The 60948-nt window shown below is 31.0% G+C and overlaps 6 protein-coding genes across 13 annotated transcripts; all 6 read right to left on the minus strand.

The window, feature by feature from the left end:
- Positions 1–1436: 1436 nt before the first annotated feature.
- On the minus strand, positions 1437–5536 carry LOC7487470 (putative serine/threonine-protein kinase). Its single transcript, XM_002323535.4, has 7 exons — positions 5296–5536; positions 5041–5161; positions 4702–4814; positions 4198–4408; positions 3502–3739; positions 2992–3142; positions 1437–2022 (listed from the first exon to the last, which is right to left on the minus strand). The coding sequence occupies exons 2-7, from the start codon at positions 5120–5122 to the stop codon at positions 1660–1662; spliced, it is 1158 nt and encodes a 385-aa protein (XP_002323571.1). The 5' UTR covers positions 5123–5161; positions 5296–5536; the 3' UTR covers positions 1437–1659.
- A 10842-nt stretch (positions 5537–16378) lies between these two features.
- LOC7466064 (uncharacterized) lies at positions 16379–19760 on the minus strand. Of its 4 annotated transcripts, none has more exons than XM_052448158.1 (7): positions 19544–19760; positions 19111–19318; positions 18896–19022; positions 18431–18545; positions 17607–18204; positions 17098–17516; positions 16379–16999 (listed from the first exon to the last, which is right to left on the minus strand). In XM_052448158.1, exons 2-7 carry the CDS (start codon positions 19232–19234, stop codon positions 16736–16738), a joined length of 1647 nt encoding a protein of 548 aa, XP_052304118.1. In that variant the 5' UTR covers positions 19235–19318; positions 19544–19760; the 3' UTR covers positions 16379–16735. The 4 variants fall into 4 exon arrangements, with proteins under 4 accessions (XP_052304118.1, XP_052304117.1, XP_052304116.1 ...); XM_052448157.1 differs by having other exon boundaries at positions 17098–17561; XM_052448156.1 differs by having other exon boundaries at positions 17562–18204.
- A 23263-nt stretch (positions 19761–43023) lies between these two features.
- Positions 43024–45685, minus strand: LOC7466065 (protein yippee-like At3g11230). Its single transcript, XM_002323537.4, has 6 exons — positions 45249–45685; positions 44938–45073; positions 44248–44291; positions 43653–43761; positions 43481–43536; positions 43024–43405 (listed from the first exon to the last, which is right to left on the minus strand). Exons 2-6 carry the CDS (start codon positions 45031–45033, stop codon positions 43264–43266), a joined length of 447 nt encoding a protein of 148 aa, XP_002323573.1. The 5' UTR covers positions 45034–45073; positions 45249–45685; the 3' UTR covers positions 43024–43263.
- Positions 45686–46061: 376 nt separating this feature from the next.
- Positions 46062–48037, minus strand: LOC7466066 (uncharacterized). The gene is made up of 5 exons (XM_002323538.4): positions 47872–48037; positions 47564–47758; positions 47398–47470; positions 46620–46782; positions 46062–46451 (listed from the first exon to the last, which is right to left on the minus strand). Exons 2-5 carry the CDS (start codon positions 47724–47726, stop codon positions 46341–46343), a joined length of 510 nt encoding a protein of 169 aa, XP_002323574.3. The 5' UTR covers positions 47727–47758; positions 47872–48037; the 3' UTR covers positions 46062–46340.
- Positions 48038–51627: 3590 nt separating this feature from the next.
- LOC7466067 (chlorophyll a-b binding protein CP29.2, chloroplastic) lies at positions 51628–52730 on the minus strand. The gene is made up of 2 exons (XM_002323539.4): positions 52187–52730; positions 51628–52106 (listed from the first exon to the last, which is right to left on the minus strand). The coding sequence occupies exons 1-2, from the start codon at positions 52676–52678 to the stop codon at positions 51747–51749; spliced, it is 852 nt and encodes a 283-aa protein (XP_002323575.1). The 5' UTR covers positions 52679–52730; the 3' UTR covers positions 51628–51746.
- Positions 52731–57192: 4462 nt separating this feature from the next.
- On the minus strand, positions 57193–60338 carry LOC7466068 (E3 ubiquitin-protein ligase AIRP2). Of its 5 annotated transcripts, XM_024587235.2 has the most exons (6): positions 59966–60338; positions 59221–59306; positions 58826–58976; positions 58607–58673; positions 58232–58463; positions 57193–57539 (listed from the first exon to the last, which is right to left on the minus strand). In XM_024587235.2, the coding sequence occupies exons 3-6, from the start codon at positions 58931–58933 to the stop codon at positions 57329–57331; spliced, it is 618 nt and encodes a 205-aa protein (XP_024443003.1). In that variant the 5' UTR covers positions 58934–58976; positions 59221–59306; positions 59966–60338; the 3' UTR covers positions 57193–57328. The 5 variants fall into 5 exon arrangements, with proteins under 5 accessions (XP_024443003.1, XP_002323576.2, XP_052303996.1 ...); XM_002323540.4 differs by lacking the exon at positions 59221–59306 and having other exon boundaries at positions 59966–60337; XM_052448036.1 differs by lacking the exons at positions 59221–59306; positions 59966–60338 and adding an exon at positions 59765–59916.
- Between the last annotated feature and the right edge of the window lie 610 nt (positions 60339–60948).

Here is a 60948-nt window from a genome sequence, read left to right on the forward strand (position 1 = left end):
ATAAACTCAATAATAGAGGATGAAATTGAAAAAAAAATTTAAATAAAAAAAAACCTTAAAAATTTTAATGATCAAAATGAAAAAGGCCTTGTCATTTCACTATTCATTGTTATAGTGAAATGTCAACCCCTTTTAGTATATGTTAATTTTTTCTTGGTGCTCTAATAATTGTTTAGCTTTTTATGAGGATATTAGCAATTTTGTTTCAATTATTATATATCTAATATGAAAAAATAAGTTTATAAATATTCAATTTAAGCTTTTCTTTTTAATTTTTAATAGATTTGATATAATTTTATCATGTTTTTTTTTTCTTCAGTCACACATAGAATACTTAGACGTTGTTTGAATGTTTTTTTGTTTTGGTTTTCTTTTAGTATCATGATGCATTTTTCTTTTAAAAAAACATTTCTTGCAATTAAAAAATATATTTTCGCTAAATCAATCGAGAAATGTGTTAGTAAATGAATAGGGTTTAGATTGGAGGGATGCATTTTGTCTACTTATTTTTTATGGGTTGATTTTTTTTTTCAAATACGTTATTTTTATTCTCACAAACTGCAAAGCAAATTAAGCAAGTTAATGATATAAGTTTTTAAATAAAGAAAAATATTTTTTATCCTTTTCTCAAATAATCTTGATTTTTTTTGCTAATTCTAATTGCTTTTGATCCTTAGTAGATTAATAATCAAGGAAAAAAATATGCTTTTTTTTTCATGAAAAACTATGTTGATAAAAAAGCTGGATTTATGCAAGAAAATTACTTTTTTTTATTCTTACAAGAAATAGTTTTATTATTGTATTATTAAATAAAATAAATCGAAGAGCTTCCACGCAATACCATTATATATTTTAATATGTACTTTTATATTAAATATGTATTTTTATATTAATTTATTAACTCGATATATGGTTAGCGTTAAATTTTTTTTTAACATATGTTAATATATATAATTCTTTATTTATTTTATTAAATAAATTTTTGGTACGCAATGAGATTTGTTTTTGATTGTTGAAATTGCATTGCTAACTTTTGCATTTTTCCGTCAGCATTGCGCGGGCATGTGACTATTGACTACTAATAAAAAAAGCCTGCCCATGTCTACCAGCAATGTATATGAAGGTTGCCGTTTCTGATGCATGTCATTCATACGAGGAGAACGAGGTGGTGAGCTGGTGATGGTGGCTTAAGGACTTTGTTGGATGAGCGGTTCACGGGTCCTTTCTGGTTGAGGGTTCAGCTTGGCCGAACCGCCTGGATTGAAAATTCAAGGCCTCCAAGGAGGGATCAGGGTGGCGTAGGCTCTGGTTCTGCTAGAGGACAGATATCAATTCTTAATGTTGCCAAGAACTTGTCCTGAAGAGAAACAAACGTGACATGACACGCCAATCCAGGCAGTAAATGTGGAAAAAAATTGAGAGAAAAGGAGAAGGAATTATACAATTGATGCAACATATTTATATCAGATGAATAGATATATCGATCAGTTACATCTACATGTGTTACAGAGGATAGACACAAACACCCCTTGTTTCCTCTTGAAGAAAATCCCACTCCACTGTAAGCTTCTACAGGGCTACGTACCTAGACGCTGATAAAAATAGTCAAGATGATCTAGTAAAAGGTATAACAGGGTGGATAAAACAGCTGGTCAGCCATCACCTGGGAAGCATCTGGGTCATACTGTCAGCACTACCTAAGATGGCCGAGTTTACAGAAGTGTTTAGTGATTGCTTGCCTTTGTTTTTATGAGAAGATGATGTCTCATATGAACTACCACCACCGAAGTGCTTAGAGGTTTGAGCTTTGTATATCCCTGGCTCTGTAAGTGCTTTCTCGTTAAGATTTACATCTTTGGAGAGCATCTTCACTACTTGCTTCATGTTGGGTCTTTGGTTTGCAACTGCCTGGGTACAGAAAAGTGCAACCTTCATGAAGCGCATCGCCTCATTTTCTGGATATCCAGTCATTTCTGGATCAACAATATCCAGAAGTCTCTCTTCTTTCCATAGTTTCCATGCCTGCAGAAGTGTTCAAATTTAAATTAGCACCGAGTCCACTGCAAAAATTTATAAGAACACAAAAATCATAAAGAGGCATTATAAAGCAACAGTTCAGTATCGCTAAACAGAAACACGCCTTTGTCGATGAACAATAATATTCTTATCAAGTAAGACTAGGTGTAGAACCAGGTTAACTAGACTTTATCTACTCTGTTTCCTGTCTTCATAGGCAAAAACTCTTCATCTCCATGGTATGACAAGACCACAATTGATAAAAATAAGAGAATGGCTAAACATTCAGAATGGATACATACTCCAACCTACATGATGCTAATGAAAAAACAATCAAGGAAAAGATTGTCATTTGGTGCTTAACAAGATTATTGCATACAATCATACGGCCATCATATCAATCATACTTAATTTTAACACGTCACGAATATTGTTTACTGCTAATCTATTTTATGATTTTGGTTCTGCGATTGTTTAAGAGATTCTATTTATTGGTTATTCAATAACTAGTTTTATTGGTTATTCAAGCCTATCAAAGTAGGGATGTCCCATGAAAGATTAAGCACCTAACCCAAGAACCAATAGGTAGATGATGGTAGTGTAATCTCCACATATGTAAGTGGCAGGTGGAACGTTTTAGCTGGTGCCCTAATATGGCACGAAAGAAAATACAACCCATCACTGTAAATAATTCAAGAACTATTGAGGTTGAATGAGCCTGTCTGATGTAAATTTCCTATGAATGGGTACGTCAGAATGCAGTAACCCTGTTTCTCTTGAGGAAAAAAGTGACTATAAACTTTTGCAATAAAAAAGATGAAGAGAAATGCTCAAATTGATTTCAGAGGAGTCAAAAAAGGTGGAGATAAGGTATCTTATGAAGTTGTTAAATTTGAATATTAGCCTTCGGTCATTTTTTGAATTGACTTGATTAAATAGAAAACAAAGATTGCGTTGGTTGTACTAAGAAGATACCCATTCAACTAAAACCAGAAGATCCTCCCCAAATGCTGCCTTGCTGCTACTTCTCCCACTAATTATTTCAAGTATGAGCACCCCGAAACTGTATACATCAGCCTTCTTTGTAAGTTGTCCTAAGAGGGCATACTCTGGGGCGAGATATCCCCTGCAGATGCATACAAGATGATTATTGATATGAAAAAGAGGAAGCAGAAAAGATGAACGGAGAGATAGTTATCAGACAGCATCAATAATCTAATTCTATAAACATGATGAAAAAATCATTTTTGCACAGGGAACAGAACACAGCATAAGGAATGGCATATGTGTGCTGTTCATCACATGTTCTTTCTCTTTTATGGTAATAGTTACTTTATGAACCTAACAACAAGGTGAAATCAGAAAGCTTACAAATCAAGAACCATTTGGGACCATATTGAAATGAGTTTCCTCACCAGCTTTGGACCAAGTAAAAATTAGAGACAGCTGATCAATAAAGTGAAATGCAACAAGAACCACACTTACATTGTTCCTGCCACTCGAGTACTAAGATGTGTGACATTGTCTGGAAATAATTTTGCCAGCCCAAAATCCCCTATTTTAGGCCGTAAGTTTCCATCCAGAAGAACATTACTGGCCTTAATGTCCCTATGGACGATATGTGGTTTGGCTTCCTCATGAAGAAATGCAAGACCACTCGCTGTACCTATGCAAATAGCAGCTCTTGTAGGCCAGTCCATAGCAACATGTTTTCCTTTTGAACCTGTAGACGGTTGTTGGATGTTAGCATGATTAAAATCTCCCTCCCTCTAACACACATGCACATATAGGTGTATGCATGCACTCTCTCATAAGAGAGAGTGCAGAGAGAGAGAGCTTGGAAGAAGAATTTAAACTCTAATCAAATCAAAATCAAGAGCAACATTACAGTGGTTTCGCTAAACAAGTTAAAGAAAACTCTACTGTAGCATGATATAACAATAACTCTGGTTTGATGAACAAAGTTAAAAAATATATTGCATGGGTGAAAAGATCTTGTTATAATAGATGAAATCTCATACAGATTATGAAGAACATCTCATTCTTGTAAATGATGGTTTGGCGCAATATACTAGTAATATCTCTTGAATCATATCAATGTCCCTCCTCCTCTCCCTCAAATGTCCACCAAGCAAGTTAATAGGCATAATAGATAAGATATTTCAATAACTTCATATTTACCAAGTAAAGCGGTAGAAATGCTGTTGTTTTCCATATATTCATATACCAATATTCGATTATTTTCCTCAACACAGCAGCCAACTAGTTCAACAAGGGTTGGATGCTTTATAGTTGATATCATTCTAATCTCCGTCACAAACTCATCTGTTCCTTGTTTAGATTCTGCAGAAAGACACTTGATGGCCACAGGAGTACCATCTCTTAAAACTCCCTGCAAGGAGAAAAAAAAAGAGCTGTATGAATATTAACTAAGAGCTGAGGCTATGGAATACGCAGATTCATGAAGGAATCTGCCAACATGCTCTCCGTCTCTTTTTGTTTCCTCAAAAGGGTTGTTCTAGTACCCGCAAAGGCGTAAAACGCAGCTAAAACAATATAATCATCACCAACATAACTAAAACAAAAGAAAAAAACAACGTCTTTATGACTAAACCACCATCGAATCGTGCTTTCCACTGAAGCTGCAGTAACCACAAATGCAACTCTAAACCTATGCAGGCTCACCTTATAAACGACTCCGAAACCACCTCCACCGATTCTATTTGATGGATGAAAATTCCTTGTTGCTGATCTCAGCGAATTATACGAGAAGAGATTTACATTGTCGGTGGCAATCACTAGCATTGGCAAATCACACAAGTAAGAACCTCAAAAACTAAATCACTAAAATAGGAAAATATATTAAATACCAAATTAAAAGGAAATCAGCATCCAAAATTCTAAACAAATATCATCATTCCAAGATATTTCATTATCATCATGTCTTCAAAGCGAATTAAACACATTAATCCACTCATAAATACAAAAAAAAAAAAAAAACTTAAACACGCTCAATTTTCTTACCTTGAGCGTTTGTTTGTCCCGGAGTATCATTATGATTATTTCCTTTAAACCAATTTGATCTACCAAAGCAGCTACAGCTCATTGCAACTCAGCTCAAGCCTCTCCCCAGCCCTCCCTGTCTCTACACACATCAAAAACGAACTAATCAATTTCTTCTTCTTTGTTTTTTAATAATTACTTTACATTCAACCATAGTATAAAACAAAAAAAACCTGAAAAATCCAATACTTAATTAACCCAAAAAAAAATCCTGACCTGAAAGGCTCCGGATTTAATTTTGTGAATAGGAAAGTGGAAGGACAGCAAGTGGCTAAAGTAGTTAGAGAGAAATAAAGAGGCAGAAAGGAGAAGATCAAAGGGAAAACAGTAGGAGAGGGCATTGTTTTGGAGGAAGTGTTCTTATCGTGAAAGAACACGACCCGAGTTGATAGACGACAGCTAGAACCCTTTTCACACGTTTGGGCGCGTAGGTTGTTGGTCGTTAGTTCCCTCCATGCCAATTGTCTTGGTGTCTACTGTTGTAAAAATTTGTAATGGTGGGCATGTTTTGTAAGGTCGTTTTCGAAATTTAAATTAATTTTTTTATATTTTTTAATTGTTTTTTATATAAAAAATAATTTTTAAAAATAAAAAATATTATATTAATATATTTTAAATAAAAAATATTTTTAATCACACCTTTTTAGTAGACATGGTCATATAATAGAACAAGAAGTCAATCCCATGCCTCATTGAGACTTTTTGTCCGTACTTAGATTTTTGTTCTCTGTGAATTCTTTACAGGGTCTGTCTGAAGAAAAATTCAACGGACAATTTGTTTTTTTTAAATGATTTATTAGATTTAAAGTAATTTCAAGTACAGGTTAATTTTTAAAGTATTTTTTATTTAAAAATATATTAAAATAATCTAAAATAAAATTAAAAATTAATTTATAGTAAAATTAAAAACAAAAAATTTTAAAAAAAATTTAAAACATAAAAATAAACTCTTTGGTACCCAGTTTTAATTTACAATATTAAGACAGAGACGTTCATTTAAATCTTTTTCCCAATAATCATTGCCTAGAATTTCCTGTAACTATGATGCGCGGCTGGACTCGCTTGGTCAACTCATACCAGGCATTCAAACCTTTGTTCGTCCCATGTTCATTCAGTCTGAACAAAGAGCTAGACTATTGTAAGGTAATGTGTTAGGTCAAATTAATTAGTCAATAATTTTTTTTTAAAAAAAGATATAGTTTTTAAGAAAATCTTGTAAGAAAAAAAGTCAATTGATATTTTGTTGATTCTTATGATGAGAAAGGCAAGGCCAGACCTTACAGTATACTATTTAAGTTGTGTTTGAGAATGTGATTGTGATTGTTTTTTAAAGTGTTTTTTAATTGGAAATACATTAAAATAATTTTTGATATCAGCGCATCAAAATAATCTGAAAACACCAAAAAAAAATTAATTTGAAGCAAAAAAATAAAATAAAATAAAAATTTTAATTTTTTTCAAAAACATTTTTGAAATATAAAAACAAACAAGGTTTTAATTTGACGAGTGGAAGTCTATATTACATAGCTGAATGGTTGATATGGGAGATTGTTGATATTTTCTCTTGATTTTATACTAGTTTAATCCTTTTATTTCTATTTTTATTTGCACAAATATCAACCTAATTAATATTTCCAAAATAAAAATAAAAATTATAAGGTCCTTTTGTTAATGTGAAAAGAAGCAGTAAAACAATTTTCTCTTGTAATTTCTTTCATAATATAATAAAAGACAAAAACTCAAACTAATACCAAATCAAAAAAAAAAATGAGAATACAAAAACTCCAGACGTTTTTATTTTTCAAGTATAGCATGATTCTACACATGGAATCTGTTTTTATTTTTTTATTTTCCCCAAACAAACTTGTTTGTTTAAAGAGATCAGAGACTCCACCTATGAATTCTTTCATTGCCCAGATTTTCACTGTTTACTGTTAATCTTCAACGAAAAAGATTCAAACCATTGAGCCATGGATTCTCGCCAATGGGCTAAGAACTGTTACCGTTGATTAACTTTGAGGGGTGTAGCTTAACTGGTCAGATTCTAAATTTATTTCCTATAGGTTACTAGTTCGAGTTCCACAAACCTTAGGGCCACTGAAGATTTATATGGTCGTTAACTTCAGGGCGTGTGAGATTAGTCGAAGTGCGCGCAAGTTGGTCTGGACACCCACGTTAATAATAATAAAAAAAAAACTCACAAAATCATTCATCTTTTTACCACCATTTTATACATGATATACGCCGGCTGGAGACGAGGATACAATATTATTAATCTAATCTTCATGCAGACAGTGTTGCTTGATCTGTTCATTGTACTTAGGATCCATAGGCAAAGTATTTTATATAATTCTGGTTCTCTAGGGTCGGTTTTTCTTCCATGATCTTACGACGTTCATCAAACTGGGATTAGAATAATAGTCAAAATCGATGCTTTTTTCTTCTTTTTTTTTTTCCTTGGTTGCATGAGCAGATCGGCATGGGAGGTACGAGGATAATATATTATGGTAAGATTCTGCAGCCAGGCGGCTGGAAAGTTATGTATTATAATACAACGAGGAAAAGGAATAGTTGTAAACCTTTCTAGAAATTTGGATAGTATTATTTGTGTAATATATTTTATTTTATAACAAAAGTTAACGCTTCATCCATAAATTATTTAATTTTATTTAAATAGCATCAATTTAATTTTATCTCAATAATTATAAATATTAAAATTAATTAATCTCATTGATATATTAAATTCCAAGTTCTAAATTTCAAATGTTATCTTTTAATGTTATAAATATTTATATAATAGTATTAGAAAATTAAATAGAAGAATCTCTCCACCATAACTTAATTTACAACACAATAAAAACCCATATTTTAGGGTTAGGAAGTTGTGAAGTCTATACTTTAAAACGTCCTCTTCGGAGGTGGAGACAGTGGAAGGTGGCTGGACAAAGAAAGCTATATAACTTGTAGGGCAGAGCATTGACGATATCCATATAATTTTACCTGCTCCAGCCTCTTCAGAAAAGACCCGATGGAGCCATGGATTCAAGAATCAAACAAGAAACCGGGTTTCTTTGTATCGCATTCTTAGTTGATGATCCTTTAAAGTCAAAATAAGTTGCATGCCTGCCCGTGGTTTTCTCCGAAGTTGATCGTACGTGTAGCATACGATGATCAATCATGCAACATCACACCTTTCAGATCAAATTTCTTCACTAATTTCTTAGCATCTTCCCACGGTGTCAGCTCTACACATACCCACAAGGAATGATTTGGGTGTTAGAATTTATTATGGTGGTTGAACTCGATTTTCCATGGATAATAACTGGTGTGGAAAAAAAATCTGAAAGTTGAACGATCTAGCGGACAAAAGATTTCCCATCTTTACCTTTCTACATTCTGTCTTTTCACAAGTGATTCAATTCTAAACTTGATAAGAATCAAGAAAGGGTTAAACAAGAAAAATTATATTATAGAGTAATTGTGTATATTATTCAGTTTTATGCTATCTAGTTTAACTTTTGATTCACTGTTAGATCAAGCTGATATTTAATCAAGAGTTTTCCAACATATTTTTATACGTCGAGTTAAAATTTTCAAGTCAATCAGAACTCTACAAAGAATCACGATACATGTCAGAAGATGAAATATGAATTTTGTTATTTGTTGACTTTTGACTTATAGACTTTTTATTTGAAGATGATTTTTTCCTAATAATAAAAGTATATTCAGCAGCTAATTCTGGGACTTTTTTAGTTCTACAATGATCTTTAATGAGCAACAGTATAGTTTCCAGGTGTGGCAATGATTCCTTCAATGTTCTAAAATTCTTTTTTTACAAGGATTCTTGGGCTGATTTTTTCTACTACACAGCTTTACTAACAAGCATAATTTTCTATTCAATTGTTGGATCGGGTTGAAATTTAATCAGACATTTAATTAGGTCCTGTTTTATATCGTGTTAAAATTTTAGATCAATCCAACATCGAGAAGGTCTTGTAATAAGGTCTGAAAGCTATTATTCGAGATTTTATTAGTTTCTCGTTGACTTGGGATTTTTTTCTCATATTTTATTTAGAACTCTTTTATTATGATTTTTTTTTTAGAATTGTTTAAGATGTTTTTCATCTATCATAAATAGGATTATTTAGGTCGTACATAGGTTTTGAGCTTTCAGTTATAATATTTTGAATAAACTTGTGTTTTGCAAGATGAAACACTTTTCTTTTCGGTTATACAAAAAACAATCAAACTTATCAAAGTATAATCGACTTTGTGGTATTCTTCCTTATACTTCTCATTCGCGAATTGATATTCGTTGGGTGGGGGTTCATATTCCAATAATGATAGTGCTTTGGTTCATGTAATATATATGTTACACTCCTATCAAACCTAATTCTTTGGCTTTCTGAAATTTATCTTTCTTACATGTGGGTTACATGACCACGTGATCATTGAGTTTGCATCAGTTGGTATCAGAGCTTGGCTCCATTAATCAGGTTATATCATTTTGTTAATTTCATTTTTCTCTTGTACCGTGTCAACCTAATTGTTTCAATCTTTTTCTCTTCAATTCAGTAGCAGCATCTTCTTAGTATATAAAAAAGTATTATTTCAATTTGTTATTGTCTCTCAACATATCAGTAGCATAAAAGTAAAAAAAATAGTTCAAAGGATCAATTTCAGATTTTTCCGCAGAAAACTAAGCAAAGGAAAATTGGATCAAATTAACTCGGAATTAGCTCGAATATTTTGGTAATAGAGTCCTAATCGCACTATATATTAAATTTAGGGTCATTCAGACATCATTTACTTTAGATTCCAAATTCGGGTATTAAATGAGCTGTTTCGCATCGGTTGGTATCAGAGCTTGACTCTATTTATTAGGTTATATCCTCTTTGTTTTGTTGTTTAAAATTATTTCCGTGTATATCTTTCATTTTTCTCTTGTACCGTGTCAACCTAATTGTTTCAATCTTTTTCTCTTCAATTCAGTAGCAGCTTCTTCTTAGTATAAAAAAAAGTATTATTTCAATTTATTATTGTCTCTCAACATATCAGTAGCATAAAAGTAAAAAAAATAGTTCAGAAGATCAATTTCAGATTTTTCCGCAGAAAACTAAGCAAAGGGAAATTGGATCAAATTAACTCGGAATTAGCTCGAATATTTTGGTAATAGAGTCATAATCGCACTATATATTAAATTTAGGGTCATTCAGACATCATTTGCTTTAGATTCCAAATTCGAGTATTAAATGAGTTGTTTCGCATCGGTTGGTATCAGAGCTTGACTCTATTTATTAGGTTATATCCTCTTTGTTTCGTTGTTTAAAATTAATTCCGTGTATATCTTTCATTTTTCTCTTGTACCGTGTCAACCTAATTGTTTCAATCTTTTTCTCTTCAATTCAGTAGCAGCTTCTTCTTAGTATATAAAAAAGTATTATTTCAATATGTTATTGTCTCTCAACATATCAGTAGCATAAAAGTGAAAAAAATAGTTCAGAAGATCAATTTCAGATTTTTCCGCAGAAAACTAAGCAAAGGGAAATTGGATCAAATTAACTCGGAATTAGCTCGAATATTTTGGTAATAGAGTCATAATCGCACTATATATTAAATTTAGGGTCATTCAGACATCATTTGCTTTAGATTCCAAATTCGAGTATTAAATGAGTTGTTTCGCATCGGTTGGTATCAGAGCTTGACTCTATTTATTAGGTTATATCCTATTTGTTTCGTTGTTTAAAATTAATTCCGTGTATATCTTTCATTTTTCTCTTGTACCGTGTCAACCTCATTGTTTCAATCTTTTTCTCTTCAATTCAGTAGCAGCTTCTTCTTAGTATATAAAAAAGTATTATTTCAATATGTTATTGTCTCTCAACATATCAGTAGCATAAAAGTGAAAAAAATAGTTCAGAAGATCAATTTCAGATTTTTCCGCAGAAAACTAAGCAAAGGAAAATTGGATCAAATTAACTCGGAATTAGCTCGAATATTTTGGTAATAGAGTCATAATCGCACTATATATTAAATTTAGGGTCATTCAAACATCATTTGCTTTAGATTCCAAATTCGAGTATTAAATGAGTTGTTTCGCATCGGTTGGTATCAGAGCTTGACTCTATTTATTAGGTTATATCCTCTTTGTTTCGTTGTTTAAAATTAATTCCGTGTATATCTTTCATTTTTCTCTTGTACCGTGTCAACCTAATTGTTTCAATCTTTTTCTCTTCAATTCAGTAGCAGCTTCTTCTTAGTATATAAAAAAGTATTATTTCAATCTGTTATTGTCTCTCAACATATCAGTAGCATAAAAGTAAAAAAAATAGTTCAGAAGATCAATTTCAGATTTTTCCGCAGAAAACTAAGCAAAGGAAAATTGGATCAAATTAACTCGGAATTAGCTCGAATATTTTGGTAATAGAGTCATAATCGCACTATATATTAAATTTAGGGTCATTCAGACATCATTTGCTTTAGATTCCAAATTCGAGTATTAAATGAGTTGTTTCGCATCGGTTGGTATCAGAGCTTGACTCTATTTATTAGGTTATATCCTATTTGTTTCGTTGTTTAAAATTAATTCCGTGTATATCTTTCATTTTTCTCTTGTACCGTGTCAACCTAATTGTTTCAATCTTTTTCTCTTCAATTCAGTAGCAGCTTCTTCTTAGTATATAAAAAAGTATTATTTCAATATGTTATTGTCTCTCAACATATCAGTAGCATAAAAGTGAAAAAAATAGTTCAGAAGATCAATTTCAGATTTTTCCGCAGAAAACTAAGCAAAGGAAAATTGGATCAAATTAACTCGGAATTAGCTCGAATATTTTGGTAATAGAGTCATAATCGCACTATATATTAAATTTATGGTCATTCAGACATCATTTGCTTTAGATTCCAAATTCGAGTATTAAATGAGTTGTTTCGCATCGGTTGGTATCAGAGCTTGACTCTATTTATTAGGTTATATCCTCTTTGTTTCGTTGTTTAAAATTAATTCCGTGTATATCTTTCATTTTTCTCTTGTACCGTGTCAACCTAATTGTTTCAATCTTTTTCTCTTCAATTCAGTAGCAGCTTCTTCTTAGTATATAAAAAAGTATTATTTCAATATGTTATTGTCTCTCAACATATCAGTAGCATAAAAGTGAAAAAAATAGTTCAGAAGATCAATTTCAGATTTTTCCGCAGAAAACTAAGCAAAGGAAAATTGGATCAAATTAACTCGGAATTAGCTCGAATATTTTGGTAATAGAGTCATAATCGCACTATATATTAAATTTATGGTCATTCAGACATCATTTGCTTTAGATTCCAAATTCGAGTATTAAATGAGTTGTTTCGCATCGGTTGGTATCAGAGCTTGACTCTATTTATTAGGTTATATCCTCTTTGTTTCGTTGTTTAAAATTAATTCCGTGTATATCTTTCATTTTTCTCTTGTACCGTGTCAACCTAATTGTTTCAATCTTTTTCTCTTCAATTCAGTAGCAGCTTCTTCTTAGTATATAAAAAAGTATTATTTCAATCTGTTATTGTCTCTCAACATATCAGTAGCATAAAAGTAAAAAAAATAGTTCAGAAGATCAATTTCAGATTTTTCCGCAGAAAACTAAGCAAAGGAAAATTGGATCAAATTAACTCGGAATTAGCTCGAATATTTTGGTAATAGAGTCATAATCGCACTATATATTAAATTTAGGGTCATTCAGACATCATTTGCTTTAGATTCCAAATTCGAGTATTAAATGAGTTGTTTCGCATCGGTTGGTATCAGAGCTTGACTCTATTTATTAGGTTATATCCTCTTTGTTTCGTTGTTTAAAATTAATTTCGTGTCTATCTTTCATTTTTCTCTTGTACCGTGTCAACCTAATTGTTTCAATCTTTTTCTCTTCAATTCAGTAGCAGCTTCTTCTTAGTATATAAAAAAGTATTATTTCAATATGTTATTGTCTCTCAACATATCAGTAGCATAAAAGTGAAAAAAATAGTTCAGAAGATCAATTTCAGATTTTTCCGCAGAAAACTAAGCAAAGGGAAATTGGATCAAATTAACTCGGAATTAGCTCGAATATTTTGGTAATAGAGTCATAATCGCACTATATATTAAATTTAGGGTCATTCAGACATCATTTGCTTTAGATTCCAAATTCGAGTATTAAATGAGTTGTTTCGCATCGGTTGGTATCAGAGCTTGACTCTATTTATTAGGTTATATCCTATTTGTTTCGTTGTTTAAAATTAATTCCGTGTATATCTTTCATTTTTCTCTTGTACCGTGTCAACCTAATTGTTTCAATCTTTTTCTCTTCAATTCAGTAGCAGCTTCTTCTTAGTATATAAAAAAGTATTATTTCAATATGTTATTGTCTCTCAACATATCAGTAGCATAAAAGTGAAAAAAATAGTTCAGAAGATCAATTTCAGATTTTTCCGCAGAAAACTAAGCAAAGGAAAATTGGATCAAATTAACTCGGAATTAGCTCGAATATTTTGGTAATAGAGTCATAATCGCACTATATATTAAATTTAGGGTCATTCAGACATCATTTGCTTTAGATTCCAAATTCGAGTATTAAATGAGTTGTTTCGCATCGGTTGGTATCAGAGCTTGACTCTATTTATTAGGTTATATCCTATTTGTTTCGTTGTTTAAAATTAATTCCGTGTCTATCTTTCATTTTTCTCTTGTACCGTGTCAACCAAATTGTTTCAATCTTTTTCTCTTCAATTCAGTAGCAGCTTCTTCTTAGTATATAAAAAAGTATTATTTCAATATGTTATTGTCTCTCAACATATCAGTAGCATAAAAGTGAAAAAAATAGTTCAGAAGATCAATTTCAGATTTTTCCGCAGAAAACTAAGTAAAGGGAAATTGGATCAAATTAACTCGGAATTAGCTCGAATATTTTGGTAATAGAGTCATAATCGCACTATATATTAAATTTAGGGTCATTCAGACATCATTTGCTTTAGAATCTAAATTCGAGTATTAAATGAGTTGTTTCGCATCGGTTGGTATCAGAGCTTGACTCTATTTATTAGGTTATATCCTATTTGTTTCGTTGTTTAAAATTAATTCCGTGTATATCTTTCATTTTTCTCTTGTACCGTGTCAACCTAATTGTTTCAATCTTTTTCTCTTCAATTCAGTAGCAGCTTCTTCTTAGTATATAAAAAAGTATTATTTCAATATGTTATTGTCTCTCAACATATCAGTAGCATAAAAGTGAAAAAAATAGTTCAGAAGATCAATTTCAGATTTTTCCGCAGAAAACTAAGCAAAGAAAAATTGGATCAAATTAACTCGGAATTAGCTCGAATATTTTGGTAATAGAGTCATAATCGCACTATATATTAAATTTAGGGTCATTCAGACATCATTTGCTTTAGATTCCAAATTCGAGTATTAAATGAGTTGTTTCGCATCGGTTGGTATCAGAGCTTGACTCTATTTATTAGGTTATATCCTCTTTGTTTCGTTGTTTAAAATTATTTCCGTGTATATCTTTTTCTTGTTTTTTTTTTTGTCTTGTTTTAGGTCTAATTTGGTTAAAGTTCTATTTGGTCTTTTTCTTTCTTTTTTTTATTTTGTTATTGTCTAGTTTTGCGTTAAGGATCATTTGATAAAAAAAAGTGTTCAACATTTAATTTTGTCCTGAATATCTATTTAGAGTTAGAAAAAAATCAACAAGATCACAAATTCGAGTTTATAGAGGCTGATTTATTTGGGTAATAAGATAAATTAAAGTTTTCGGGTTTGATCTCATTAAAATCAATTAGGTACCTATAATTTCATATTTAGAAATTTAGGTCAAAGTTCATATTCCATAGTATTTTCATATCGTATTTTGCTTGTCTTTCATCTTGTTTTCTTATTTTGCCATGTATTCATTAAGGGTTTTAGAATAAAGAAGGGTTCTTGCTCAAGAACACAAAAACCTATCCTGTATGTTTGAGTTTTTAAGGAAAAAATTTGGTAAGTCAAAAAATTATTCTATGCATGGCAAGCTTTACAAAGAGATGAACAAAAACACCAAAAGAATTTTATGAGAGGCTTATAAAACATCCATCGTACCTATTAGTGATTTGAGGATGAATCATCTTAAAGAGATGAGGAATTATACGACCCAAGAAATGGTTGGACAAGAAAATCTGGATTCTAATGCAATCCAGTTTTACGTTATCGAGCATAACTCTCAATCCAATCATTAGATCAAACTAAAATTTAACTAGGAATTTCCAGACATATGTTTCTACATCGGGCTAAAATTTCAAGTCAATTGAAATTCTACAAGCCATCATGATACAGGTCAGAAGATGCAATATAGATTTTGTTATTTGTTGTCTTTTGACTTGTGAACTTTCTATTTGGAAATTATTCATTTCCTAATAATGAAAGGATATTCAACAGTTAATTTTAGGACTTTTTCTAGTTCTACAAAGATCTTTATTGGACAATAATATAGTTTCAAGTGTGGTAAGGATTCTTTCAATGTTCCAAAATCCTTTTTGGGCTGAATTTTTCTATTATACAGTTTTATGTTTACAAGCATAATTTTCTATTCAAGTGTTGGATTGGGCTTCAATTTTACTAGACGTTTCTAAAGGTCTTGTTTTACATCGTGTTAAAATTTCATATCCATCCAACATCGGAAAGGCTTTGTAATAAAATCTAAAAGCTACTGTGCAAGATTTATATTAGTTTTCTAATTGATTTATGTTTTTTATATATATTTTATTTAGAACTATTTTATTATTATTATTTTCAAAATTATTTAGGATGTTTTTCATTTATTATAAATGGAATTATTTAAATTATATTTAGATATTGAGCTTTTAGCCATAACATTTTAAATAAATTTATATTTTACTTAATGCAATACTTTTCTTTTTGGTCAAACAAAAAACAACTTTGTGCAACTTTATAGCATTCTTTCTTATACTTCTTATTTGCAGATTAATATTTATGCATTGATTCAAGTTAATTTTTATGTAATATTCTTATGAAACCTGATTTTTGACTTAAAAATTTATCTTTCTTGAATGTTGATTACATGAACACATGATTACAAGATTCACATTAAAACTTGTTGGAATCAATATTCAAGGACAGGGCTTAGCGCACCGCAGAAGCACCTGGCTCGGAACAAAGGATGCTAGTTCCTCCTGTTATATTGATGGAAGTCAGAACCTACAATCATTTAATATTTGTATGTATTATGTACACGCGCTTGCTTAATTTCAACCCATACAAGTTTCAGATTCAGAAATGCATGAAGAAATAATCTGCAGAAAAATGTGGCAGCTGAAGGATTCTTCAGGTTTCTGGTTTAATTAAATTTGGAGTACAAAATATCCCGTCGCGTTGGAACAATTCAAAAGATGAAACATAAAGTACAACCACTCATCAAAGTCCGATGGATTGTTCCACAAGTATATTAAAGGGTTTCGGAAATATATACCCTTCATTCTCTCGAACAGATAGATCACAGAGATGTTGACTGCCCTCTTACTATAAAGCTCCTTAATGGAATATGTGCCTCTTAAAGATTGTGGCAGGCGAGCTTATAAACATAGGTACAGAAGCTTGTGCGATGATTTTTTAGCATAAAAAATTACCTCAATCTTGGGCCTGAAGGATACATCACCTGCCATGATGACTTGAAGGAGAGGAATTTCCTCTCTCGCTTCCAAATTCGTTGTCTTCTATTTCTATCCCATCAGCAAAATAGGAGTTATTGTTGACACTTGGTTCAGAGCTAGCATTGCTGCTTGTGGCCAGAGGGGAGTCCAAAACACTAACTGTCCTGCCTTTTGAAGATCCTCCTGATCTGACACTGTACATAGAGGAAGCAGGGATGTTGGTCATAAGGGGGCGTAAATTACCTGAAATGCTTCGCCTTATATCCTGCTCAAGAGAAAAACCAAATCCATTAATGGTTAGCTACATGTAAACAAGAACACAACACAATCAATGAACGTCCTCTTTAAGTCAAGGATGCATACCATATGCCTCAAAGCCATATCCAGAGATTTCTTTGAGAGAGTTCTTCCAAAGCCTGTGCTATCAAGGGAGGATGACTTCCCAGCAGAATTACTGAGGCTGGAGTGAGAGCCATCTTGCTTTGGTGGTACCAGTTTTCTCATGTTCACCACTCTTTCAACCATCTTTGTTCCCATTTGCACTGGGTTCACATCATCACCACCATTGGTCTGTGTTCTGCTCTTTGTGGGAATGGACATCCGACTGGCCTTTCCTCGAGAGGGGGAGCATGATTGTTGCCTCGGTCTTCCATTAAAACCAGCATCACTAGAAGATGATCGAGCACTTGGACCTCCAGGCCTACCCCTGGAAGCTGAAGCTGGGCGAGCACTTGGATCACCTGGCCTCTCCCTTGAGGCCGAAGCTGGGCGAGCACTTGGACCTCCAGGCCTCTCCCTAGAGGCCGAAGCTGGCCGAGCACTTGGACCTCCAGGCCTATCCCTTGAGGCCGAAGCTGGCCGAGCACTTGGACCTCCAGGCCTATCCCTAGTGGCTGAAGCTGGTCTTTCTGGCAATGATGTCCTTAAATTTGGTGGAGCATCAAGAGAGAAACCAGGAATCTCTTCAGGTTTCCAAGGCCTAGATTTTACTGTTGGAGAAATGCCACGTGATGCCACTGGATTTTTCAGAGTGGCAGGAACTGACTTGGTCACTGAAGAAGTCTGGCCAGGAGCAGCAGCCACACTAGGTGGACTTGAAGGGGTTGATGACTGGCGGATTGGTGTTGCTGATCTGGAAGCTGGCTTTGAACCTGAAAGAGATGGTCTAGCAGTTGGCGTCGAAGAGCGTGCAGCAATTCTAGTAGGAGTTGAGGATCTCGCTGGAGGAGCAACAGACTTAGTAGAAGACAATGTGGGCCGTGATGTGGGTGTAGACGGTCTTGAATGCTTAGCTGTTGCAGATAAAGAGGGCCGTCCTGTGGGTGTTGCAGGTCTCGACACAGATCTTTGTCCTCCAGCTGATGCGGACCTCCTATTACCAGCACTTGTGGAGTTCAGTCCTGACTGCAAAGTTGTTCCCTTAGATCCTACATGAGTCCTTGAAGCAGGTTCTTCCTGGATATTTATTAGCTGCAACACACGGCAACAAGAATTTCAAACTATAGCATAACAAGCATGCTGCAAATTTTTTCAATAACCACAGTTCAAGAGAACTACACAAAGTGAAAGCTGAGGTTAGCATATACCAGAAATAGAAGACTAAAACCATGTTTTCATAAGCTAATGAAGGCATGCTCGCAAATGCACGGGATCACAGAGGATTGAAAGCATTTTCATAACTCAAATTGCTTCTTACCCTTGACTTTAGAGCAGTGGGACGAGCATTAGACATCCCAATCTGACTCATTGCAGTTTTCTGCGATTCCAACTCCAAGGAAGTAAAAAGCGGGGTTCTAGGTGGTGTAAGAAGCCTGAACAAAAGAGATCCCCCATGAGTTGAACCATTCATTTTGCCATACCATCATACAACAATGAAATACAAATTTACTGAAAGTCAATCAGGGGAATATGTTCAATGATCTTCATTTCCACGATAACATGAACCATGTACAAAACCAACTTCGTCCACAAAATCTATGGCATTAACTCCACGGATTTACAGATGTTCCAGAAACTAAAGTTGATAGTCCTCTGACAGTCTACAAAAAATGTTTTCCGGCGGAAACACTATAAAAATAAAACTTCATTTCGTGGCATAATTTTACTCAAATGACAAATAACAAGTACAAAAAAAATAATTAATTTTCTTTAGCATAATTACCAATCATAGTCAGATTTATCATTCTCCGAATCCAAGAACTTCTCCGTAGCAGTCTTTCGCGGCGGCGGTACAATAGACGACACCGTAATCTTATTAGACACCAGTGAAAGATTATTACTACCTAATCCTGCACGCAAAATCTCAAATTAATAAATTGTTATTTAAAAAAGACGAGCAATTAATTCAAGATCAAACATAAAACGACGTCGGATCACCTAAAGGAGCTTGAGGTTCATCGGCCGAACTGTTAAGGAGAAGATTGTTTTTCTCCCTCTCTATCTCGCGTCTTCGCATCTCCAGAAACAGGGTAAGCTCTTCATCCTTCTCTTTCATCACCATCTTTAACTACTTTCCGTAATTTCTCGTGAACTTTACTGTACACTCACATGTACTCAATCTCCTCTTTCTCTCTCTTCTCTACAACTGATCACAGATTATCATACCTCAGTTTCAAAAAAAAAAAAAAAAAAACCTCACTGATTTTTCTCATTTCTTCATCAAAATAAAACTTGTTTTCTCATAAATAAATAAAAACAAACAGATCTTGAACGAAAACGCAACATTTCTTCGCGTATTCGAAAACAAAACTACGCACAATCTGTCTGTAAAAATAAAAAGTCATTGACTCGCGCTGGAAATATCACTTACCAGGTTCATTCTGGTGAGTCAAGAAGACGTTGACTCGTCGATGCAGTTATGGCTCGAAACAGAGCTGCTGCGTGCGAAGAAATTGCGAGGTGGAAGTGAGAAAGCAGAGAAGAAGGAGGATGCTGAAGAAGAGGCCGTTAATTTGTTTGTGGCGATGAGTTTGACGAGGAAGGAAGCTTATACTTTTTTCGCTGTTGGCTTTATGAAAGCTACCGGTGTGTTTTTATTTTTTTACCTTAAATGCAGACGCAAAGGAGGAATTTTCAAATTGTGGTGGGTTAATGTCCATGAATTTAAAGATAATCACGGGGATGCCATTATGGGGAAAGTAATGTGTCTATCTACCTCATTTATAACGAATCAACAACTCTAATCCCTTTTTCTTTTTCTTTTTTGAAAGTTTACTATAATCAATATCATAGTGGTGTTTAGAAATAGTAATTAATCATTTTTATTATGGCTTGGCCCCGCTTGTGACTGACTGTGGTATGAATGAAGGGGTCCAAATTTATTTATTTTTTATATATTTTTGAATTATTTTTATGTGTTAATAGTAAAAATAAATTTTAAAAAATAAAAAAAATATATTATTTTGATATATTTCTGAGCAAAAAACACTTCGAAAAAATATTGTTATTTCACTCCCAAACACTCCTTCACCTTCTTATCAAGAGAATAACAATCAAACTCTTAGTAGTGTCTAATTATTATTTCATGATTAAAAAAATACAAATAATAGATTAAAAAAATGAAAATAATGAAGATAAATCAAACATTTTTCTTTATATTTTTTGTTTTGAAAATATAGGATACTTTTATAATTGTTCTAAAAACATATTTATTTTATGTTTCATCTTTTTCTTTTCAACCAAATATATTTTTGTGTCTTCTATATTTCTTCCTTCTATTCTAGGACATTAACCACACGCATTTCTAAAATTCACTCAATTTTTTTTATTAATCTCTAATTTTAATGGAGAATTCATCTACAAAAATACACAAATTAAGATAGTCAAAAGGATAATAAATATTTTACATATATAGTATTTTATTTTCCTACAACATAATGTATCTTTTCAAAAGTTCAAAGTTTTATCTTATGGTCATATATTTCAAATTTTCGTATATACTAATAGTTATAATGTATAATACACTTTCTTTGTAACAAAATTTGACAATTAGATCATATAACGACATCTCAAATTTAATAAAGCATGAACCCTTTAAAAAATTGTTCAACACTTGGATAGAAACATAAAATTAATTTTTTCATCCACAGATGCATACAAAAAAACGAAAGTTTATTTTTTAAGACTTGAAATAAATCACTTAGAACTCAATATTTTTTCATTCTTTCCTCCTCGAATATAACAAATTTATAAAATAAGTTGTACAAACAAGAAAGAGTTTTTAGTTAAGTTTTACTGTGTATGAATGGAAAATCTTGCTTGAATTAGACAGTGTTTGTTTTGCAATCTAATCATGCTTTTGAAAAATTTTAATTTTTTTGCTTCAAATTAATTTTTTTTGGTGTTTTTGGATCGTTTTGATGCTAATGTCAAAAATAAATTTTAAAAAATAAAAATATATATTATTTTGATGCATTTCCAAGTAAAAAATACTTTGAAAAGTAACATCTATCATAATCGCAAACATGGCCTAAGAAGTTTACAGTGTCTATATTTAAAAGCAGATTTAAAATAAAAAATATAAGTTTTAAGTTAAAGTTGTTGCCGATAAATATATTCAAAACAATTCTTTAAAACTGATCTTCCTAGCATTTGTTTTTGTAATAAATATAGTTAGGAATTAATGTTCAAGTAGGAGTAATAATCACTAGAAAAATAAATTCAAATAGCAGCGGAATTAGTTATGAAAGATTTTTTTGTCTGACATTTCCAATGACAATAGCGACGGAAAATATCCATCACTAAAACTAATGCAATTACCGATGACAAATTTTGTGTCGATAATTAACAATTGAATTGCTGACATGATAAAAATAATTAATACATCAAAAAATATATGTTAGTGATTTTGTTGATAAAATAACACGTCATTATTTGTCGATATAATTACCGAGAGAATTATTATATCTCTAGTTTCCATAAAAAATTTCATTGATAAATATAAAAGTGTTATAACCGATAACAACCTCATCCCTTTTTCTTCTTCTTCCTCCTATTTTTCTTTCACTATAAAAAAATAGCAACTCTCCCTATTGTTCCACAAATCTAGGCCATATCCTTTTAAATTTGGTCACCCCAATACTCAGTAGTGTCAGCATTATTATCCTGATTGGTTTTTTTTTCTAAATATTCCCTACACCAAATAAACAAACCTACCAATTTATATTTTAGGTTAATTTATTGATATTTTTGTTTGGTATTTAAAGTTTGCTTGTATATTTATGTGATTTTCAACATTTTCATAGAGAATTTTGTGAGATTCAAGTATGATTTGTATATTAGAGTAGTTTGTTTGGGGTTTTTTTAAAAAAATGAATTTGTTTGTAATTTGATAAAATTGAGTTTGATTTTATAAATTAAGTGTGTTATACTGGAAGAAATGATGGGTTATTTAATGGATATCAATTATATTTTGTCAATTTTATTGTTGAATTGAAAATTTTATAAAAAATGATTTTTTGAGTGGAATTGATAACAATTAAATGATATGAATTTAGATTGAATAAGTTTAAATTGAACAAATGATAGATAATTAGTTGGATACTGATTATTTATTGTTAATTTGATTTATTTACTTCACATTTTTACGCAACATTGATTTTTTGTGCAAATGATAATTGGTTATTAGATTGTGAATTCATTTTTAATTACCGAAATTGAAATTTGAATTGATGGTTATATTATTAATAAATACTATCATCAGTATTCTATATAAGTTTCATAAGTAATACATGGTTGTTCTTGGATGTATCGAGACTCACCTCAAGAGTTGTTTATGAAAGATTATTATAAAGGGGTTGAGGGTTTTATTAATTTGCACTTTCAGATCTAAAGAATATTAGTGGAGGTGGAGTTAGATGTTCATGTGTGAAATGTAAATATAAAAAGTTCCACCAATCATATGCATATTTAAAAAAAAGGTTTGTAGAAAAATATTTGTGTTGGTTTGTACATTGAGAACCTTATATTCCTTACAAGATCATGATAAAAAGGATTGTTGGATCAACATCTATTTATAGCAATATACATGAAGTTGTAAATGATGATAATAATCGTTATATGAGTATGATGATGAATGTAATGGAAATAAATCATAGTTATCTAGGTGAAGGTTTACGTGTAGATAAAGAACTAAATGTGGATGCAATTAGGTTTTTTCAACTTTTAAAAGATTCCAATAAACCTTGATGGGATGGGTATATGAATAAAAATAAATTATCATTCATTGCAAAGAGTGTTTACCATCAATTCAGTATATGAGTTGAGTAAGGCCAGTTATGATAATATCATCGAATGAGCACAAAGCATTTTACTTGAAGGGAATAGGCTGAAAGAGGATTTCTATACTGTAAAATTCATGATGAAACCCCTTGGCCTAAGATAAAAAAAAAATGATATATGCCCAAACTTTTGCATGTTGTACACGGTGAATATGCAAATTTTTCAAAGTGCAAAACTTGTTATAAACCTAATATTGGTAGAGAAAGAAATTTGTCACATACAAAAAACTAAGATACTTCTCAATCACTTCTAAACTACAAAATGTTATTTATGTCTCCGAAGATAGTCAAGCACATGACATAACGTCATTCATATGATGCGGTGAATGAAGTCATAGTGCACCCTTCCAATGGTAAAGCTTAAAAAAGGTGTATCCTCAGTTTTTAATAGAACAAAAAAACATGCATCTTGGTTTGTGTATCGATAAGTCCAATCTATTTAGGTCATTTATTGCATCTTATTCTTGTTAGGTGGTTATATTAGCAGTTTATAACTTGCCTTTAGAGATGTATATGAGATCGAAATTCATGTTTTTATCTACAGTCAGACCCGATCCGTATAGTTCAAGTAGAAATATTGATGTTTGTCTTCAACCATTAATTGACGAGTTGAATCAATTATGGTCATTTAGGACCTTGACCTACGATGTCTCAAGAAAATAGAATTTTCAAATGAATACTGCTTTGATATGGACTATATATGATTTTTCTGCGTATGAGATGGTTTCTGATAGAGCGCACATGGAAAATTAGTTTGTCCATGCTGCATGGAAAATAATAAGGCCTTCACTTTAACGAATGGTGGTAAAACTACCTTTTTTTAATTGTCACTAGAGGTTCTTATTAAGTCATCATCGACACATAAATAAAAGAAAGGACTTCTTGAAAGGTAAAGTTGAAAGGGATGTTGCTTTATCGATACTGTCGGGTCAAAAATTATATGATGTTGTTTCGCAATACAATGACATTGTATTTGATTTTTGATTTGGTAAGCAAAAATATTTTGGTTTTGGTGTGACCTATAATTGAGTAAAACAGAGTATTTTTTGAGAATTTTCTTATTGGAATACTAATTCCATCCATCATAATTTATATGTCATACATATCAAAAAGAATATATTCAAAAATATTTTTAACATGATTTTAGACATTAAAGAAAAAACAAAAAACAGTATAAAAGCTTGAACAAATATAGTTTTGCTTTGTGACCGTCAGATTATAGAGTTGCTTAATGATGAGGAATGTGTTGCAAAGTCCAAAGTTGTTTTCGCCTTGGATAATAATACATAACTTATTATGTACAAATGACTTAAGAGTCTGCAATTTCCTGATGGATATGTTTTGAACATAGTTAGATTAATGAGTTTACAGGAATACAAATTATATGGAATTAAGAATCATTAGTTGAGAATTTGATATGTAAGGCTTATATTATTGAAGAGATTTCAACATTTATCTCATGTTATTTTAAGCCTCATATAAGAACAAGAATTAATTACAATCCAAGACATGATGATGGTGTTGAAGTGTCTTTCTAGTGAGAAATTGTCAATATTTTTCCATTCTAGATGACCATTGTCGAAGAACGTAGTTTTAAGAAGATATTGTTAGACATCAAATTTAGACAAGCACATAATTATATGTTATTTAACTGTGATGAATTGAGACCTTTTGTTCAATAAGTTAGTTTAATAATTTTATAGTTTTAAATTATTTTTCCTTGTATTCTCATTTAATCAAAATTCTCAGTAACTTTATTATAGGCAACATCATTAATTTTTGTTATTTTAAAATCCATATCTTACTGAAACTTAATTTTTTAATTATAATATGAATAATTTGTCACGTGGTTAAAAATACAAGTAAGTATTTAATAATTTATAACTCTAATAAAAATACATTTACTTAGCTTTTTTTTGTTAACCATTAATTGTTGTTATCTTTAACCAGGTGTACAACAAGAGAGCATTATTAATTTTATAATGGGTATTTCATCGATGGATATATTTCTCATACTGAAGAGTACGAAAATGGTAGAAATACCTATAATAATAGGGTTTGTGTTAATGGATCAACTTTCAATAAATTTGAAGTTCATTATTATAGCAAATTAAAATAGGTGTTTTAATTGCAATATCATAGAATATAAAATACAACATTTTTATTCAAAATTTATTGGTGTGATACTGATAGAGGAGTTAGAGTAGATTCTTATCATAGTTTGGTCAAAATTAATAAAAAAACACATACTTAGGAACATTAACAATGTTTTTTATTTTTTATTTTCTAAACAATACCAACAAGTGTATTACACATACAATCATTCCTTTAAAAGGAATCGTAACAAAGTTGACCGGTTATTCATTGTGAAAACTAAATCTAGAGTCGTGTCCAACTTATTAAAGATGGTAACGATGAAGTAACTAGGAGAGAAAATATATTTCAACTTGATGAGTTAGTTGATCCATATCGAATTGTTCTATCTACCAAGTTAGAAGATAACTCAAATTTTTATGTCACTGAGAACACTTATGTTGATGTTGATGAGTTAAATGATATATTAAGTAATAGTGGACATAAAAAAGTGGAAGAAGATAAAGAAATTGATAGCTTCCATTCAACAAAGAAGATGATGATGAATATTAAGATAATGAAAATAAAAACGATAGGGATTTATATTAAAAAGGATTTGAATTAATTTTAAATGTTAAACATCATTATATAATTAATGTATTTATTGTTGATTTATAATACATTATATTTTTTACACTTATCAAACATTTATTGTTATGAGTTGTTATTGAATAAGTTATGAATGATATTACTGCTTCTGCTATTTAATTAGGTTTGATAGAGATTATAACTAATATATAAGAAAATAATTTGGAAATGTGATAGATATCGATTTTTAAAATGTTTTTTGTTTAGAAATTTATTAAAATAATATATTTTTTTATTTTTTATATTAGTATATTAAAATAAAAAAAAAACACTAAAAAAACATAAATATAAAACAAAAAAAATTAAAAAAATACAATTAAACTGCAATTCCAAACAATACTTATAAGCTCGTTGCGTTTCCATGGATAGTTAAAATATTACTTTTTATTGTAGGAGGGCATCACGAAATCTAGAAAGATCGGAGGAAAACAAAATGCGAAAAAAAACAACGGAACTCGAATTGAAATCTTGAGCGGAAGAGGGGCAATATTGTAGTTAAATCTTAAAACAGGTCCGAATAGTGAGATAAAAAAAAATAGAGGGAAAGAAATTCTAATATCACAGCACATGGAAGACGTTTGACCAATAGCTAAAAAACGTACAGAGTAACTAATAATTCCCTGTGGCTGAGCCTGAGAGGGCAATTCAAAAACCTGTAAGATCTTTCAAAAGATGCCTAGATTCAAACGTAGGCTGTTGGATTTCTCGAGATGTGTCAGCACAATCCAACGGCCACTAATGGAGCTCATGAATCAAAGTTTGAGTCATAGTTCGTGAGCCTCGTGAATCGTGTGGTTTAAATTTGGTGTCTGCCTCTTCTTGCGGACCCCGCTTTTCTGATTCCTGCTTTTGTACTCAGTCACGGTCTTCAATCAGTGTTTGTTGATCGTAACCCTTCTAGTTTTGAAGATAATTTGTCATATATAATATAATATAATATATTATAATATGAAAGTAAAAAAAATCCAATCACATCTGAACAAAACTTTATAATAAAATTATCTAAATTTAAATCCTCCAGTTTAGTGAGTGTATATAAAATATACATAAAAGTTTACTTTTAATTTCATATAGATTTTAGTTGTGGGATGCACCATGTCCATGGATTGACAATGGGCAAGTGAAATTCAAATTTATCTATTATTTATTGAATAAAAAATATAGATATTTATAAACTTTTTATTAGATTTCAGATATCATATTTATTATCTATTATTATTTATATTAATGTTAAGGTATGTATATATTATATAATATTAAAAAAATTAAATATTTTACAAATATATTTATATAATATAAATATATATTTCAGGTTAAGTTCGAGTGATTTTTAGGTCAGGTTTGATAATATATATATCCATTGAACATTTTTTTTATTGGATTTAAAGAATATTATTCATATATATTCCTATACATTCAAAAGATTTATTTCTTTTACAATCTCTAGATTCGGATATTAAATGATGATATTAAATCATAATGCGTAGATCAAACCCATTTAACAGTCAAGTTCAATCTCGTGGTGGGAAGAAAACTTGTAAAATTATAACTAGAAATATCCTCAAATCAGCTTATGTGTTAATGAATATCAAGGTTATGTTTGAAATTATGACAGCGGTAATGATTTAAAGTGTTTTTTATTTAGAAATATATCAAAATAATTTTTTTTATTTTTTAAAAATTATTTTTGATATCAGTACATCAAAACGATATGAAAACATAAAAAAAAATTCATTTTAAACAAAAAAAATTCAAAATTTTTGAAAACGTGATGCAAACACACCCCAAGTCTTCTTCTCGAACATGTAGATTTTTTTTAAATATAATTAATTGATATATTTGAGATCAAATTAAAATTGAGATTCACTTATTTTTTTGTGTTAAATTTTTATTAGAATTTGGTCTCTAACATAAATTCTTTAATATGAAATATTAACATGATTTAAACAAATTAGTTTTGAATAAAAAATTGATCATTGGTTGACATGTTTTGATAAAAGTCAAAACTTTCTAAAAGTTTTATCTCATATTAAAAAACAATAAGTTTGTTATATAACATATTCAGTGGGAAGTTTAGAAATTAAAATTAAACCTAAAAAACACCTAAGTTTTTAGATGGAGGATGTTCCAAGCCAAATGAGCTTTGAATTTAAACCCACACATCATGCCAATCATCTTATTTAATTCAAAAAGTTTAGGTTTAACTATTGTTTAATGAAGGATAATAAAACTTGTTAATGAGAATTCTGTTAATTCTTTATTCTTAAAATTCTTTATAAAAAGAGGTTGAAGAAGAGTGTTTAAGGTCGGATAATTTTTTATTGTATTGACAGAATTTGACCTCTTCTTTACTAAATGTTTTAGCCTTCTTATTTACTAAAAGCTCCTTTTCTTTATAATGTTACTCTAAAAATCTAGAGTTTAAGTTCGGTTTTTTAGAGAGACTTATGAGTTTTATTTACTTGGTTTATTATATTGTTTAGAAGTGCACCTAGACAAGGTAATGTTGTTGGAATTCTGAGAGGTTTAATGAAAAAAGATCTTTTATACAAAGTAAGAAGCAACAAAATCTCAAGGATAAATTATTGTTCCTTGACAATAATAAAACTTGATTAATTTTTAAGTGCTTTAATAAGTAAATGCTTTTCTTTGGTTTTGTTTTAATTTGTTCAAATATATATTTTATAATTAATATGCATGTTAAAATCTTATTTTGATATCAATTATAAATTTGATAAATGCTTAATGTGATGCTACAAAATATATATATTAGGTGGTGATTCATATCTGTCTAGTGTATAAATTCTTCTGGATAATAATTTGGTTTAAACTTAATAAGCCAAGTAACGAAGTATATACGTACCTTATTAATCACTAAACCAACCACTTCAAGTTATTATAATTTTATTCTTAATAAAAGTTATTTTTTAGTTTCAACTAAATAAAAATAAATACGATGTGAAGTTTATATATATATAGTTAGTATCCCCTTCCCAATTTTTTTTTTCTAATTTAATCCTTAGATGAATGTTAGTTTATAAAATTTCATATTCCCCACCCTTGAACCAATCCATAGAAAAGAAATTAGTAACTTAATTTACTATGATCCTTCTTTGCAATGTTCAGTAAAGTTTACGTTTAAGTTTTTAATGTTATTTCCTCATTTAAAATCTTTTAGTAATTTATAAACCACAACTCTAACGTTATAGATTATTTCTCTATGTGTAATATTGTTTTTGAAGGAGTATTCGAGAAGAATGAAAACACGAATCTCAAGAAATCTTCACTTGATTGGGGAGAAAATAAAAGATACGAAAATGAAAAATAAGTATACTATGGAACCACATTTACTAATCTCTCTAATCTGAAATGGATGCAAAACATTAGCAATCACTTCTCAGTTGATAAATGGACCGTCAACATATTATTCGTTATATTATGTCATAATAAATCATGTCATTTACGGCAAGCAATTCTATGTAGATTTTTTTTTTTCAATTCATAAGCTTTTAATGTAAGATGTCCTCAATCAATTATAAGATAAATATGTGTAAATCCGGTGTTAAATAGTATAATTCTTAACCGGAAAATAATAAACTAAAAGGAAAATTGTTATGACTAGGGTTGAGAATCTTCTATTAGTTAGTAAAAATCTAAAAAACAAAATAAAAAATAAATGTGTTTGAAAATCTCCAATTTGAAAATCTAAGGTTTATTTGTATTTGTGATTGGAAATGTGAATTTATGTAATCATGAGGTAATTGTGGTTTAGATAATATGATTAAGGATTAGATTGAAGAAATTTAAAAACTTATTATGAAAAATTGAAGCATGTAGTGGTAGACTATGGTTAGGGATTTTGAGGGATTTAGAAATTTGATTAAATTAGGTTGATTTTTTAAGTTTTAATGTTGCTGGATGTGAATATTGTAATGTGAATTGCTAAGAATTTAATTATTGTTAATACATTTTGGAATGATGAAAAGTATGGAAATCGGTAAAAGTTATTTAAGTTTTGGTGGTTTAAATGATGTTGATATGTTTAGATTGTTTAAGTTTTGATGGTTTAAATGATATTGATATATTTAGATTTGATTTTTATGATGATGGTAGTGTGTTATGCTTGAATGTAATTCATGTGAAATAAGTTGTTTGAATATTAATTTATATTTGTTAAATGTGAAAAAATAGAAGTATGGAAATTGATGGAAACTGTGTAAGTTGTGGTGTTTTAAATAATGTTATCATGCTTAAATTGGATTGGTATAATGATAAAATTATTTTTAATCGTGATTGTGATTCATGTGAAATACAATGTTTAGATATATGGTAATGTTTGTAAATATAGAAAGATGAAAGTATGAGAATTGATATATTTGTGTTAATGTTGGGTATTTATAACGATGTTATTATGTTTAAAAATGGATTGAGAACTTGTAATCCAAATGGTCGTGTATCTTGAGTTTTGGCTAACAAGTTAGTAAATTAGGAAAATAAGAAAATTTATGTGGGATGCTTAATGGTAATAAGAATGTGAAATTCTATGCTAAATGCAAGTTGAAAATATGAGAAAATATAAAAATATATTCGAGATACAATTTAGCAATATGAAAAAGAATAATAATGTGTTTGAATAAGTATGAACAATGGGTTAAAATATTATGGGTACTAATTAGGGATATTTCCATGAAAATTATGAGGGATGTCCGAGGTTTAACTGACAATTGAGGGAGCATATACTATTAGAGTGCCAAATAGATGCTCCTCACCTCACCTTTTTATTTATAGAAATATTTTTGTTAAAATTTTTGTATATCTGTGAAATGAGTTGTTAAATAGATTACGAAATATTATGTGAAAAGAACTAAGTTGACCGCGTGAATGGTAACTATGTTTGGAAAGAATTAAGTTGACAACAATAACAAGGATTATAAGGTGAAAATAAGTCGACTATAATGACAGAGATTGTAATATGAAATTAAGTTGATTGCAATGACAGAGATCAGTTTATAAAGATGTAATGATCAGATTGATGTAAATTAAGAAACGTGTTACTCGAAAAGGGATAATTCGAATGAAATGGAACTATTGTAGTTATATTTTCACTTAAAGTTTAACATGATACGTAAGTGTAAGGTATATTTTCATGCTTTTATTCATTATTTACACTACTATGTATTTCAGGTTCTTATTTACTGCCATAACAATAATCATAATCTCAATATTGGGACTATATAGTTTTTGTGTTTGGTAGAATTTTATAAATTCCATCTTATGTCATGTAGCTAAGCTTGATATATACGTTAAGGTTTAAAATATTCTAAGGTTCGTAATAAAGTGAAAGGAAGGATTAATAATTATTATGGATTTTATTATATGAGAATATTTATATATATCTCGTAAAATAATATAAACTCTGCTTGTGTATAAAATATATTGAGTAATTGTAATTGATGAAATTGTTTGGATGATATGTCCGAGGCTATCTAAGTGTTGGTTGTGTGAGGTAAACGCAGTTTGAGTTGTTGTTGTGTTTATAGGTATATTAATGTGAGGCAAATGATACTTTATTGAAATTTTATTACAAGATTGTAGAAATTAGCTATAGTTTAGAGTTCAAGATTGTAGAAATTTATTACAAGTCCTTTCTTTTGAAATAGCTGCTCCATGGGTTTATCATAAGTTTCAGTTTTTTATCCGTAACTTGCAAAGTTTTAATCTACACTGCATTATCTATAAATTATAATAAACTAAATTACATAAGGTAATTACAATAAAAAAAAAAGGTACCCGCAAGCACAATACTCTTCTTGTTTGGAAAGAAATTGAGTAATTATAATTTTGTTTTAATAAAAGATATTTGTTTAATAAATGCATAATGCATATAATAGTAATTTTATTCTTCAAGATTGTTACCTCATTTTCGTTAGGCTAAACCCCTTGTTTGCATCATATCTTTTTACTAATTTGCCAAAAGATATTTGTATTTTTTATTTTAGCCAATTACTCAATGAGGAGGGTGAGGAAAATGGGGTTGATGATGATGATTGATATTAATTGATTTAACTCTTTTTTTATCGTTTCAAAAAAAAAAAATGAAGCGTACTTTCATGGCACCAACACAAAAATAGAAAAAATAAATTTACTTTCACTTCATTTTCTCTATCCTTATTATTTTTTAATTCATTTTATTCCCAAACATAGCACAAAATTCAATGTTTTTGGGTATCTGACATCAATTCCATACCACAAATTATCATCATGGGAGTTTTTTTTATTATTATTATTATCATTAATGTGAGTATTGTGGTCAGTTTGTACGTATTTTGACTAATTCCACGGGCCCTGAAGTTAACAATTATGTAAATCTCCAGTGGCCATCATATTAGCAACCACATGACTCGAACCTGAAACCACATAGAAACAAACCTCTTAATATTAAGTTCTTACTACTGGACCACCTATTAAATAATTACATCATGGGAGTATTTGGTATAGAAATTATTAGACCCATAAAAAAAATATGACAGATAGTTATAAAAATATTGACGGAATAGAAAAATTAATAAAAATTTCACAGTAATTCCATTATTAATGTGAGACGCTAGCAATATCGATGAAAATCCTGTTAACAAACTTAAACGAAGGCCTTGTTTGTTTCCAGGAATTCATTTTTCTGGAAACCATTTTCCCCACTTTTCCATGTTTGACAACTATAAGGAAAACTAGTCAAAGGAATCCAAATTCCGGTCAAAGGAAGATAATACACTTTAAGCCAGGAAAGTGTTTTCCTTTCCTTATTTTAAGGAAAACACTTTCCTTTCCTTTGTTCACAAAACATGTGAACATTTTATGACTTTTGATGATTTCTTTGTTTTTTTAGGGGGGTGGGTGGCCAGCATCCAAACATAAGGATTTTATAAATCATTTTATTGTAATTACAAGACATTTTTGTTTCTAAATTAAATTTAATTGGTTCCCAGTGACGAAAAATTAAAATTAAAATAGTTGTTAATCTAATGTAATATATAACTCTTACCATAAACTAATTTGGCTTTCTTCATATGAAAAAAAAAACTTATTTTAAGCTTTTAAAATTGAAAAAAAAATATATTTAACTTAAAAAATATTTCACAAGCTTATTTCTCTATAATATGATATGACATATATAGTTATATTTTATAAAATAAGCTATGTATGAATATAAGATATAATAAAAAAATTCATCATTATACTTTTTAGATTTCATTCTTTTATTGTAAGTGATTAAATATTTATATTAAATATTTAATATATATTAGATAAACTTGAAAAAAAAATTAATTCATTAATAAATTATTTTCCAGTTTATTTTCCATAACATAACCAAACACTGGAAAGTGTTTTCCAGTTCATTTTCCATAACACTACCAAATATCGGAAAATACTTTCCCGGAATTCACTTTCTAGGAATTCACTTTCCCCGGAATTCACTTTCCAAAAGAAAACAACTTTCCTGCAAACAAACGGAGCCGAACTAAAACTTGGTAGTTCTCTCTTCCCTCATTTCTTATTCAACCTTATGTCAAAAAAACAACAATCCCTCCTTATACTTTTTTTTACTAAATTCGGCTACCCTACCTACAAAGCTGGCCAAGCAACCCGTTGGTACTACCCTGTATCTATTAGTAGTGATAGCTTTATTGATTTCATTTTTTTTAATCTTTATTACACCCAGTAAATAAAGCTATTTATTTTTTTTACAACTCATTTATATTTTAGGTTAATTTATTAAAAAAAATTTGTAGTATTTGTAATTAACTTGTATATTTAAGTGTTTTACAGCTTTCCCTAGATAATTTTATTATATTAATGCATGATTTGTATGTTAGAGTTTGTATAAAATTTGAGAGAAATTGATTTTATTTATTATTTGATGAAATTGAATTTGATTTTATAACTTAATTGTGTTATAATTGAAGAAATGATGAATGATTTAATGGGTATCAATTATATTTATCGATTTTATTGTTAGGTTGAAAATTTAGGAGAAGTTGATTTTTGTGGAATTGATAATAATTAAAAGGTATTAATTTAAGTTGGATAAGTTTGAATTGAATAAAAAATGAATAATTATTGGAGTATTAATTTTTTTTAATCAATTTTACTGTTTAATTAGTTGAAATTTTGACTGGAATTTTATCAATGTTTTTTTTCCCTTTAATTTTGTAGTCACGATTCTTTTTTTTTTTGTAACTGTGGGTGGGTATCCGGACCAGCTTACGCGCACCTCGACTAATCTCCCAAGGCCATAAAGTTAAAGACCATGCAAGCCTCCAATAGCCCTGAAGTTTGTGGGACTCGGATTTGTGACCTCTGAGAAACAAACTCGGAATTTAATCAAATTAAACTACACAATCTCAAGATTATTTACGGTCAAGATTCTTAGCAAGATGGGTGAAGGTTATTTCTTTTTTGGGTTTTTGGTTTTGTCATATTATATCCCCTTTTATATGCCTTTGTGATCTATAATTGAAGTAGTTATTTCTATCGTTTTCTTATTCTTATCTCATGATTGGTTTCTTACTGGGACTTTTGGGCAAGTTTTGGAATGTTTTAAGATAATGAAAAGAAAGGAGTGAAATTTAAAACTGTCCGCTCCATACACAAATATTGCGGAACTACAATGACTGAAATTGATGTCATGCCGAGACTAGCTAGGTATGATATTAGCAAGAAGAATAGTTCATTTCAATATAACTTAATTTATTATTTTTGAAAATTTTCATGTCTTTAGAATGTCCAAATAAATAGAGAGCAAAATCTTAGGTTTGGTTATTGATTTGTGAATATATAGTGTTTTAATCTAATAATATCATAGTCCTTTAAAATCCAAAGTAGTTTGTATTAGAATCATAGTTTTCAGACCCGGCCCGAGTCTCGGGTTTTGACCGGGTCACCGGGTCGCCCGTGTCAATTTTTTTTTAAATTAAAACGACGTGGTTTTAGTAAAAAGAAAATAAAAGTCAACGGGTCGCAAACGGGTTTTGACCAGGTCTTGTCGGGTCAACTCGCCGGGTCACGCTGAATTTTTTCTTCCCCTATTTTTTCTTCAACCCGGCCTGGTTCTAGCCCTAGATTGACCGGGTTCCAGGTCGACCTGTCGGGCTGGGTTTCAAAACTATGATTAGAATCCATTAATTTGCAGGGTAATTGTTTAATGGTTAGCTCGGTGATCATAACAAACAAAACTAAAACATATATATAAAAAAATAATGAAAACACCACCGAAATAATGATAAAATATTCTGAAAGAATAAAAAACCTGAACAAGAAAATTTCCGACCATGTCCATCAGTGTTAGAAAATACAGACAAAATCTTCACTATATATGCTTTCCATCGACATTTTCCAGATTTTATGGCAGTGTAGGAACGTGATTGATGGCGATATAATATTGGGAATATAAAATTTGTATTTGATTAAAAATATGAATGACTATTGAGATTTAAACCCTAAAGAATTTAATGCAAATAAGTTTTTCTTGATTCAATAAAGTCACGAGAAAAAACATGGACGTTTTTTTATTGTTTATTTTAATTTACCTAAACCCGATACATGATTTTATTTTAATCTTTTCGAGATGATGTCTTATATTAGGAGTTTTTATTGTGTTTGGTTTATAACTAAGAAGTCATAAAAAATTAAAATAAATTTACTTTTTTATCTTTAAAATTTGATGTAGTAATTTGACAATTAATATTATGTCCTTTAAATCTATATATAATTATATCCATAAACGCATACATACTACATTAATTATAATTATCAAGTAAAAAAAAATAATTTACTCACTTACAGTTTCATAACATGTAATGATTTTGTACTAAGATTAATGCACTTTTGTTATTATTAAAAGGAGTATTTAACTTTGATAGGTGTAATTTAACTGGTGAGACCTTGAGTTTACTTTTTAGAGATCACCAGTTCGAGTCTCATAAATCTTAGGGCAACTGGAAACTTACATGATCGTTAACTTCAGGACCCGTAGGATTAGTCGAGGTGCGCACAAGCTGGCCTAGACACCCACGTTAATTAAAAAAAAGGTATTTTAATTAATAAATAATTTTTTTTCTTACATTTTCCATCCTAGGAAGGTGTCATCTTCATTTTATTGAATATTTTCCCAATCCATTTTCTTTGGTATGATTTTGTTACTTTCAGCACAACTCATGCTAATTAGGTTTTTCACAGTGTCTTGTTTGGCAAGCATCCTAAAAAAGAAAACAATTGTATTCTTGTTGTTCGAATAGAGTTTTTCTTCAAACTGCTGATCCTTGAAAATTATTCTTGACTTTGAATTCAATATCCATTTATTTATTCATTCAATTCTAGGGGATTGCCGTTTATTTATTTTTTGAATAATAAATAATATTAGTATTCATAGATAATATATATATTTCTTATTTTTTTACTTATTCATAATAAATAAGTAGACGCTGCCACCTCTTTTCGATTCATTTTTTTCTTCTCCTGAATCTTGATGAATATTTTTCAATATTGCATGGAAAAAACCAGAAGCTTTTCAGAAATCAATCATTCACAAACAAAATTAAACAATGGGACCAGCAAGAACATAATCTCACAAACATACTCGAATCCTGGGGAATGGTAGAGGACCCCCACTGAACTGGATTAGACATTAGGCTCACATTTGATGCCAAGATAGAGAGAATTATGACACTGCAAGGGATTCTTTGAATTGTAGGCCTGGCCATGTGCAAGGCAGAATGTTTGGAGACCCACAGATTCAAGCCCCCATTTCAGGAGATTATTTTTTGTATCTCAAGCTATAAGCCTTTCGTTTTTCTTGATTAGTCTATGTGGATGATGAATCCCACGTGCATGTCACTTTTATTCACAGTGGGAGTCCATGATTGAGCAGTCTGTGTCACTGTGTCAGAGGAATTGTGGGAGAAGAACGTCTTGCTGGAAGAGAGAGAGCACATGCTCTCATCTCGATGGCAGGCAGCAGCATTTCGGAGTCTCCAGTCGAGGAAATGAAATCTGTTTCTGATACCAATTGAAATCGAGGCCTGTGCTAGCCCATTTCAACACAGGATCCGAACTGGGCTCCAGGCCGAACACCAACAGTTGAACCATGAAAGAAACAAAATTATTGAGGGCAGCATGCATTCTCGTTCAAACTTGATTTGATACATAAATTGGAGGATAATTCTTTTCTTCTTCTTATTTTCTATAAGAACTTATCTTGATTCTGATCTTTTCATCATTATTAAGTATTTTCTTATTGTTTTTTATATCTAAAATCATTAGAGTTGATATAGCAACCTTTATTGATTTATCCGCAAGTCAAAGGACACCCAAAAAACAATAATGCAGAGAATGAGTAGCAGCAAAAGGAGAATCACTTGCAAATTGAACCAATAAATAGAGGTAGTTGTTAGTAAGAATGCAAAGAAAATAAGCGATAATCAAGAAGTTCACTAAATTGCAAGGTAATTTCACATCAAGCATGCTAGGGTTGTGTCGTGTAATTGAAAACATAGCAGCTTTATTTTCAAACTAGCATGACATCTATAATAAAGATTAGATGTGGTTGAAAAAAAGAGAGTTTGGTAAAAAAAAAATTAAAAAAATTAAAAAAATTTGATGATAAACTTCCCTTGTTCTTTGAGGACAAACTAAGAGATTTCAATTGTCACCCCAAAATTCCAAGAAGCACAAGAGAAGCTCAAAATGCAAGCCCTATCCAATTCCAAGTCTATGGTCATAAACTTATCAAATCTAAGTATGAAGGAAGCCCTCTTCTAATCTAGCTTAGTTCTCACCAATCCCCTAGTATTAATGGTTTGATCTAGAATTTTCTAGGCACCTTAAAAGATGAAAAAGATTGTTTGAGAGGGTTGTGGAGAAAACTTAGATTGATGAGAAAATCAATTGATTTCTTTGAATATTTTTTCTAGAGAGTGCTAGAAAAAGATTAGACGTCTAAAAAAATATAAAAAATCTCAACTTTAACATCTCTTCAGTAAATAAAGATGATTCTAGAGAGGATTCACAAACCCTAAAGTCCTATAAAATTACAACAATGTCATTTTCAAAACATAAAGGTAAAAAATACACAAAACTCAAACATCAATAAAATTTCAAGAGTGTCATTTCTATAATAAAGAAACTAATAAAGTAAAAAACTTTTTACTTTGAGTTTATTGGATAATGATGGTGATTATAATAATTTAAAATAATAATACTTTTTTTATAAAAAAAGTCATCCTCCTTCGTGTTAGTTTATTTTACAACAACAATAGCAATAAAGAGAGAGAAATAATATATTTGTTTTAAAAAGATGGTAGAGAAAGAGAAATTTATTTTAAAAATATCTCTACAAAGTTATTTCAACAATGAATGAATAAAGATAAGAACAAAAAAAATGGTGGTAAGAAGGCCAAGTAGAAAGAAAAAACATCAAAAATAAAAATCAAAACAATTTTAAAAAAAATGAATGAATGAAGATAATAACAAAAAAGTGGTGATAAATAGGACAAGAGTAAAGAGAAGAAATTTTTTAAAAAAATGTTTGAAAAAAAAAGAGTTGCAAATTTGTTTTAAAAAATTACAAAACAATAAATGAATGGAGATAAGAACAAAAAGAATAGTGATAAATAGACCAAATGTAAAGAAAAAAAAAGTTTTTTTCTTTACAATTTTTTTTTCCCAAAATCACAGATTTGCCATTGCTATAGTAACCAACATAGTGAAGAAATTAGAAAAAAATACAGATTTTCCAATTCTTAAAAAGAATTTTGTTTGTAAAATAAAAGATTTGCAAAACTTTTTTTTTCCAAACAACTACGAACAATGAATTAATGAGGATGAGAACAAAAAAAAAAAAGGATGATAAATAGACTAAATGTAAAGAAAAAAATATTTTATTTTGCAAAAACAAATTGGTTAAAATTATAGATTTGCTTTTGCTACAGTGACCACCGTAATAAATAAAATGAGAAAAATTATAGATTTTCTACTTCTTAAAAAAAAAAAATTTATTTTGAAAAAAAAGTTGCACAAAATTACAAATTTATTAGTTGCTACAATGACCACCACAATGAAAAAATAAATAAAAAATTTACAAATTTACTATTTCAATAGTTGATTACTACAATGAAAATGAGTTTCCTTTTAGTTTTTTTTTAATATAATTTCCCTTTTTTCTTCTTTTCAATTATTTTATTTTATTTAAAGGATGCTAAATATCTGGGCATTTAAGATATCAGTTTTTCAATTGTACAATTTCTTCCTCTTAGATTAATCTCTATATTTTTTTTTTTAGATAAAACATGTCTCGCAATTTGTTTTTGTCTATGAATAAATATGTTAAGTATTTGATTTTCTATTAATTAAAATAATTTATTTTTTACAACTATGTTTATCTTCATTAACATGAAAGGAAGCTACAATTAGGTTTCTTATTCACTTATTGGATCATGGTAAGTGATTCGGTACTTGTGCATATGTTAAGCATATAAGAAGTAGGTATGAGATTTTCTTACACAATCCAATCTTATTTGAAGCAATTATTTTACCAAAAATATGATGGATAAATGATTTACTTTTTTACATCATCAAATTTATTTTCTTCTTTTGTAAATGAATTTGTTTATTTTTAATTATTATTACTCTTAAAATAATTATTCTCAAACCAACTAGAGAAGTAATGGGAATTAATCGTTAACTTCAGCAACCCGTGGTCGCTTATATTAGTGGTCACCGAATGTTTACCTGGTCGTTAACTTCAGAACCTGTGGGGATTAGTCAAGGTGCTCGCAAGCTGGTCCAAACACCCCACGTGAATAAAAAAAAAAAAGTCGTTACCAAAGATTTAAGTTAAATTCTCATCTTTTTATTTAACAAATAAACCTATGTTCTACTACAAATAAGAAACTTTTTTCGATGTTTTTGAAGAAAAAAATTGAAGAAAACGATTGTTAATAACTACTCTTAAAATTTCTTAAAATTCATCATATCAAGATTTATACATGATTTTCATATTAATATATCTATTTATCTTGTTATTTCCACTCATTGAAATGTTAATTATTGTACGAGTATTTGTTAAATTAACAAGAACTCGTGATCAAAATTCTATCAAAAGAATTACTTAAAAAAAAAAAAAACCATGGAGCAAAAGTGTTTTTTGGAGCAAGAGCACAACTTGTCTAAAGCCAAAATACACATGAACATCATAGTCCACATATTGAATCATGGCAATGTTAAGCCAAGTTTTCATGTTTCCAATTTGACGAAGCAGCTCTATAGATCTCATCCATGCTATAATATCACAACCGACATCATTTTGATTTAAATAATAAGAAGATTCATTAAAATTCAGGGCACTTTTTTTTTAATTCCTTTTTTATTTTTATAATTACATTAATTGCATACCACTCGATGGGGGTTTCAAAATTGACACCATGTACCTCGAGGCTTCAGAAAATGTTTCTCTCTTTTATTTTATTGTTTATTTGATATTATAATATTAATTATTTTTAAAAATAATATTTTTTTATCTTTTAAATTATTTTTAGTATCAATATGTCAAAATAATCTGAAATTTTCAGAGCCCAAAACAACAAGAAGTCTAAAAATCTGATGAACTTGTAATTTCACATTTTACAAATTATCATGTTGTTAAAAGAGCTTAGGTTGTTGCTTTATTGGTCCAACTTGTGGTCTATTAAATCAAGTTCGGCTAACTATTATTTTTATTAAAATAATAATGTTTTTATTATGTTTTTTTAATTAAATATTGACCCAACATGTTTAAATCGAGTTTGAATTAGATTTGTCTAAGTTAACGAGTCGTTATAAACTCAGCCGACTCAACAAGTATGACAATATCAATATCTATATCATTTCTAGGCCAGATCATGCTTCAAGATTTAGATTTTTTAGATCAATCCGCCGGATGACATAAAGTCTAATAACTACATAAATCCTTCATTTGAGACCGGCACGGGTCTTGTATTTTCTGTCAACTTAATTTTCATGTACCCAATAAGGGACAACGGAAAATTTCAACGAAGAGCTATCCGACAGGCCATCAGCTACTCTCCCCATCGTCACTGTTGTTCACGGCCACTTCTTCTGATGCCATCATCACATCCTCCTCAATCGCTGCACACAAAACTTTGCTGATTAATATCTTGCGAATACAAAGAATGGAAGAACTGCACATTAAAATGTTAGAATTATGAGTCCATTGTTCTTTCTCGGCCCAACTTCCAGAGGACTTCCACTGTTTAAAAGTCGTAAAATTTATGTTAAAAGCACAGTTGCATACGTACTTGCAAATTATAAACAGAAAAAAGTTGAACAAATTGACAACGGACAGGCTAAATAGTCTTTCTTTCCCTTACCAGCAACTCCTTGATACGGTTCTTCTTTTGCTCTAGGAGCCTCGGATCCTTTTGATGTTTGTGGTGCAAGGCATGTTAGAAAGTCAAAATCATGATTAATACAAGTAATTAACATGATAAGTAACATCAATTATGGAATGAAAAATAGATGCAGCAGTAGCAATCACTGGACTTTGGTGTTTCTGTTGCCATGATTTGCTTTTCTCATCAAAGTTTGAACTGATCAAGGGTAAGTGACAATTTAGTGAGTGATATTGGTGAGTGATGAGAAAACTAAGTTTCATGGGGCACACACACCTAAAGAGTAGAAAAGGTGACGTAGATGGAAGTACAAACAAACAAAAACATCAGGCAAGAAAATTAAGGTTTAAACCTAATAGGTTTTGCACATAAAGAATCTTAGCCCGTAGTTTTATTATGAAACATAATTTTGATGTATTCTGTATTTCTAAGAGGTTTATAATTTTGGTGTGGACCTGGCTTATAGAGATTATGGACTTAAAATATGTGAAAATCAAGTTATTAAATGGTTTTATATGAAATTCGTAGCAACTGAGATGCTGAGACGTGTTGCTGAACTAAAAAAAATTTAATTTCTATGAGATACTTGATGAAAATGGTTATTTAACATATTTTTTTGAAAAAATATATTAAAAGTCTCTAAAGGAGAAATAGTTTTGGCTCCATGTAAGAAAATTAACACCTTGTATATGATCTTAGGATCAAAAGATAACCATTGTTGTTGCTAAAGCTGAAAATCAAGAAGAATTATGGAACTATAAACTCGATCTTATGAGTTAAAAAGGGATGAAGTTGCTTCTATTAAAGAAAAAGCTATTGAAGTTGAAATCAATTGATCTATACATGTGTAAGAGCTACATTCTAGAGAAGCAAAATAAACTCAACTTCATGAAGAGCGGCAAAGCCTTGAAGATCAATGAATAAGTTATAAGAACGAGGTATCATTTTGAATTATTTCAAGGAATTGAAGTTGATATCTAAAATTGTTATCATCTGAAGTAAAAAAATAAATTTAGTTAAAAAGTTTTAATTGGATATCTATAAGATTAAAGTAAGAACAATTTAAACAAGTTATCTTCAATCTAGAAAGACTGATTTAATTAATAGTAATTTAAGAGAAATTATTTATTTTCTTAGTTATTTATATTTATATTAAGTTTAGAAAAATATCTTTCTTTTTGGTGTTTTTATTTTTTTTTTCTATTTAGTTTAGGAAATCAAATATTGTGATTGGTAATTCTATTTTTTTTTTCTATTTAATTAATTAGGAGTTTCTTGAATAACTCTATAATTATTTATTAGGATTTTTAGAAATAGACTTTAAATTATTATAAATAGAGGTATTTAGTTTGTATTTCAACAAGCTACTTGAAATGAAAAATATTCTATAATAAAATTTTAAATTAAAGTTTTTACATGATAAGATAGCATTTTATATTGTTTGTACTTTCTGTTTTTCTTATTATATTTTTTCTGTTTGTGCAAGGAATGGCAGCAGAAGAATGTCTTGACAAGGGCACATGCTCTCATCTCATGACAGCATTTTGCAGTCTCCAAACAATTTGAAACCTTTACATATGAATCCACATGTGGCTGTTCTGGCCTCTTTCAACCTAGAAGCGGACATGGGCTCCACTAATATCCAGCCAGCAGTTATAATTCCTGAAGAGGGCAGTTTCAAATTCCAGGACAGGAAGAGCAGTGTTCCAGTGAGAATTGCAGTGCAAGCATGTTCTTGCGGGTAATAAGAGACTGTCAGTGTGCAAACTCTCCCATCTGAGCAGAGTGTTTGACTGTAACTTATAGGTCAAGGTGATGACAGTATTCAACTTCGATAGAAAGGCTGAAACTTGGCAAAAAACAGACCTTATCTCTCCATGAACTTTCATTACTAAACAATTGAAAATCGCAGACAAAATTCTAATGCTAATCGTGAAATGGGTCAGTCAACAACCCAGTTTGTGTCATCTAAAAAAGAAGCCAATCTGAGCTTCTTTACCAAAGGAGCCAGTTAGTAGGTTTGGTCATCATCAAAGGGAGCAGAGAATGTACACTTAAAAAGACTAACATTCTACAAACTAAGTAACTAATCAAGCATTATCAACATCAATTCCTCCACCAGCCTGAGCTTCTTGGGCCATCCAAGTTTCTTGACCATTCGGAGCTTGGTGACCAACCTGAGCTTCTTGAATGGCCTCATAGGGAGTTCCGGCAGGATTCAACACCTTACACCTGCTCCACAGTAATGGTCAGCATCAAAACACGGAAATCGATAATTCAACCACCAAAGACAGTAGTAATAGGCACCTTTCAATGACAAACCAACCTTCCTTGTACTTATGAGCCTTCACATATGCATGTATCTACAAGCATCAAACATTAACGCATCAAACAAAGGCTGAAAATAAATAACTAATGCAACAATCAGTTGATACGAAAGAATACACAATCCATAGCTTCTAAGAAAGCCAGATCTTACATATTTCCACCCCAGAATTGATCCACAAACAACACAGTATATGTCAGCCACAGTGTGCTTTCCAGTTATCATCATTCGATCTTCTCTCGGTCCAAAGGTGACATTCTCACTGTCATCATTGTGAAAGCAAAATGAGACATAGAAGTGGCAATTACAGCGCACATAATTTATAAAATGATATAAGCATGAGACCATACATATGTGCACTGTATTTTTGTTTTCTTTAAACATAGCAACTACGTTATACATTTTTTTTCCCCTTGTACTCTATATTTTCTCATAAATCAAGCTTTAATCACTAACAAAACAGGATAATCTTTTATCTGTCTCCTTCATGCTACAATAACTAACATTAAAGATCTCTCATATCTAACAACAAACAAGAACGGAAAAGGCCTTCCATTGAAGTCAACAAGGAAGTTCCACAAAAGATGAAAGAACTTTGCAGAAGATTTAACACTAATATTAAGCACTTTGTCTTGTCAAGATGCGTGCACGAGTTCGATCAATACCAAACCAAAAAGCAAACAGTCAGAGCCAATTATCATAATATGAAGTCAAAGTTCTATTGGATTCCATAATCAGGAACACTTACACGTTATAGAAAAGATATGCCCTTCTATTCCTGGAGCAGAAATACTGGAAATAAAACAAAGAATTAGAATCTATATATATGGTGCTGCCAGTTAATCCAATAATACATTTGGATGTGGCTACTCAATCTTCATATCAGATGCCAAAATGAGAAAAAAGAACAATTAAAAGATGGGTTTTCATTTTGGGAACTGCAAGAAGGAAGCCAAGATTACAATCATAATCACCTTACATGTCGAGGCCCTAGATAATTATTAACAAAAAAATTATCTACACATGATCTTAGGGGACAAATACTGATACATCAGATTCTGTTTATCAGTCATATACGATAAAGGAAGAATTCCCTACTAATTCAAACATTATTCAACAGCAAGAACCCAATAAATATATCCCAAAATACGTAACAGGCAAATGGAAAATCCAAGAAGGCTGAATCATAGTTGTTGCTCTCTCCTACTTCAACCAGAAAACGAATACATAAAGCACACACTGTTCCAGTTCTTGTAATTCAGCCAATTTACTTTTCCAAGATTCACCAATACATAGCAATCGGTCTTCTTTGACATTTCTTTATGTCAACTTCACAGCGTAACGCAAGAAGAAGACACTTGACATAAGCTCATAAACCATAAAACTTGCATATTACATAGCAGAACCATGCCAAGTAACAGTGAAAAGAGAAAAGAACCTTAGAGATGATGTCGTCTTTGAGAGCAAGAGGAGTGCGGCAGTGCTTGCAGCTATAAGAGCGTCCTTCAAGATCCACCAGAAATAGCCTCCCCATTTTCTTTCTTGAGTCAATATAGTCTTACTTTCTTGATTTTCTTTTTCAACGAAACCACACAAAAATGTAAATAAAAAAAGGCCAGAATCAAGAACATGCATGAATTAACAAAAAGAAGGTTAAAACTGCATGAATCGAAGAACAAACTACGTAGATATATAGAGGGTGAAATAAAAGAGGAAGAGAAAAGAAGAGTGGGCTTTTGTTGAGCTTACCAGCAGTTTTTTAGGGAAAGAGGAAAACGAAGAAGGCTATGACGAGTATGAGAAATTATGACTTCGTGTATGTGACTTCTGCTCTTTAAATACTACAAAAGCAAGCAAAATCTGTGATATAGGAGGGAGGTACTTTTGGGCCTACAAAATTATGATATTTGTTAAGTTGCTTTATGGGAATTTTTGCCAATGGTGGCCCTCGGTTTTACTGTTATTAGTTACTTGCCTTTTTTAACCGACCTCTCTGCAAATTTATCCTTCCACTCTCTCCTTAATTACATTCTTTTGACTATCATGTTAATATCATGTCATTCTTGCAAAACCCAGTTAAGTTCGACAGTAAAGTCAATCCAATAACAGCTCATCCAACCACTAATCTAAAACTTAAATAGAGTTAAGTTTCATCATAAATTCATGAGTTAACCCTCTAAACTAAACTTGTAACCTGAACCCGGGGCTAAATCAACCCTAGTTTAGGTCTTATAATCATGTTTATGATATGAGATTTCAATGGAAAAACGAGTTTAATAAGCTTGATATGATGAAAACTCAAAAGGTAATGTCAACATTAGGCTTGCTTCAATTGGGCTTTTAGTAAGCCCAAGATGTGACTACCCAACGGCATGAGACATCCAAGCCCATTATGGACAAAGCTGCAGAAACAGGAGAACACAGTGTGTTAAAAAACAAACATGTTGATGGCCCCTGGATGCCAATTTGCTTCACATCTAAACTTGAGACGAAAGAGCTTGCTAGGTAACATCTCAGGATCCTCCTTCGGAAGACCTGGCATTGGAATATAAAACACCGAAATTGAACTTGCACAAGGATATAGAAATTGTATAAACTTTCCATCTCTTCAAAAATGCACCCATTTGGATTTTTGCTAAGTTGTCAATACACTGAATATTTCAAATAATTGTGATTCTCAGTAAGGAATGTAGAGCACCGGTTTTGGTTGCAGTGAAGCCACACAACAAAGGGGCGGAAAGCAAATAGGCAACATGATTCCATAAAGGAATGTTGAAACGGGACTCGGGAAAAACTTGAGAATTTGTGATCCCGCACAAGAAGAGAACTGTTACTGGAAGTTCATGCGGAGGGGGAAAATCTGTCTTGAAGGATTCTTCTCTCAACCTGGCATATTCTTTGAGGAGGCCATACAATGGTCGTAGCCCTTCCCTGAACTAAACCCAAAGGAATCTGCAAGGAATAGGCTCCTTCAAATCAGATAGCAAGCACAAAATACTAGCAGTATAACGCAGATTTTGCAAGGTACTCCAGCTAAACCAGTTAAGCGTGCTAAGATAATGCAAAAAAGTCAAACCCTTGTAGAAGCTATGTATGATTATAGTTGCACAAATAACTTACTGGGCCAAAACTTCTTGAATCCATGCTAGATGCTGGATTGTCTCCCTCAACCCAACAGTGTCCTTCTGGAATCTTGACCACATCATTTTGAGGAGTCCCCATCCAGTCACCAGGTAAGCCAATAATTCTCTTAATGAGTTTCTGCTTGTGATCACTTGGGGAGCTACAAAAGGATGCAAAAATAACTACATGTCAGATTTTCTATATAGAAATTCTGCATGAATATATCTATGCTATATGACCAGACCTTTCAAAGCATCACAATGTTGTAAAATATACACTATTTTAAGCTGAATAATGAAACAGCCAACATTACAATGTAAATAGACTGTGACACAGATGAAAACCAGTTTCAATCAGATCCAAAGATTCATATTAGGCAAAGAAGAGTTATGACACTAATTATTCATCAGTCCAAAGAGCCTGATTCATCAGTAAACAAGAGAAGAATTATACTGCTTAGTCATCAGTAAACTGCTCTTGAACCACTAATTGCCCGGCATGGCCAGCCTAATGCCTCCATATGCCGCTAATGGATTTTGCTGTCAACAAAACCCCAACCAAGAACCCTGAATTCACTCCTTCCTTCCTGACAGTTCAAATGGGGTATAACCAAAATGATTTAAAGATTCCAAAATGCAATAAGACCTTAAATTTCCTCCATTCTAAACTACAGCTTCAAGAATCATCCAAAGACATTCACATCACAACAAGAATAAAGCATGGGTTCTAACCATGACAGAAACACAATCCAAGCAAAATCCACGAAAAGACCTACCGAAAAACTACCACGTCGCCATGCGAAAATTTGTACTTTGCAAGGCAAAACTTCTCGATCAAAACACGGTCATCTGCACTCAAAACAAATAATCAAATTAATCCCAAATCAGCATTAAAAAAAACCACTTCTATCATTAAACTTCCAAAAAATAAAAAAGCATTACCTAATGACCCCAAAACTGTATTGGTCCTAGGATTAAACGTAGGAGACATAGAGCCACCTCGTACCGGAACAACACTAGCATATCGGTCTGTAATTGTTAGCCCTATGACCCCAACTGTTAAATATTTCTTTGTCAAATTCCACAATAAACTCCCACTTCCCATTCTTTCACTACGTGCATTATTGGTAAAACAAACTGCAAAAATCCGGAACAAGCAAAAAAAAAATCAAGAAATATTTTATCAGCACAGATATCCCATTATCAAGAAACAAATAAACAGTGAAAATTTTGAAAAGTAAATTTCTTACTTGTTGAATGGAGTGTCTCTTGCGGCGAGGAAATCGTGGGGAAAAGGCAGGAGGGAAAGCTGCTTCGACTACAGTTTCGGGGTTTCGAGCGAGGGGCAAGAGAACCCTGGGAGAAATGGAGGCTGGTTATGGGATTTTATTGAAGGGTATGTTGGGAAAATTGAAAGTTTCTTAGGGTTGTTTTGTAATTATAAGAGAGAATAGAGTAGAATTGTTTGGTACCTATAGTTTGTGCCATTTAATAATTCACAGTAATATTCTTCTTCTTCTTTTGTCCATGAAATTTGGTATTGCCAATTTGGAGATTATTAAAAATCCACGTGGTATAATACCTTTTCAAAAATTAATTAAAATTTGGAGTGGCACTTTAAGAGTTATATATCGCAAAAAAATATCTTAATATTTTAAAAAACTTGTTAAGAGGCACACTTTAACATCTTCTTAGTTAGCTGAATTTAATAAATCTTTATTTGAAATCCTAAAATCAATGAAAAAACTAAAAGGCATCAAACTTGTTATTATTTTTTTTTAATTTAGTCTTCAATTTTTTTTCAATCACATTTTTTCATGTCTAATTAATCTAAATTTGTTAAGAAAATAAAAACCCAATGAGGGATCAAAGCATAAAACACGATGAAAACTTATGTCAATCTAAAATCTAACTAAAATAGTTATTTTCATCCTTCTATTTTCATTTTTCAATCTTAACAATTTTTATATTTTTTGAAAATTCAATTTTGATTCAAAAATTTATTTTTATTTTTTTCAATCCTTAAATATAAGAGATGAGAGGGCAAATCATCGGTTAATATCGATTCCAGCTATAAAAAAATTAATTTTGATGTTAACGAGTTTCATTTGACAAGAAGGGCTCGAGGATGACTGATTTGAACTTTAATAATACCTCGAAAAACAGATCAAGTCTGAGAAAGAAAGATTTTAACTAATTTGATTATTTATATTTTCATGTTGTTTTTGGAGTTTTTTTAGGTTGATAAATTGAGGTTTTTTTTTTACTTTATGTTTGTAAGGGTGTTTATTGGGTGAAAACGGGTTAAAAAAAGAATTTTTAGAATAAAATAAAATATGTCCTGATTTTCCAACCATCACGGAGGTGGCTAGAATTTGATCAGACAAACGACATGTCGTTTGATTATTTTTTAAAAAAAAACTAGGTTTGCCCATTAAAAAAATAAATCAAGCTCAGGCGCGCGAACCTAGGCTAAAAAGCCCTGATTCAATATTATCAATTGTTTTTGAAAAAATATCATCTTAAATTTTTCTTTCTTTCAACTTCATTCTTTAGCTTTTTTGAAAAAAAAATCAATTTTTTTTATCACATATTTAGGTAAAAGATATATTTTTTAAAAAGAAAAACTTATTAAACTTCGTAGAATACATGACTGATATCACGGGTTTGACGGGTTAAATAGTGAAACCTGGATCGATATAATATGTTTTTGTCTCGATAGTTTTTTTTTTAAAATACCACATTGAAAATTTTCTTGTAAAGCAATTGGTTTGTTTTCGGTCATAATATGTTTCATTTTAGTTTATGAATGATTAATTGATTTCAATTTCATTTTTACAAAGTTTTTAGTCACCTTGAATTTATTTTTTTAAATTCAAACCATATTATTATTATTGGTTGTCTAAGTCCATGCACTTGGGTTTGTTTTTTGTCATCTAGATTTTTTTTTTAATTTAATTTTTCATGTTCAAAATGATATTTGGTCTCATCTTCACCATCTCAATATTTAAAAAAAAAAACACCATTTCAATATTAAAAAAAAAAGTCTTAGAAACCTTTTTACTCGGGTCATATTTTTTACTGTTTTTTTATGTTTTTTTTAGATTTGATAATTAGACTGAATTAGAAGTCAACCCTCTCACAATTTGATTTTAAAACTAGATATGAGTTTGAGTCAAAAGACTTTAAGGATAACTAGCTTAACTGGGTTAGATACACTCAGAATAAAATTATTATGGTTTTTTTTTAAGAAAATAAAACTTAAATTAAATTTTTGTATTAATATGCTTTAATATGTATATATTAATATGCTAGTTAATATGCTTTTTTGTATTAAAATTATTAATATGCTTTAATATGTATATATTATTATTATGTATTAATATGCTTAAAAACAAATGTTGCGGTTTGCGACATATTACGTGCAATCTATTCAATTCAAACTAAAGGAGAAGCATGAATTAGATAAAATGTGTTCGGTATTATATTTTGGAAATATTTAAAAAGAAATTAAATTTTTATTTTATTTTTTATTTTAAATTAATACTTTTTTATATTTCAGATTATTTTGATATACTAATATCAAAAATTATTTTAAAAAGATAAAAAAAATTATTTTAATATATTTAAAATAAAAAGCATTTCAAAAAGTATACTCCCAATCACATTTAATTTAAATTCAGACATAGCACGTGCCATATATTCAATTCAAAGCATGAATTAGATATAATATAATAACTAAATTCGTACATAGTAAAAAATAAAGGATAATAAGATTCGTTAGAATTCAAAACCTTTAAAAATTAACAACAATGTAACTAACTCTCAAAATATTTCTTCTTATTCATTTACATATTTATTGTAAAAAATTATTATAATTTTTTATATAGAAAAAACTAGAAAACCCTAGTAATACTTAATAAAAAAAATTATTCCTTTTAAATAGAAAAAACTAGAAATATTATTCTTTTCAAATAGAAAAAAACTAGAAAAACAAAATAAATTAGAAAATAAAAATAAAAAATAATTTTTTTAAAATTAAAAAAATAACTAAGAAAATTATTTATTTTCTAAAAAGCTCCTGTCTCGATAATAGATTCAGGCTGCCCATTTTCAGTTTCTTGTTCTTTCTTCCATTCTTGGAGAAACAGAAAGGAGAAAATGCGCTCCCTCTAGTCCTCTAATCTTGCGTATGTGTTGAGCCCCATTGTCAGCTGCGTAAAAGTCTAGGCTGCGCTTAACTTTTGAAATCCTCTTACTGTCGAATCCTCCTTATCGTTCTTCATATTTTACATGTTTGATTGCGAAGTAGATGTTATCTCGACACAAGTTCACACCCCTTACTGTTTCTCTTGGTAGATGATTTAAATTCAACAAATGTCTCTCCCTAAATCTAATTATCTGTCTACTTGCATTTTTGTAGCACTTTCAGGCTGGCGTAGAGCTTGCTCATGAGTTTGTTTCTATGGCTGCGACCGATGCTCAGCAGCTAGTATATATCTAGCAGCTTTGTTTCTATGGTTTGCTAGTGACTCCCCACCTTAGCCTTGTCCCAGAGACAAAGCCCTATGCTTTCAAATTTGATAAAGATTACGAAAATCTTCACTTCCTAGGATATGCTGATAATTGAATTCAAGTTTAATTAAGAACATGGAAAACTATTCGGCATATTTTCACTTCCTAAGATATGCTGATAACTGAATTCAAAGTTTAATTAAGAACTTGGAAAATATTCGGCATATTTCAAATTTAAGTGAACCAACAATCCGAATCCAAGAACTTTTTAAGTTGAGAATTCATAATTGGCTGTAGTGCACAAGCAGAGCAGATGGCAAGGTGGAAAACTGTTTGATGTTAACCAAGTTACTCTCTTTCACGAATCCTAGCTTAATTTCTGCCACAAAAACAAGTTTATGATCTGTACATGGTCCCTTAAGCTTCCCAGGGTGACATACATTCATGACTAGCTACTTCATTGATCACAAATTAACATTATCACGAAGCAATAGAGGGCCACAAGAATGTGCTTAAATTGCCGAAGGTTATAATTTTTACAAGAAGACAAGGTGGATATGGCAACAATTTAAGCCGATTAAAACATTCTCAGGGCAAAGGATCACATTTTTTATGAGGATAAGGTGTCAATAATGGTCGTGTGGAGAGGATCACTCAAGTGAGTAGCCCAGTTGTTGAGGGGGCCTTTTCCTGTAACCCAAGCTTGAACTGCAAAGCCAAGGAAGGCAACCATGGCAAGGCGAGCGTGCTTGATCTCTGCCAATTGAAGGGTAGCCTTCTTTTCTGGGTCAGCAGCTAAGCCAAGAGGATCAAAGAAATTGCCTCCTGGGTAGAGCCTTTTCTCTGGGTCAAGCTCTGCGTTCCTTTGGAATTCAATGTATCCAATCACCAAAACCTCAATCAAGATCAATGTTGTAATGGAAAATGGTAGTGGCTGACCAAGGTATGATGATCCTTCAACTAATTCCACCTGAAAAGGACACAAGATCATCAGCCACCTGAACTTAAATGTATCACTAAAACTTCAAGACAAATTCCTGATATATATACCTTTCCAGCATCTTGCCAGGTAACTCCAGTGAGCCACTCGACTGAGAGAGCACCGAGAGTAGCCAACATAGCCCACCTTCCATGAATGAGCTCACACTCCCTGAACCTTTGCAACCCGAAAACCTCACTGTAAGGCTGGAACGGAGTTGACTTCACATCAGAAACCTCAGTACGGGTCCCAATAATATCTCCAGCCAGATTCTTAGCCAAGTTTTGATCCAAAGAGTCAAGCTCGAACTGCAAGTACTCAGCTGGTCTGCCCAACCCAAATGGGTCAAACCCGTAATCACCAACCAAACTGCCATCTAGGTACTCAGGTGCCTTGGCTCCTGGATACCAAAGTGGGCGGTCTGGAATGGTCTTAATAGATTTCTTGGGTGCTTTCTTGCCAAATCCGAACCTGGCTTGGATCCTACCCGCGTTTGAATAGACGTCGGGCACACGTGTTCCAATAAAGGAGGATGTAGCGGCAGCAGCTGTGGTGGCAGCCATGGCTAGACTCAGGTTTGTTTTTAGGAGACTTGCAGAAGTGATTGTTAGTTCTGCCGTGCTACGCTGGCTTTTAATGAAGGTTTGATGCTTTATCTTTGGTGGTAAATACAGGCCATTGGATCAAGTTGCGTATCCATCCGAGGGCTGTGAAAGTATAGGCCTTATCTTGCCTTATCTGAATGTGGGGTCCGGTGACCTGTGCCTTGCTGGTAATTTTTGGTCTTGCATGATGCTGCAGTTCAATTATATTATATATTTTTTTAATTTTGAATTAATTTTTTTATTAGATTATTTTTATATACTAATATTAAAAATAATATATTTTTTAAAAATATTTTAATATATTTCAAATCAAAAATTATTTAAAAAAATAAAATCGAAAATCTAGTTAATCGTCTTTCAGGACTTCAAAGGATAGCCTCTAGTTTGACAGATATTTTTTTGTTTTGTTACTTAGTATAATCCTTAATGTCATTCCTCGTTCTCCATGAAGTTTGGAAGAGAGCATTGTATGTATTTGCCTGTGCTGATGCTTACTCCATGTTGATACCTCATGGCATAAATTTATTTTATGATTGAAGAATTTCATCCATAACTGATTTTGATTACAAAATTATTTATTATTACTTATTTGAAAAATTAACTAAAAAATGCGATAACACTCTTCCTCTCATATTTAAAAAGATTGTAAATGCAACTATTTATTTAAAATTATTTATACTAATATGTAGGGGTGATGAAAAAAATCGATTAAACCGAGAAAACTAAAAACAAATAACCGAGAAAAAAAAACCGATTAGAAAATTTAGAAAAAATTCCGGTTTGGTTCGGTTTCAGTTTTGTAATACAGAAACCGGTTAAAAAGAAAAGGTACTATAAATAGAAAAAATGATTTGCCCAGTAACCCTAGCTACCAGCACCCGTCCCCTCTCGCCTCTCCCTCACCTTAGACTTAGAAACACAGAGATCTAAAACAACCAAACACGCCAATCAATTGAAATTTGAAATCAATCAAACCTCTCAAAAATAGATCGATGTTTTTCAGAACCTATCTACTATCCAGTTGGCCTTTCCTCTTCATCTATGCAAGATCACATGGTTCTTCACTACTCCTCTATAGCGTTTTAGCATATGCATCTTGTCAATATTCTCTCATTGTTATTTTTTTCAGCTCCTTCTACAACAAGACCATAATGATTAATGACCTTGTTGAATTTTTTCTGGTTTTTTTTTTATATAGTTACAGACAAGATGTTGGGTCTAAAACGAACTATAGATTCGAGAAGAAAGTTATGTTGAATCAGTTATATAGGAGTGAGTTTTAATTCTATTTTCTTTCTTTTTAATTAATTAATTAATTAACTAATGGTTGCTCTTATTTTTCCTAGTTAATCTATTTAATTTATTGTATTTGCTTTTCAATGCAGAGGTAAGAGATACAAATGCTGTTTTGAATGCTCAAAAATCTATTTATAAGATAACCATTTGTATTTTTCACTTTAGCTGTCTTAGAATAGTATAATTTTTTCCTGGGATTTACATAGGTTTAGATTGTTCTTCTGATGCTTGTGTAAATGTTTGTGCTTGTTTTAATTGGGTTTTTATTCTTGAGCAATGTATATATTTTGATCTAGTGCTTACGGCTTTGATTGATTCCATGGTTAGTTCAGGTGGTGAGTCACCTGTTACTCTAAGCCTTAGTTTGAGTCACAAAGATTGTATTGTAGAATATTTTTTTCAATGAATTTTCAAGAGTTGCCCGAGTTTTTTTGAGGATCATATGAAAGAGTGGATGGCTGAATTTAAGAAATATTTAACAAATGGCTATCCTGTGCTAGAGAGTATAGTTTTTAAACCTGGTCCAAGGTTGGGTATTGACCGGGTTACAAGGTTTTGACCGGGTCGCCGGAGTCAATTCTTATTTTTTTTATAAAAGAAACGACGTTGTTTTAGTAAAAAAAACAGAAGTCAACGGGTTGCAACCGGGTTTTTGACCGGGTTTTGCCGGGTCAACCCGCCGGGTCACACCGGGTCATGATTTTTTCTGTTTTTTCTTCAACCTGGTCCGGTTCTAGCCCCGGGTCGGCTGGGTCCCGGGTCGACCCGCCGGGCCTGGCCGGGTTTCAAAACTGTGCTAGAGAGTAGTGCGGAAGGATTAGATCTTGTTGATGAGCTTAGGGCTGCCGTAAGTGAGAATATTAGTCTTTATATGGAGAAAAATGAGGAGGAGTTTAAGGATTATTTGAATGATTTTGCACAAGCTGTTTGGACTTTGTTAGGGAATGTGTCCCAGTCCTCAAGTCGTGATAGTTTAGCTGTTACTGCAATTAAGTTTTTGACTACTGCAATTAAGTCCTTTAATTTGCCAATTGCTGCCTGTAAGTATCCCAAGGTTGCTCATCTTTACCATTGATGATGCAAAATCAGCTGAGAAAAGATATGAAATTGTTTCTGCTTCTGTTTTTGTTTCCCTGTTTAGCTTTCTATTTTCATTATATTGCTTAGAATTTCTCTTGAAAATTACACAAATTGGTTTGTTTCATCTAGGAACCATCTTTTGGCCTTTTTTTCTTTTTTAATATCGAACTTAAGATTTTATTCCTATAAGCTAGAATTAGCCAAAATTGAAATCTCATGTTTGTGCAAATGTCAATTGAAGTTTTTTATAGGCTCTTGGTGTTCAACCGATATTAGAACCTTGATGAATGATTTTGAAACCTACAAAAATCTTGCACCGGGTAATTTTTCTTATAAATTTACACATTTTCATTCTAACATGTTTAATTTTTTATTTTGTAAAATTTGGTGGAAAGTTATATCTAGTAATAGATGATAATTAGTTCAAAAATTGATGTATTTATTGAAAACGTATGGTAAAAATATTCCATTTTATTTTTATATCTTCTAATTTAATTTATCATGTTATAATTCTAAATTTTTAATTTCAAGTTTTGATGTCAATAGTATTAACTATTAAGAAATCAAAGTATTTTATGACAATGTAATTTGTTGCTGTTTTGTTTTTAAATTTCTTTGAAGGCAATACTTTGTAATTTGTATTTTAATTTATTGGTGTGTATTATTTAAACTTCTCTACAGCAGGAGTCTTGCGCACTCAAACAAAATAGAAGAAAAATATTAGAAAGGCAAAAAAATATATTGAACACAAGATTGATACTAATAATTTAAATAAATGAATATTTAGTGGTAAAAAAATTAAATATACTTTAGAATTTTCTAAGAAAGTTAGACAATATTAACATCAATTAAAAGCCCATTAGAAATCCAATTAAAAGCCTATCAGAAAGCCCATTAAAAGCCCATCAAACAACCCATTAAAGCCCAAAATAAGCATATAGGCTTTCTCGGTTTTTTTAAATCAAGAACCGAACTAGAACCGGTTGGTTTGACTCGGTTTCGGTTTTTTTGTCAAAAAAAATCTGTTTGGTTTTTTTATAGGTAAAAACCGAACCGAACCGAACCGAAAATGAACACCCCTACTAATATGAATGTATGTAGAGTTTAAAAGTAAACTTTTCATTCAAATTATTTGAACAATTTGGTAGGAGATGTCATTTATAATTATTAGATTAATTAATTCTAAAAATTTAATTAATTAACTTTAATTAATTAATTTAAAAAATAATAATAAAAATAATTTATGTTACATAATATCAAAGCACACGCACGCGCTTTATAAGATATAACAAAACCTCTTATCTTTCTGATATGAAATAAAGTTCTCTTTAACAATCTAATATAGAAGCTATATTTTAACAACAATCCCCCACTTAGCTTATAATATTAGGTGGTATCATGTTTTATGCATAAAAGATAATATCTTTACATTTAATTTTTTTTTTAGTGTAAGCATCTCAAAACTCTAAAGAAATCATGATGACAAAAATATTTAAATCAAGATTTCGTTCAATAGAATTAAAAATACTACACACTTGATCCAATTAATTTAAAACAAAAGTTCACAATTATTTTTTTTTTACTTTTTTAGATTGATTTTTTTTATTTTATTTCAAGTTTGACAAATTAGATAGACCAAGTTAATTTTAAGTTTGACAAATTAGATAGACCAAGTTAATTTTTTTAGTTTTTTTTTTTTTTAATTTCATATTTCAATGCTGCTAAATGTTAAGATTAATTGGATATTAAGTTTCATAATATTGGTAGGAAGAGAAAAAAAAATTGAACTAATTCGTACCTGTTGAAGCATGAAAAGAATAATTTTTTTATTTCAACTTTTGAAGGAATCGTTCAAATTCCATGATGCCTTCGTGATGTAAAATGCTTCCACGAAGAAAGCTGTTATGTTTCTCGCTCCCTTCTTTTATTACAGATTCAGGGAGAAAAAGCAATGCAGGACAAGTTCACCTTTCCTTTACAAGAAAGGGCGATCAAAGCTCTGCATCACGCAACAAGGATCGCGTTGATCACGGGCAAAGAGAGCCCTATTTATGTTGTTCTTCAGCACAAGTTCTAACTTTTACTTGACAAATAAATTTCTAAAATCATAGCAACCAAACCGTGCTAAGAATGACAAGGTATATATACAATGTTAAAATGTGTGCTGCTGAATGAGGGGAAGCAAGAATCATATACAAGCAACCGGAACTTTATGCAAACTTTTCCAGACCCTCACCGGTAACGGGGGTCGTAAGAAACAAACATTGGTTCAGGAACAATGAGTGGCAACTTATCAATGTACATGAACAGTCTTTTCAAGTTCTGTCTAGTGATTGAAGACAAGTCAATGATCTCATTGTTGTTGGTGTAGATCCAAAGGTCACCTGAGTTGACTCTCTTGAGACTGTCTCGACAGAAAGGACATGATTGAGAGCGCGTACGCCTGAAGCAACCACAGCAAGATGTTAGAACATCGAGTCAAACTTCCTGTGTTACTAAAACATGAAGCAGCATGGACCAAAAGCACACACTGCTCTAATTAATTGATGTTTACAAGAACAGAAAACAGATGATTTGGACAGAATAATCCAATCCCTGACCATATTTGACAAGATGCTTTTGGCTGGCAAGAACGACTACAGAAGAAGATAGCACCTAATCATTTGCCAGGGAACGATCTTTTTAAGCAATATATGATCAAGAAACATGAATTCTATATGTTGAGAGAAGTAAACAAAAAATACCCATAAAAAGACGACTTAACAGATTGATGCCTTAAATGTTGATCCATAAAAAAGTAGTTTCTGTGGAATAATGAAATGAGATTCCCAACGTTTTGAATATCAAAATGTGCTAAACAGCTTTATCGAGTATTTATCAATTTTCATCCCCTGTGCATACAGTGCAGATATTGTACAAGCATCAATAGAAAAGGTGTTCAATGGGGAAAAATGCTAAAACTCAGGAGTCGCAGATTCATTAACTATAAACTGAAAAGAGATGGAAATGATCATGTAGAATTTAAGAGAGGACCTAGCTGCATGAAATTATTGGCTAAATACCTTGAATGGAGTCCCCTTATGTGATTATTTGTGCATACATCTAAACATGCTTGCGGTGTGGAAGTTAACTTACCAATCTCGATAGCACTTCATACACATTGCATGATTGCACTTGGGCAATACAACTCTGCTATTAATCTCCATGCAAATACCACATTCTTCCTCTCTCTCTAAATCAATTTCAGAGAGCTTTCCTTTGTCCATTTCGTCTTTCTTTTTGTACTTTGCACAAATTTCTTTTTGCTTTCTGTCTTCTACATCAGTGATTCCTCTTTCAAGTTGCAATAAAGAAGGAAATATCACCCCTGTAAGCACAAAAATAAAAGATCATACTAGGATAAGACTGCTGGTATCTTTGTTCAAGGAGAATAAATTATAAACCAAATACAGCAAGCTTCAAAAATTGTGTTGCATAAAGTTGAAAGTTACTGACTTCTTTAAACCTCACCATAAAACTCTCTTATGCTAGCCTTTCTTTCATAAATAGACATGGTTGTCTTTCCATCCTCATAAGCCTGTGACACAACATGACAATAATACATCAAGGATAAGGCAGCATTTGTTTTTTACTATAATAACATCCGCAGGCAGAAGGGGGTTAAGCAAACAGAAATGGACTCTTGGCCACTAAAAACATTAACAAACTTGCGAAGGAAATGCAAATTACCTTGTATATAAGAATTCTAAGCAATCCCAAGGCACCAGCTAGGTGACAATCAGTCCACTGGACAAGAAAAAGAAAGAAGTTGGCAGCAGGGCTGTAGGATAATCTCATTTGAAGGCAGGCACCATCATATTCCCTAGGATAATCAGAAGCCCTGCATCACAACAAAAACACATAAATATATCATATTTCAAGGCATAATGATAGCGAACACCACACACACAGGAACAGATTATCCAAAGCAGAAAATTCTATAACCACAAACATGTTAATAACCATGTCTTGAGCTTATTAAACTTTCTGCATTGGCAAGGGTAAGGACAGGCAGCCATTGATTGAGCAACCTATCTGGAACGGAAAATGGTACCAAAAGCAGAGTTTGGACAAAAATCTCATACTCAGTTTTCAAAAAGAAGGCAACTCAACTAGCAGGGCATCATTCATCTGGCCCATCTACACTGGCATCATGTGAGCTCTCACATGGCTACAAAATAGATAAAAAAAGGAACATTCACGGTTTTGATTCATTGTCCCATTAATGCCTTAAACAATTTGCTCTCAATAACCAATAACTATCAAGTGCCTGTGCCACAAATTAGCATCATGAACTCAACTTTCAATGAGAGAAATTCAACAAAAACCAAAACTTTTATTTTAGAATTATTTTTTCAACTCCACAGCGTAATTGACATAAATGCCTAAAAAAGGAACAACTAATTACAAGCAAATAAAAAAGGGCCGCATGTAAAATATCAACTTCCACTGCTAGTACTACCCTTTGAACCTTTATATACTTTGATTTTCTGGGATGCGCCAGAATTGTTTAAATTAGAGGTAAAAAGTGCATTATGTTCCACTCAATAAATACCTTATACACACTGAAACAGATATCTACCCGCCCAGCCCACTAAATATTCAGGAAAAAAAAAAAAAAAAAAGAACCTGACAGACACGAACAAACACGTCATGAGGAAAAAAAATTAAAACTTGAAAATCAGCTAAGAGGATCCAGAAATCAAAACAAATGCATCAACCCTAAAAGAAATATCAATTCAATTTATCAGAAATCCCAAATATCTCACCAAATTCGGTGAAGACAAAAAAAAGAAAAAACGAACAACAGAAAAGGAGAGAAGAAATTACAGAGTATTGGCAAAGTGAATATCAGCTTCAAGAGCTTTAAGAGAATCCTTAAACGATTTCCTCATCTCCCTTTTCTTTTTATCTTCCAAAAATCCACCACTCGTTCAAAAACCACCCATTACAAATTTCCCATTTCCTTATTTCACGTTAAAAAACGAGAAAAAGAAACAACCTTGAAATTATCTCCAAAAGAAAACCCAATAACAATAACAAAAACCCAGAAAAAATAAAAAATTTATGACTGTTGGCAGGTAGAGAAGGGCACAGAGAGGTTGAGAGAAGGGAGAAAAAGAGGAGCAAAAAGAAGAGCAAGTGTTACTGTCGCTTGGTGCGCACGTAATGGTCACTCTCATTGGTTCAGGTCATTAGTAACCTAACCTAGGCTTATAAAGTTATAAGCACAAGAAGCTTGAAGAATGTTGAGTGTACTTGTATAATCACGTTATTACCCTTACTTTTGCCTCGAAATTTATGTCCTACCTGCTTCCTCATATTTCTGCTTATTATAATTTATATGTAGGTTTTGAGAAATTATTCGGAATATTAGGATTTTGTTTTTACAAAAATATGAGTTATATTATGAAAATAATATGTGGATTATTGATTAATTATTAGTATATTATTTTATTAAATAGAAAAGTTATTAGGATGATTTTTAAATATCATTTTTCATAGAACAAAAAAAAATCAACTAATACTTTATTTTTTAAAGTATTTTTTTGTTTAAAATTTAATTAAAATAATATTTTATTTTATTTTTAAAAATTTAATTTTAACATTAATACATTAAAATATCTAAAAAATTAATTTAAAATCATTTGAAATTATGCAAAAAATCAATTTAATATTACAATTATTAGTTAAAAATAACTTTAAAAGTAGGTGGCGTTTTGCGTTTTAGTTGATGTTTAGTCTGACATCTTATGACGCGTGGCATATACATGCTTTATCCAACCGTTAAATATGAATCCCACTTTTTTATG

The sequence above is a fragment of the Populus trichocarpa genome, chromosome 16 (assembly GCF_000002775.5).
Source record: "Populus trichocarpa isolate Nisqually-1 chromosome 16, P.trichocarpa_v4.1, whole genome shotgun sequence".
NCBI lineage: Eukaryota > Viridiplantae > Streptophyta > Magnoliopsida > Malpighiales > Salicaceae > Populus > Populus trichocarpa.

Excerpts from the sequence above, each read along its gene's own strand:
- LOC7487470 (XM_002323535.4), bottom strand. The coding sequence starts at position 5,122 with ATGAGCTGTAGCTGCTTTGGTAGATCAAATTGGTTTAAAGGAAATAAT. Across the intron at positions 3,740-4,197 it reads CATTTCTACCGCTTTACTTG|GTTCAAAAGGAAAACATGTT; the intron begins GTAAATATGAAG and ends AACCGTCTACAG. Across the intron at positions 3,143-3,501 it reads ACTCGAGTGGCAGGAACAAT|GGGATATCTCGCCCCAGAGT; the intron begins GTAAGTGTGGTT and ends ATGCATCTGCAG.
- LOC7466064 (XM_024588115.2), bottom strand. The coding sequence starts at position 19,234 with ATGGTGATGAAAGAGAAGGATGAAGAGCTTACCCTGTTTCTGGAGATG. Across the intron at positions 19,023-19,110 it reads TGAACCTCAAGCTCCTTTAG|GATTAGGTAGTAATAATCTT; the intron begins GTGATCCGACGT and ends TTTTGCGTGCAG. Across the intron at positions 18,546-18,895 it reads GATAAATCTGACTATGATTG|GCTTCTTACACCACCTAGAA; the intron begins GTAATTATGCTA and ends TCTTTTGTTCAG.
- LOC7466065 (XM_002323537.4), bottom strand. The coding sequence starts at position 45,033 with ATGGGGAGGCTATTTCTGGTGGATCTTGAAGGACGCTCTTATAGCTGC. Across the intron at positions 44,292-44,937 it reads AAGACGACATCATCTCTAAG|TATTTCTGCTCCAGGAATAG; the intron begins GTTCTTTTCTCT and ends TTTTATTTCCAG. Across the intron at positions 43,537-43,652 it reads CAATTCTGGGGTGGAAATAT|ATACATGCATATGTGAAGGC; the intron begins GTAAGATCTGGC and ends TGATGCTTGTAG.
- LOC7466066 (XM_002323538.4), bottom strand. The coding sequence starts at position 47,726 with ATGGGAAGTGGGAGTTTATTGTGGAATTTGACAAAGAAATATTTAACA. Across the intron at positions 47,471-47,563 it reads TACAGTTTTGGGGTCATTAG|ATGACCGTGTTTTGATCGAG; the intron begins GTAATGCTTTTT and ends TTTTGAGTGCAG. Across the intron at positions 46,452-46,619 it reads ATTCAAGAAGTTTTGGCCCA|ATTCCTTTGGGTTTAGTTCA; the intron begins GTAAGTTATTTG and ends TATTCCTTGCAG.
- LOC7466067 (XM_002323539.4), bottom strand. The coding sequence starts at position 52,678 with ATGGCTGCCACCACAGCTGCTGCCGCTACATCCTCCTTTATTGGAACA. Across the intron at positions 52,107-52,186 it reads CCTGGCAAGATGCTGGAAAG|GTGGAATTAGTTGAAGGATC; the intron begins GTATATATATCA and ends TGTCCTTTTCAG.
- LOC7466068 (XM_002323540.4), bottom strand. The coding sequence starts at position 60,030 with ATGAGGAAATCGTTTAAGGATTCTCTTAAAGCTCTTGAAGCTGATATT. Across the intron at positions 58,674-58,825 it reads TTAGAATTCTTATATACAAG|GCTTATGAGGATGGAAAGAC; the intron begins GTAATTTGCATT and ends GTTGTGTCACAG. Across the intron at positions 57,540-58,231 it reads ATGAAGTGCTATCGAGATTG|GCGTACGCGCTCTCAATCAT; the intron begins GTAAGTTAACTT and ends TGGTTGCTTCAG.